General features: G+C 46.0%; 1 non-coding gene across 1 annotated transcript; it reads right to left on the reverse strand.

The window, feature by feature from the left end:
* Positions 1 to 20,611: 20,611 nt before the first annotated feature.
* Trnak-cuu (transfer RNA lysine (anticodon CUU)) lies at positions 20,612 to 20,684 on the reverse strand. The gene has a single exon. It is a non-coding gene; the product is annotated as a tRNA-Lys (tRNA).
* Between the last annotated feature and the right edge of the window lie 51,405 nt (positions 20,685 to 72,089).

Consider the following 72,089-nt stretch of genomic DNA (forward strand, 5'->3'; position numbering starts at 1 on the left):
TAAAAATCACAGCTCTGCTTCCTAAGCCATTGACGCACGGATGTTTTGACGGCCTCCTCATCTTCAAAATGAATCCCACGATGAGCTTCTTTTAGTGGCCCGAACAGATGGAAGTCTGATGGTGCCAGGTCAGGGCTGTATGGGGGATGAGGCAAAACTTCCCATCCAATTTTGACAATCTCGTCAGAGGTGTGACGACTGGTGTGTGGTCTTGCATTGTCATGCAAAAGAAGAACATCTGCCATTGATTTTGTTGGGCGAACTCGCTGAAGACGTGCTTTAAGTTTTTTGAGGGTTGTGACGTATTGAACAGAATTTATTGTGCATCCCTGCTCCAAAAAATCAACCAGAATCACACCCTTTGTATCCCAGAAAACTGTTGCCATAACTTTCCCTGCCGATCGCACAGTTTTGAATTTTTTCTTCCTCGGCGAGCTTGTGTGACGCCACTCCATTGACTGCCTCTTTGATTCGGGTTCAAAAAAATGCAGCCATGTTTCGTCCCCGGTCACAATTTTTTTCAGAAACTCATCTCCCTCCAAACGGAAGCGCTGCAAGTGTTGGGAGGCTATTGTTTTCCTTGCCTCTTTATTCTGATCGGTTAACATTCTTGTAACCCACCGTGCACAAACTTTTGAGTACCCCAATTGTTTAATAATCGTGATCACACTGCCTTTACTAAGAGAAATAATGCGACACACTTCATCTGCAGTCACCCGATGGTCACCACGAATGATGTCATCAACTTGCTGAATGTTGTGTGGAGTCACTGCACTCACCGGCCTGCCGCTCCGCTTTTCGTCAGTCAACGGTGTTTGCCCTTCAGCTTCCTTACAACGACGAACCCATCGTATAACAGTGCTGACATCCACTGTCACAACACCATACACCTTCTTCAGTCTTTCATGAATGCGTATGGGCGTTTCACCTTCTGCATTCAAGAATTCAATCACACAACGCTGTCTCAAACGAACATCGATGTCGGCCATCTTACAAACTTCTGCTGTGCTGCTACCTGTTGACACAGAAAGTTACTACTGCAGTGGATTGCAGAAGAAGGTTTGAGGAATGGCGCCAAATTCAAATTTTTCACTTAACTTAATTTTTTTAAATAGAAAAAAAATGGGAGGCATTACTTTTTGACCGACCCTCGTATTTAATGGTAAAGTATCGACGCACATTATCAAAGGAATAAGTACACTCCCGACCTTTACAAACTGTCTGTCGTCTAAGGAAAAGGAAAACACAATTCTCCCCGACGTGTTAAAAATAAATTAAAATTAAGTAAAAGTCCTCCTTTATTGAAACCCAAATAACTCCATGGCAGCGTCGTGCGCAACGCATTCGTGATGGGACGCCGATGACGCAGGAATCAGACGTTGGAAAAAAAAAGAGAAAGAGAAAACATAAAAAAAAAACACTAAACGACAGCGAACACAAAACACACACGAACACAGGATAATACATTGGGAACATTCGTCGTAATTTCCCCATGGCAGTTCTTGTACGATAGGCACTCTTCCTGTAGCATTCAATTTGCAAGGACCACGATTTCGTACTGAAAAACAGTTCAGAGCACTGAGGGAAATAAAGATTGCAGCAGTGAAGTCCGTATTATAGCAGTCTGTCGTGGGCAAATGCGAGTGCAATTTGCAGGAAATTGGCAAAGAGTTTAAGATAATCGTTCCTGGTTTTAGTAAGGTCATGTTGCGTAGCCAAATAAACCAAAAAGGCATAGTCACCCGTAAGTCTTAAACGCAGGATGGCGAACACAGTGTGAGCCACGATCCATGCGGTAGCGGCACGCTTCGTAGGCGGATACGGATTAAAGTCTGGGATCAAATCCGTGTCCGCAGAAAAACTGGCAGCGCTGGTCCGGTTAATAAGTGCGAGCATCCTGGCGGCAAGGTTCCAGATCGACAATGACCGCAGGCACACGAAACGATGTTCTAACGTGTCGTCTTGTCGACAGTCTTCACACAAGCTCGACGGAGATAAATGGATGCGGCGCAGCTTTTCGTTGGTGGGGATAATTCTGTTAACCACTTGGTACCAAAAGCTGCTGACTTCCGCTGACAGGTAAGGAGCGTGAACGTGAGCCCACGCCGTCCTCCACGCAGACCGCGGGTAGCGCGCCTCCATCTTATTGCCGACTGGCCGTCCTCTTAGTCCCTGGTAGACACCTTTCACAGTCCGCGTTCGATGGTCAAGTACGTAGGCGGCGAGATAACTTTTCTGAATGTATTCTCGAACATTCCGCAGCTGAAACGGTATTGTAGTCGGGTCGACAGGGACCACGTCCTACAGAGGACGTTGAATATCGAACAAGACAGCCGTTGTGCCGGACGGATCCTGTTCAATGGTGACGCTCGTCCGATGAACGAGCAACGCCGCGGCTTTCGTTGCGAAATGAATAAGGCCGAGTCCTCCCTGTTCGCGCGGCAAAGTACATGTGTCGTAAGCCACCTTGAAAATATGTCCCCGCCACAACAGCCACTAGACTGCCTGTGTTATGGCTCTGCCCAAATTCTTGGGTACCTGAAATAACTGTGCGAGGTACCAAGCTTTGCTGAGCAAGAAAATATTTATTAAAAGCACCCGCTGTGTTAATGCGAGGGTGCGAGTCACGCACAGGCTAGCCATAGCTCGTATGCCATTTAAGACAATGCGCCAGTTGTAAGACGCAGTCTGTAGCAGATTGGGTTGAAAACGAACACCCAAAATTTTGTGTTCCCGTTTCACAGTAAACCACGGGCGTTTGAAGCCCGCGTCGCCGCATAAACGGGCAGAAAAACCGTCTTTCGGGTATTGATGCGCGCACCGGATGCACGATCATACTGGGTGAGAACTGCGCGTATTGTGTCGAAGTGTGTGGCCGAGGATCCAAGAGGCCAAGGTCATCGGCGTAAGCGCGACAAACGTGCTTCTCATCCCCAATCCGTATTCCCCTGCAAGAACTGTGCAAATTACGCAACAAAGGATCTATGGAAATTGCGTAAAGTGCCATTGACAGAGGGCACCCTTGTTTAACAGAACAGCGGAGTGGCACAGGTTCCGACAAAAATCCATTGATGCTAATCCGTGAGGTGTAATTATTGAAAAGGTTAAAAATCATAGTGATAAACTTTACACCGAAACCAAATTTCTGTAGCACTCGCCGGAGATATAGGTGGCTAACTCTGTCAAATGCCATTGCGAAATCGATGGATAAAATGCCACAAGGAATTCTATTCGTCGAAGCATAGGCAATGGCATCTCGGTACGTCGAGACAGCACCATAGATAGTGCGTTTCGGCACTGCACAGTATTGAAAGGGACTAATCAGTTTTTTCATGACTAGTTTCAAGCGAAAGGAGACACATTTGGTAAAGAGTTTATAAGCGCCATTAAGAACGGTGATCGGTCGAAGATTGCACAGTTTCCTTGTGACTGTAACCTTTGGAGCCAATACCACAATACCCTCCACGAAGGACGCAGGGACGTCCACGCCATTTAAAATTTCATTAAAAACATCAGTCAGGGCCGAGCCAAACAAGTGCCAAAAGTGTAGATAAAATTCCGGTGGCAAGCCATCTGCACCCGGGGATTTATTAGGGGAACATAGTTTTAAGACATCACGCACTTCCTCTACGGTAAATTCTTCAGTGAGGTGACGGCGGTCCCTTACTGATAAGACGTATGGAACGTCATGGAGAAGCTCGGAAATGGCAGCGGCATCCGTGCGTTTCTCACTGAAAATTTCCACAAAGTGACGGCGGGTCTCGGCAAGAATTGCCGCCTGGCTGTAAAGACGCGCACCGTCAGCTGATTTCAGCTCCGTGACGTAACGTCGCGTAGCGCGCCGGCGTTCGCGCAGCTGGTGAAAGACGGAGGGTGCTTCATCGACAAGCTTCCCGGGGGCCCGACTCCGTACGACAGATCCGCGCAATGAGTCCCTTTTCAAGTTAAGAAGACGGTGTTTTATTTGCCGAATTGTCGCCATCCGAAGAGCGGGATTATCTGTGTGCAAGTGGATGGCATCATTTAAACAGCTCTCATAAAATTGCAATGTACATCGCTCCCAATGAGCAACATTCTGACTAAACTCCAGGATGGTCTTGCGTAAAGCCGGCTTAACAGATTCTACCCACCAAGACAAAGTGGAGGCATATAGGCCGCGATATTTCAGCACCCTCTGCCACACACGCACGATAACCGGCGCAAATTGTGGGTGTGAAATATGTCTCACATTAAACTTCCATAACCGATTTGCGCGGGGTTTAATCGCCAACAGAGAATGAAATCTGCAGACATACGCGCAATGATCGGAAAAAATCACGGGGTGAACACAGGACTCCGTGAGACAGTGCTGTTTCTCCCGAGAAACATAAATTCTGTCAAGCCGACTCCTACCCGTGGGGTAAAAGAAAGTAAATCCCACGTCTCGTGGGTGTAAACAACACCAAGAGTCAATTAAATTCATCTCCGTAACGAGCGTCTGCAATTCAAGGCACTTATACGGCCGCGGCTCCTGATCTCTATCGTCCAGCACACAACTAAAATCGCCGCTCATGACTACAGGCAGGTGGGGGCCATGTAAAAGGTGACAAACATCACTACTATAAAAAACGCTGCGAAGCGGCTGTCCGTCGGCTCCAGAAGGGGCGTACACGTTAATATATCGTACGTTGTTAATCGTGCAAGCTATACCACGACCATTCGGAAATGTAGCAACATTACTAAAATCATGACCAACCCGAATTAAAATGGCAGTACCACAATTACACTCGACATCAAAGTTCAAGAGGACTTGATATCCCGGAATCGAGTGAATTAGGTCTGTCACAACCTCCTGCAAAAACACTACGTCAGCAGCAATGTTATTTAAAAAACCCACAAAACTTGCAAACTTTACATATGACTCCAATTTATTAAGATTTATAGTAGCAACGACAGATGGTGAGCCTGCTACCATAGACTACAGGGGAAAAAAAAACTACACAAATTTAAACAAATTAGACTGGGGGAGTGGACCCACCCTCCTCCTCCATATCGTCTGCCCAGTCAGAACGTACAGACGGTGCAGCCGAAGTAGGCGGTTCTTGTGTGGGAGGTGCAGACGCCGAATCCTGCGAAGAGGGGCGCGTGCGCCGCTGGGGGGTGTCTTCCGCCTTACGCTTAACCGAAAGTTGTGCCGGGTTCGTTGCCTGAGACGTCGTAGTGTCCATCGCTAACGTTGCATCAGAGTGGTGCAACATTTCTTTTAACTGCCGGACAACCTCTTCCCGCCTGTCTTCCGACACACTTGTCGTAGGCGCTGGCTGACTGCTCGCCACAGGACGCTGTGGACGACGTCCTGCCGCGACCGACGGCCGAGATTTGACTACGGGGCGGGGCAAGGGCTTGTGCGCCGACCTTTGCACTGATTTTGGCTTTTGTTTCGACTTTGGACGCGGAACCTGCTTCCATTCCGGAGACGGGCTACGTTCTCCGCGAGAAAGGGATCGCTTTTCTAAAATCCGTGAACTACTGGCACTGCGGAAGCGTTCGGTATTACCACGCCTCTCTGAAACACTTTCTCGCCGTGGCTTTGGTTCCTGTGTGGCAGTAGCCCCGTCCGGAACACCTTGAAGTACGGCATTTGATGGGGACGAATCCACAACCACAACAGGGGGAGTAACCACCTGAACGGGTTCTGATCCGGTCCGTTCCGGAACTTCAGGCACAGCCAGAGGCTGAAGTACTACACTAGCTACGGGAACTGCCTGCGAAGGGACGGACATGGCTTGAACAGAATCAATACCGGTTGCAATGGGATCAGTATCCATCGCGACCGCAGCAATTAAAGGCGTTTCCATTTCCACGGAACGTGCCGGTGAACGGGGAACACCTAACAACACGGCCGCGTATGACGCGTCGTCATCTTGGCCACGGGGCGGCAGCTCCACAGGGCGCCGACGCCAAGGACAATTTTGCCTAAAATGGTTTGCGGCTGACCACTATACGAAATAAAAGCCCGGTGGCCGGCCATAACCAAAAACGAAGGGACGTGCTTCCTCACAATCATTTTAACACTACTGATACCCTTTTCCACTTGATATATATAAGCGGATGACCACTTTTCAGTCGTAACAGACAAAACTGTACCATAAGGCGTAAGGCTACGAGCTATTGTCTCATTTCTAGTTTCGAACGGAAGATTAAATACTCTCACATTTCTGATACCAAAACCCGCATTCGACAAAGTAATATTGCTAATTGACCCATCAGAGTGTTTAAATTTTCGTACACCACCGTTTTCACTGACGAGGGCATCACACAGTTCCGGACTTTTCAGTTTGACGAACAAAGAGTTCAGGAACGCGTCTAATTGCAAGCCTAGCGCATCACTTTCAGAAATTTTTAAGTCAGTTTTCAGCCACGAATGAATTTCGAAAGCAGACGGTCGGGTTACGTTTCTGTCAAATTCACATTGGATATTATTTTCGCGTTCTTCAGAATCCATCGTAACTTACAGTTCAGCTGACTACAGCAGCGAAGAAACAGGCACCGCGCCGAACCGCCGCCAACCGCGAAGCACACGTAAACACCGCACGATACGTCGGAGCGTGCGCGCGATGTGTTCGGGCCCACGGCTCCCAAAAAAGCCTGTCGCTAATTGTTCGTCATCACAGATACTGTTTGCTATACGGCCACGACGCGCAACTGATTCCCAAAATTCGTCTTCCTCCTGTGAGGAGGGAACTTAAGACCCCTGGTTTACTAGACCAGTGCTCTACCACTGAGCTAAAGAAGCGCGGCAAAAATGTAATTCAGACTGCCTCGTCCCACCTTATGCTGTACCCCTTTGGCAAATGCTTTATCTGCGCCATTCGCCTTAATCACATCTGAGAGTAATTCTTAATAAAACGCCTGTCGCTAATTGTTTGTCATCACAGATACAGTTTGCTATACGGCCACGACGCGAAACTGATTTCCAAAATTTGTCTTCCTCCTCTGAGGATGGAACTTATGACCCCTGGTTTAATAGGCCAGTGCTCTACCACTGAGCTAAAGAGGCGCGGCCTAGCGGTACTCTTGCGTACTTCGGCCTCACGGTCGTCTGCATCATCAGACATCAGCTGACAACACTTCATATTACCGGCTAATATTTGCAGCTATGGCGACCCATTACTGCTTGGCTACACATCTGACACGTAACCGATGTGCTCTCCGAACAACAACACTTGCATTTCAGAACATGTCTTTCACACATGTCTACAAAATCACCTTCACCTTCAAATACAATATCCTTGCGACTGACAGAGACGTAGGCAAAGTTTAATGTTGCTATTTCCATTACATCACGTTAACCAGAAAAACGGTAATTTACATCTGCAGCGAAACAAAATTCCGTTCCGCCCAGCGTGGGGCTCGAACCTACAACCCTGCGATTAAGAGTCTCATGCTATACCGACTGAGATAGCCGGCTGCCTCGGTGAATAGCTAACGGGTAGCATATCACACAGTACTCGTTTGGGTTGGATCTTCAGATCCGAAGTCCGACGCCTGATCCATTAGGCCACACGGTCACTGACGACCAACTATAACTTGTATACGACTCATCTCGAAACGCTCACACCCCTGAGGAATTGTGTTTTCGTTCAACACTGCCGCTGCCCCTTGCTCTTTCCCCCCCATTCGTTACATTCAACCTCTTACGAGACCGACCAAATATAGACTGGGAAACAAGACCACACTCTTTGTGCATTCGGAATCGAAGGCAGGGCGTCCCTCGCCGCATTTGCTACGATGGCCATTTGCTACTTCTGCAGAAGCGGCGGCGGCGACGGCGACGGCGACGGCGACGACGACGACGACTACGACGTTCGTGAGAGGCTTTGAGATATGTGAGAAATACATCTATAAAATTTAATTCAGAGTGCCTCGTCCCACCTTATGCTGTACTTTTTTTTTCTTTATTGTTATTTCATACCTATACATAGGTAGGCCAGCAGCGGCGTAACTAAGCCGCTATTCGGCCACAGACAAGAACATAGTACAAGCAGTAAGAGATACAAAGGGACATGGAGGTTAAAAAACAGTAGACAAACAGAGTAAAATAACAGAAGCCGTTCACTGTGGAGCAGTCAAGTTAAAAGCAAGTCACACAGCAGATAACGGAGAGATACAAAGTAGCACACGTGAACGATGGAGCACGGAACAAGAGACACGGATGCACTAACAGGACGACAAAACGCATAATCACTGCGGCGACAATCTCCGGCGGTTGGTGATGCACTTGTCACACGAGTAAGGCCGGGGAGCTGCCAGAGGGAAGGGGCGAGGGTAGGAAGGAATGGGGGAGGGTTTGATGCCAATGGGGAGAGGATGGGAGAGGGAGGGGTGGTGTGTGGAAGCCAAGGGAGAGGGGGAGGGGAGGGAAGGAGGGAGGGAGAGAAGGGAGAGAGGGTGCCCACAGGATAAGGAGAGGAGAGGGAAGGCAAGGCTCGAAGTTGGTAGGAGGGGTAGATGGAGGGGAGGAGGGCATCATCTGGGAGGGTGAGTTGGGGGAAGCCACCTTGGGAGAGGGTGTGGAGAGTGTAAAGATGGAGAGCAGGTGGGATACAGGAGTACAGGCGCGGCAGCGGGTTGGGGTGGGGAAGGATGGGAGAGACAAGCGGGTGGGGAGGATCAAGGTAGCGGGAGGTGTAGAGGATCCGTATCCGTTCGAGGAAAAGTAGGAGGTGTGGGAAGAGGATGAGGTCATAGAGGATCCGCATGGGGGAAGGGAGGCGGATGCGATAGGCGAAGTGGAGTGCATGGCGTTCAAGGATTTGAAGGGATTGGTAAAAGGTAGGAGGGGCGGAGATCCAGGCGGGATGGGCATAACAAAGGATAGGACGGATGAAGGATTTATAGGTGTGGAGGACGGTGGACGGGTCCAGACCCCATGTGCGGCCAGAGAGGAGCTTGAGGAGGTGGAGTCGGGAGCGTGCCTTGGCTTGGATTGTCAGGAGATGAGGGGTCCAGGAGAGGCGACGATCAAGGGTGACGCCAAGGTACTTGAGGGTGGGGATGAGGTTAATAGGATGGCCATAAATGGTAAGATAGAAATCAAGGAGACGGAAGGAAGGGGTAGTTTTGCCTACGATGATTGCCTGGGTCTTGGAAGGATTCACCTTGAGCAACCACTGGTTACACCAAGAGGTGAACCGGTCAAGATGGGATTGGAGAAGGTGCTGGGAGCGTTGCAGGGTGGGGGCGAGGGCTAGGAAGGCGGTGTCATCGGCGTACTGGAGAAGGTGTATGGGGGGTGCAGGCGGAGGCATGTCCGCCGTATAAAGAAGGTAAAGAAGAGGGGAAAGGACGGAGCCTTGGGGCACAACGGCGGAGGGTTAGAAGGTGTAGGAATCCATGTTATGGATGGTGACATAGGAAGGTCGGTGGGAGATGAAGGAGGCGACCAGACGGACGTAGTTTATGGGAAGGGCAAAGGTTTGGAGCTTGAAGAGGAGACCAGAATGCCATACACGGTCATATGCGCGTTCAAGGTCGAGGGAGAGGAAGATGGCAGAGCGACGGGAGTTGAGTCGTTCTGATAGGATGTGAGTGAGGTGAAAGAGAAGGTCATCGGCAGAGAAGGATGGCCGAAAGCCACATTGGGTTGAGAGAAGGAAGCGGTGCTGGTGGAGGTGCTGGTGGATGCGGCGGGTAAGAATGGATTCCAGGACCTTGCTGAAGACCGAGGTAAGGCTTATAGGACGGTAGGAGGAGACAGCGGAAGGTGGTTTATCAGGTTTGAGGAACATCAGGATCCGGGAGGTTTTCCACAGGTCGGGGTAGAAGCCGGTGGACAAGACCTCATTGTACAGTCTGGCCAGGGTGGAGAGGAAGGATGCGGGAGCTTCACGGAGGTGACGGTAAGTAACACGGTCGTGACCAGGAGCGGTGTTGCGTTTGGTGCGGAGTATAGCTAGGATGTCTTGAGTAGTGATAGGGGTATTGAGTTCGGTGTGTGTAATGTTGTCCAAGTATTGGAAGCCAGGAGCGAGTGGAGGGACAGAGGTGTCAGTTCGATCGTGGACATCGGGGAAGAGGGAATAATCGAACTGGGGATCGTCAGGGACGGTAAAGATATCCGTGAGGTAGGAGGCAAAATGGTTGGCCTTACTAAGGTTGTCAGGAAAGGGACGGTCATTATGGAGTAGAGGATAGTAAGGGGGGCGGTTTAGATCCGGTAAAGGCGGCGGAAGGCAGACCAGTACTTGGACGAGTTAAGAGGTAGGGTAGCATTAAGACAGGTGCATGTCTGTCGCCAGTCCCGGCGTTTCTTAGCTGCGAGCATGTTCCGGATGTGTCTCTGGAGTTGCCGGTGGCGTCGTAGTGTGTCCCGGTCACACGTGTGAAGGAAGGCACGGTAAAGACGATGGGATTCTCGAAGGAGGAGGATGGCCTGTGGGGGTAAAGTGGGACGGTGCGGGTGGATAGCGATGGTAGGGATGTGGGCCTCCACGGCCTCAGACAAGGTCTGTTGGAGAAGGGACGCGGCATGGGCGATGTCATCAGGTTGGTGGTAGGTGAGGGGGTGGCTATCGACTCGGGCAGTAAGGGTATCCCAGTAGGCATTCCACTCGGCATGGGAGTAATCATGGACATACTTGGGGGGTGGGTCAAGGCGAGGGTCGGGACGGGGACGACGACCGTCAGATATGGTAAGGGAGATGGTCACTGCCAATAGGATCAAGGACGTCCACCGCGATGTGGCCAAGGAGGTTAGGGGAGGCCAGGACAACATCGGGAGTGGTATTGGATTCAGGGCGGGTGTGTTGGGGAAGAGGAAGGACATCTCCTTGGAGGGTGGCGAGGACCGATGCCACCGCTGTAGCTGGGCAGCGGAGCGACTATGGATATTAAGGTCGGCGGCAATCGCGTAGGAGGAGAAGGTACGGTCGATGTGGGAAAGGAAGTCGAAAGGAATAGGGGCAGTGGAGAGGACATAAATGGTGGCACAGGTAATGGTGAGGCCGGGGAAGAAGAGGCTGAGGATCAGATGTTCTGTGGGGTCAGGAAGGAGGGGTTGGAGCCGAACAGGGATCTGGCGGTGGTGGCCAATGGCGACTCCACCACACGCTATTGGGAGGGGATTGTCGGAGCGATGAAGGAGGTAGGGGGAGGTGTGGACGGTGATGTGGGGCTGGAGAAAGGTTTCGTTCAGGAGGAAGGCATCCACACGGTGGGTCGTGAGTGTATGCAGAAGGAAGTTCTTGTTGACAGGAAGGGAGCGGATGTTATTGAACAAGATACGGTGCTGTCGCGCCATGATGGGAATTTAGACGAGGGTGTCAAGATGGGAGAAGGTGAAGTGAGCCTGGTTATGGGAGTAGGTGGCATAGGTATTGAGATGGAACACAGAGCGTGTGGCGAGGGATATCTGCTGGAGGGTGTGGGGGCGCTGAAAAGGATGGACGTTTTGGAGGACTATGGTGACAAAGCGGATGATGTCCTCGGCGGTGGGGGGGGGGGACGAAGAGAGTTACCAGGGGGGGTAGGGTCATCCAGAGGGCGGACAGGGATGGCGAGTTCAGGAGTGGAAGGGGCTGGCCGAGCCTTGCATTTCTGGGAGTCTGTGGGGTGAGGGAGGTTACAGGTGTTGCAGGATAGAGGGGACTGAAGGTTGCGGCACTGCCGGAGGAAGTGCGCTTGTTTGCAGTGCGGGCAGACAGGGGCCTTGCGGCACTCAGATGTTGGGTGTGCATTATAGTGCAGGCACCTCTGGCATCGGATGGACTGGGGAGGGGAGCGGGAAGGGTCGACCTTGTAGCGGCGGTTGAAGAGGAGGGCACCCTCCTTAAGGAGAAGGTCGATCGAAGGAGCGTGCTCAGAAAAAACCCGCATAAGGTGGGTGGGGCCGGCAGGGTTGTGGATCCGGCGAACGGAACGAACATCGAGGTAGGGATGCGCCTTAAGCTCTGCCAACACCTCCTCCTCCGTGATCGTCGGACTAAGCCGAGTGATCACGGCGGTGAGGGTTGGCGGGCGACGCGGGGGTTGGGGTTGACGGGAGGAGGAAGGGGAAGGAGCAGGGGTGAGAGAGGCATTGGGGCCGAAGCGGGTAATGGGGATGCGGGATAGGATGTCGGTGTGGAGGGTGGGGCTAGAGGAGGCGATAAGGACGGAGTCCCTACGGGGGGTGAGAAGGGAGATAGGGGCGCCAGGAAAGAGTTGGCGGAGGAGCTAGGTGAGGTTGCGGGCCTCCAGGAGAGAGGGATCTGGATGGGAAAGGAGGTATCTGTAGGAGGGGGTGGTAGAGGAAGCGGTAGAAGGGGCGGGCGGGGAGACATCCATGGCATCTTTGGGGGGAGGAGGGGGAAGGGGCTGTGATTTCTTGGGAGTGGAGTAGGCAGGGGTGCCACTTAGACGTTTTACAGGAAGGGATGAGGGGCGGGGTACAGGAGCAACCGGGAGATGGTGGGAGGAGGCAGGTCCCGGCAGTGGTGCTGGGGCCGGTGCTGCAGATGATGCAGGTGCAGGCGCAGGTGCTGGTGCCGGTGCTGGTGCTGGTGAAGGTGCGGCATGGGTGGTGGCTCTCCGAGCCACAACCCTGCTGGGGGCTGCATGAGCAGATGAAGTGGCGTGGGGGAGTGGAGGGAAGGGCTCAAGTGAGGTGGCTGGGGGAGAAGGAGCGACAAAGGGAGCTGGGGAGGGAAGGGTGAGGAGGGTTGGGATGTAGGGGGCGGGGGTTTTTTGAGCACACCAAGTAATGGTGGTGGCAGCTGCTGAGGGGGAGGTGTAAGTTATGGCTGTGATAGTGGCGGTGGTGGTAGGGGTGGTCATGGTGAAATGAAACAACTGAACGGGAGGAGGGAAAAAGAAACACTAAACGAAGACGAAGATGAAGACGAACACTACACTACACTGCACAAGTCCAGGAAGGCGAAGACGGCGGCGGCGGCTGCTGCTGCGACGGCGGGGAGCGGGGTCCGGGGCCCCGCCCTGCTGCTGCGGCGGCGGAGGAGGATGGGCTCGGCGGCGGGCTGGCGGAGGCGGCGGCGATAACGACGAACGGGGCAGACTGCGTGAGGCGGCGACGAGAACGGCGAGCAGGAAGGGCTGCACCGGCGACAGGAGTCGCGCTGCGGGGGCGGCGGCTGCTGCTGCTGCTGACACTGGTGCCTGCGCTGCCGGAACTGCTGGAACTGCGACGGGAACCGCTACTGCTACTGCTACTGCTGCTACTGCTGCTGCTGCTGCTGCTGCTGCTGCTGCTGCTTCTAAACCTATCGCTTCGACGATTGCGGAAATCAATCCTCGAAGGGCGCAACTCTCTCGAGTTCCGTCGAAGAAAGTATGCTGTACCGCTTTGCAAATGCTTTATCTGCGCCATTCGCCTTAACCACATCTGAGAGTAATTCTTAATAAAACGCCTGTCGCTAATTGTTCGTCATCACAGATACTGTTTGCTATACGGCCATGACGCGCAACTGATTTCCTAAATTCATCTTCCTCCTGTGAGGAGGGAACTTCCGACCCCTAGCTTGCTAGACCAGTGCTCTACCACTGAGCTAAAGAGGCGCGGCCAAGCGGTAGTCTTGCGTACTTCGTACTTACGGTCGTCTGCATCATCAGACTTCAGCTGACAACACACTTCATATTACCGGCTAATATTTGCAGCTATGGCGACCCATTACTGCTTGGCTACACATCTGACACGTAACCGATGTGTTCTCCAAACAACAACACTTGCATTTCAGAACATGTCTTTCACACATGTCTACAAAATCACCTTCACCTTCAACAAAGTTTCCTTGCGACTGACAGAGACGTAGGCAAAGTTTAATGTTGCTATTTCCATTACATCACGTTAACCAGAAAAACAGTAATTTACATCTGCAGCGGAACAAAATTCCGTTCCGCCCAGCGTGAGGCACGAACCCACGACACTGAGGTTAAGAGCCTCATCCTCTACCGACTTTTTTTGTTTTTGTTTTGTTTTTTAATTTGTATAGTCGTTTGTTTCCTATCCATCTTCTTTGCTCGTTTCTGCTGTCTGTTTTTCGCTTTTGTTTCATTCAAAATACACCAAATTTAATATGTCGCAGAAATAACTGCTCCTGGGAAGGACATAGTCTTGATCTCATACGTGGCTTTATTCATAATCTCAATGAGACAAATGGAAGTCTTTGCAGTGAGTATATCCTTGATTGTAGTACAGGAAAAACTAATTGTTATACAGATATGCATCTTATCCACGTCCTACGGCATCTCAAGGACGATGTGAAGAAAATTTTGAAATGTTGACTGATACCGGTGTCCATATTGGTTGGTTGTGCACCAGTGTTGGTGTGAGAGATATACTTGAAAATCTAAGACATTAGGGGCACTGCCGGACAGAATATAGTGGATAAAATGTGCCATGAGCCATAGGTAGCTGTTATGTTTGGCTGCAGGGAAGAGTCGGTAATCCGGGCGCAGAATGTCGTGGATCTGAATCGCATGAGGCGCAGTCCGGTTGAGCACAGCGAGTTTTTTGCCCGTCCAATTCCAGATGTGCCCTTGATGCTTGCAGACAAACAGATGTGCAATAGTCTCAACCATGTGGCACAAGTCGCAGTAGGGACTGGGTGCAAGATTAAACCTGTGCCGCTTTTCTTTCGTCGGAATAGTTTCAGCGACCACGTCATACCATTTGGAGCGAACATCTGTCGGAAGCGTTGGATTATGGATGTTAGCCCAAACGAGGGACCAATTGCAAGCCGGATACTTCTTTTCCAAGGGGCCAGGCAGTGACGGCCGAAGTAAGTGGCGGTACAGTTTTACCGTCGGCTTCTTGAAAAGCTCGTCGTCGAGATAGCTACTTTCAAGGTAATACAGTGCTATATGCTGAAAGTGCGGGCCGACGTGGCCAATGTCCACAGGCGGAAATATATTGCGGGGGCGGGACAGTTGATAGAGCCGCTTCGTGACGGTGTCCTCGCTGGCGGTGAGTATCTGCCATGAGCGTTTCAGATACAGGGCTAGGGCATGAATGCCGGGGTTTTTCAAGCCAAGGCCTCCCATATCGCATGGCAGTGCTGTCGTGGTGAAGGAAACCTTAAAAATATTGAGCTTACAGACGTACCAGGCGGCCGCCGCTAGGAGTGATCTTGCTACTGTGGGTGGCATAGGTAGGACGGCGGCAACAAATTGTAATTTGGAGAGGGCATAAGAGTTGACGAAAAAGGCTCGCTGCAGACGATCGAGGTGTCGCATGTTCTGGTCGCGCAGGAGTGCTTTTATCGCCTGAATTTGGGGTATCCAATTTTTGTGAGACATGTAGAGAGGCCGGGCAGTGACGTAGAGACCAAGGTGTTTTCTAGTCTGTACAAAGGGCAGCCAAGCGTCGCCTGTGATAGGTCGTTCTTGACCAAGCGTTAAGGCGGCGGATTTATTGACGTTTAACATGGCACCACTATCTCTTTGGAATTCCTCAAGAATGCGTTTCACTGCGGTGACATCGCGGACGTCGTTAAGAAGCACGCTGACATCGTCTGCGTAAGCTTGGACCACAGACTTGATACCATAAAAATGGAATCCAGGGAGGCTATGATGTAGATGGCGCAACAAGGGTTCCATGAGGATTGCATAGAGCGTCGTTGAAAGAGGACAGCCTTGCTTGATACCCCATGAGAGCTGCACGTACTCCGTCAATGTTTTATTGATCAGGAAGCGTGTACGGGTACCACTGATACAGTTGTTGTTGAGGTGGATAAAATTAAGACTTAAGCCCATTGATTCCATCACGCCGCTGAGATAGTGATAGTCAGCTTGATCGTAAGCCTTATCGAAGTCAAGAAATGCTATGGCCACAGGAGTGCGGGTGGCCCAGGTGAGGGAGACGAGATCCCGATAGAGCGGCAAAATGGTGGACAGCGACCGAACACGGATCGCACTCATTTGTTATGGTCCCAGAAGACAGGGTAACAGCTGTCGTAATCGGGCATTGAGGGCGCGCGTCAGACGCTTAAAGTCGGCATTGAGCAGAGTAATGGGCCGCAGATCTTTGGTAGTGGTCGGCGTCGGCGTCTTAGGTATTAAAACAGTTAACCCCTCTGTGAAGGCTGGGGGTAGAGCAATCCCATGTAGTACTTCATTGTACATCTCCGTGAGTTTGTCCCCTAATATAGGCCAATATTTGACGTAAAACTCGACAGAGAGCCCGTCCGTGCCCGGAGATTTATTTCGTGGCGCAGCAAGCAGGGCATCCTTCAGTTCTTCTTTGGTAAAGGGAGCAAGCAAGTCCCGATTGAGGTCGTCGGTAATGCGGTACGGCGGGGGTCCAGAATGATACCATTCTCGCACTTTCTCATGAGGCACACCAGCACGGGTGTAAAGTGCAGCAAAGTGGTTGGTAACATGGTTTTTGATGTCTCGCTGTAGGGTATAACAAGCACCGTCTGCATCCTGCAACTTATGAATAAGTTTCCTGCGCGCTGCATGTAACAGTTGGACGATATGATGGACAGACGTGTGCTGTTGCGGCAAGTTTGTGAAGTCACGTGCTCGAATCTGGTGGCCGATGGCGGTGCAACCCGTCAAGGATGTAATCTTGGCTTGGAGTCTGCGTACGTGCGTGATGTTATTAGGCACCTGATGATAATCCCGGTACAATTCCCGCAGGGCACATAAATAGATTTCAGTGATTTCCTTCTCACCGCGCGCACGAAGCCGGGCGTGGTGCTTGATGCAAGTAATGAGTTTCCCCTTTGCATGAAGCGTCCACCAATCAATCCACGTGGGGTACGTGGGCCTGCTTGATGTTACGGAGTGCCAAGCTGACAGGATCTCAAGCTCTAAAGTGGCGTCTTGTAAGAGGCGACAGTTGAGTTGACATCGTCCGAAGCCTCTATAAACTTTCTGCGGTGAGTGATTAAAGACGATGTGGTAAGCGATATGGTCACTGAAATTAACGGGCCAATATTCGCAAGTTCCCACGTCGGCTAAAAGACCGCGTTGCACATATATGCGATCTAACCTGCTGGAAGACCTGCGTAAAGTGAGTAAAGGCAACTTCATCTGAGTGTAAGGTCGCCCACGTGTCGACTAACTGCAATTCTGTAACCAGTGTTAGCAGTTCTTGGCTGAAGTTAAAGTTCGGCGTTTGATCGGTGCGGCGCAAAATGCAGTTAAAGTCACCACCCATAATAATACGCAGACGCAAGTCGGTGATTAGATTCGCTATCTCTCCCGTGTAAAACTCCCTCCTCACCGCTCGCGCGTTGGAACCGGAAGGGGCGTACACATTAAGAAAGAGTACATCATGGAACTGTGCGGCAATGCCTCGTCCGGTAGGTAACATGGACAAACAAGAACATTCAATGCCTTCCCGATACAGAATGATCGTACCTGCCTCCGTTCCTACATTGACAATGGCGTCATAACCGGGGACGTCGGCTAGGAGCGGAGTCAGTGCTTCCTGTACGAACGGCCCGTAAATATTGTCGAAGGCTGTGGATTTTTGCTTGAGAAACAATGCGGTTAACATTCATGGTAGAAATCTTATAGGATTGTCGTGAACGGAGCGATGTGGGACGACTGGTCATCTGCAGATGAAAACAGGTACGATTTTTATCCCTTCAACAGTCGTCCGCTTCGGAGGTCGAATAAGTCTAGACGTCGCCGTCCGTGGACGCTGCATTGCGCCGAGACGTAAGCAGCGTATCTCCAGTTGCCATCGGTTCTTCACGCTCGGTATTGCCAGTCATATCTTCAATATCATCCGCCCAATTATCAACAGACACAGCAGTTCCGGAACCGCATTGGGGGCCGTCACCCTGCACATCTGCAACTTAGGCCGTCCGCGATGGAGCACAAATACGTGCCCTCCCCGTGTCAAGGTTGGAGACATCATCGTCAATATTCATGGGTGAGGCCAACGACGGAAGACAGTCTTCGGTCCCCGAAGTGTCATCGCAGATCATGCGGCCCGCGTGTTTGGCCTTTTCACGCAAGGGAGGTGCCGATTGGGCTGCCGCAGGACGAGCGACCCGACGTTTCTTGTGCTTTTTCGGGGAGGACCTACTGACAGAGGCTTCCGCATTCTCTAAAGGAAGAGGAAGAGTCTCTGTCTCTTGCTGGCTGTCAGTGGCGGTAGTGGCCGCCTCCACAACGTCAACCCTGGCTTCCTCACGTGAGGCATCACGGGGCACCGCGGCTAGCAAGCCAGCGACCGGCAAGGCTTCCTGAGTGGTACAGATTTCCTTAGGTACATCTCCGCCATTCGTAACATCGGCCACACTAAGTCCGACTTCCGCAGCCGACGCAGTGGGTGTATTTGCACGGACCGCCGCTACATAAGTAGTCGGTAATATTGTCAGTTGCGGGGGAGGGCCCAGTTCACCCGCAGGCAGCTGCGTTACATGTCGTTGGATGCACTGTGCCCGGACGTGTCCCGTGGAATTACAGACTGATCATGTACGAGGCTGTCCCTCATACATGATTATCGCCCTATATCCACAAATCGTTAGGTAGGATGGAATATGCCGTTGCAATTCGATCTTAATTTGCCGCACACCGTTCAAAACAGGGTACTTATGGAACGGAGCCCACTTTTCGGCAATTTTACTGATAATTTTGCCGTAGGACTTAATAGAAGCATTAATTTGTTCAGCCGTGATTTCAAAAGGCAACTCGAAAATCATGACGGTGGGAATACCAAGACCACCGTGGACAACAGTCACCTCACCAACATTCCCGTCACTGTGTCGAAATTTATAGGTACCGCCACATGAATCGATGCTTTTGTCGCACAATTTTGGGTCACGCAATTTGATATAAACTGTGCTACTGACAATAGACAAATGGATACCAATGCTATCGGTGGGAGGCAATTTTATGTCTTCATCGAGAAATCGTTCGACTTCGTAATATTTCGGTCGAGAAAAACTTCCATCAAACATAAACCTCAAAGTATCTTTCCGCTCTGGGTGATCCATGTTAGGTTCTATTCGTTAACAACAAGATGTTATGCGCGCCGCAACGGCCTTCGACTCACCACGTGCCGCACCGCAGGCCGCAGCTGAGCACGTATACAACGCTCCAGGCACGTCCGACCTGCACGACGGCCGCGCCTCGACACTAAATTTAAACTTTTCATTCGAGGTAAGACTTGAACCAAGGACCTCTCGTTCCGCAGCTTCTCACGCTAATCACGGGACCACAGCGATCTTCGCCGACTGAGCTAGCAGGATGCCTCGGTGAATACCTGCCGGGTAGCACGTCACACAGTACTCGTTTGGGTTGGGTGGTCCAATACAGAATCTCTCCATGCTGCATAATGTTGTCCTAACGTCACACTCGTCACGTACTTCACTTTTATTTCATAATCATTTCTGAGAGGTAAAGGAATTGCATGACAACATGCAGAGCTAGTGGCGTCAAAATTAACACACATACTTGAAGTGACTCGAAGGCCGAACGAGTTACTCTCCGACGTTGTTTTAAATGTGCAAGTGCCAGTCAAAACTCGCGGTGACGGCACTCTGCCGACCATTTTGCTAGTTAACACAGGTCTTGTTGTGTGTGTTTCAAGCTCAAGATCATCTCCAAGCAGAAAATGGTCAACAGCAACATTCAGACGGTTTCGTACTGCTCAATTGCTACATTAAACGGTATGTATCTTTTTCAGAACTGGAAAAACACGAGCGTGACAGCATTCGAACCTGTAATCTTCAGATCCGAAGTCCGACGCCTCATCCATTAGGCCACACGGTCACTGACGACCAACTATAACTTGTATACGACTCATCTCGAAACGCTCACACCCCTGAGGAATTGTGTTTTCGTTCAACACTGCCGCTGCCCCTAGCTCTTTCCCACCCATTCGTTACATTCAATCTCTTACGAGACCGACCAAATATAGACTGGGAAACAAGACCACACACTTTGTGCATTCGGAATCGAAGGCAGGGCGTCCCTCGCCGCATTTGCTACGATGGCCATTTGCTACTTCTGCAGAAGCGGCGACGACGACGACGACGACCGCGAAAGGCTCTGAGATATGTGAGAAATACATCTATAAAATGTAAATCAGACTGCCTCGTCCCACCTTATGCTGTACCTCTTTGGCAAATGCTTTATCTGCGCCATTCGCCTTAATCACATCTGAGAGTAATTCTAAATAAAACGCAAGTCGCTAATTGTTCGTCATCACAGATACTGTTTGCTACACGGCCACGAAGCGAAACTGATTTCCAAAATTCGTCTTCCTCCTGAGAGGAGGGAAGTTACGACCCCTGGTTTACTAGACCAGTGCTCTGCCACTGAGCTAAAAAGGCGCGGTAAAGCGGTAAGTTTCGTACTTCGTCCTTATGGTCGTCTGCATCATCAGACTTCAGCTGACAACACTTCATATTACCAACTAATATTTGCAGCTATGGCGTCCCATTACTGCTTGGCTACACATCTGACACGTAACCGATGTGCTCTCCAAACAACAACACTTGCATTTCAGAACATGTCTTTCACACATGTCTACAAAATCACCTTCACCTTCAATTACAGTTTCCTTGCGACTGACAGAGACGTAGGCAAAGTTTAAAGTTTCTATTTCCATTACATCATGTTAATCAGAAAAACGGTAATTTACTTCTGCAGCGGAACAAAAATCCCGTTCTGCCCAACGTGGAGCTCGAACCAACGAACGTGAGATTAAGAGTCTCATGCTCTACCGACTGAGCTAGCCGTGCTGCTTCGGTGAATACCTGCCGGGTAGCATGTCACACAGTACTCGTTTATGTTGCGTGGTCCCATACAGAATCTCTCCATGCTGCCTTATGTTTTCCTAACGTCACACTCGTCACGTACTTCACTCTTATTTCATAATCATTGCTGAGAGGTAAAGGAATTGCATGACATCATGCAGAGCTAGTGGCGTCAAAATTAACACACATACTTGATGTGACTCAAAAGCCGAACGAGTTACTTTCCGACGTTGTTTTAGATGTGCAAGTGCCAGTCAAAACTCGCGGTGACGGCACTCTGCCGACCATTTCGCTAGTTAACACCGGTTTTGTTGTGTGTGTTTCAAGTTCAAGAGCATCTCCAAGCAGAAAATGGTCAACAGCAACATTCAGACGGTTTCGTACTGCTCAATTGCTACATTAAAACGATATGTTTTTTTTTTCAGAACTGGAAAAACACGACCGTGACACGATTCGAATCTGCAATATTCGGATATATATATATATATATATATATATATATATATATATATATATATATATATATATATATATATATATATTTTATAAAGCTAGTGTACGGAAGTCTGAAAATTCCAGCGCCGGCCAGGTTTGAACACTGGCCTGGCTGGGGCGAATAGCCCCAGCCGAGGCGCTGGAACGTTCCAGACCCCTTACCACTTTTTTTTTCATTAGTTAACCCTTTTATGAAATGGAACTAAAAAAAAAGAACCAAGTGCCACCGCCACTTTTCATCCTAAAAAAAAAGAAGAAAAATCTGTTCCACTTCAGGTGTTGGCTCCTGACTAAACCTACCCCAGAGAGCTGCCTATCTATCAGGGTAAATATAGGTAATCAAGGTTAGGGCTATCCTTACAAACAAAACAAAATCTTATTTTTTCTGAATTTTCTTTTTTTTATTGTTGCTATGTTATTTTTTTTGTTTTTGTTTAGTTTTGTTATGTCATTGATCAGAGGCCTTCTGCGCCCCGCTGGTAATATGTTGAGTCACGTCTTCTCGAAATTTATGTGTTCTGTTCAATTGCTCAGAAATGTTCATTGGTTCAAACAGGAAACGTTCCTCTCTATCGGCTTAATACATTCCAGCTGCGAGGCGGGTCGTGGAAAGCACTCCCAAGGAAGTTCGAGAAAAATTGTTTGTATTTTGGGTGACGGACAACGACATAATGACAGTCATTGAGTTATGTCCAAAAATCGAGTACAGAGTCTACAGTTTGTCCAAATAGGTAGTGAATGGCATGTCCGCGAATCCAATTCACAGCATTGGTCTTTGTCCGAGGAAAATATTCACGATCCGGAAATAATAATGAAAGGGGAGTAATCCGATCCGGAATGTCCCGCGTTAGAAAAACGACAATAAGACGAATGAAGTGCCAAACCTCCGCCGCCGGTCCGCAAACAAACCGATGTTCATCATTGTCTGGGACTCCGCACGTGGAACAGAGAGGTGATTGGGCGAGGTAGATACGATGAAGGCGTGATTGATTGATTTTCTTACTGTTGACAGTTAGGTACCAGACAGATTGAACATTCATGTCAAGGTAATGGGCGAAAACCGCGCGCCATACATGACGCCAGTCTATCTGGGGGAACTTTTGTTCAATCGGGTTAGGTGGACGACCTAATTGGAGGACATTGTATACTGCCTTTGTCTTGAGTAAAAGCTGTCTTGGTAAGGTGACGCGTAGATAACTGAGTTCAAGAAACAAGTATCGTATACAATAGAAATGGACCGGAATGTCCTAGATATTCACTGGGGCTGACAGTGAGACCGGCGTATATGCCGTCAGGAGGAGACCAGTGAGGCTCATTGGGCATCGTGTCCATACCGTCATCTGGGAGCTCACAAATAGGGCGCAAGCTCTATCCAGCACGTGAAACACACCAATCCCACCTCGTTCATGGGGAAGAGTAAGGGTTCCATAGTTCACTTTGAACAACAGCCCAGAGCTGACGAAAGATGCCATCGCTGCCAACATGCGACGTGCCATAGTAAGCGGGAAAGGTAGGACTTGTGCTACATGGGGCACTCGGGATGCGATATATATATTGACATATCGAGCTCGTTGGAGAATATCTAGGGATCGAAGGCGATGATCCATAAGACCTGCTTTGATCATTAAAAGGAGGCGTCTGCAGTTGATGGTGGCTGAACGCGGGAGATCAGATGAAAAGTCTATTCCCAAACAGCGAATGGTATCAACGGTGGTGAGAGGTGTAACACACTCCACAGGGAGTCCCGTGCCAATGAACATAACTTGTGACTTACATACGTTTAAGGAGCTACCTGACGCCTCACCATAAGTCGCTACCCACGTCAAAACAGCTCTAACCTCGTCGGCATTACGCAAACAGATGACTACATCGTCAGCATAGGCCGTGCAACAGAATCGGTATCGATCTATGGACAATCCTACCAAACGTTGTCTGAGCCCAGATAGCAAGGATTCCAAGGAAAAGCCGTACAAAATCGCTGATAGAGGGCAACCTTGACGTACGGATCGACCTATTTTTATCGGAGGAGTGAGTCTGCCATTGTACATAATCCTGGAAGAAGCATCCCGCAGAAGGCGCATCACTACCGTGATAACGGCGACTGGGAAACCCATATGGTGGAGAGCGGCCATAAGGAACGAATGGTCAACCCTATCAAAAGCTTGACTAAAGTCCAAAGACGCAAGTGCCCGAGAGAGGCGTTGTGCCTGGGTAACGGCGATCATATCCCTGTAGCGGCATAAAGCCGTGCGGATATTATTATCCCCTCCCAGAGGTGCTTGGTCTGGCGACACAACATATCGGGCAACGGTTTTAAGTCGTGCCGCCAAAAGGCGAGTGAAGATTTTCATATCACTGTTAAGGAGGGTGAGGGGCTGATAATCACTGATATTGTTGCCACCATGCGGTTTATGTACAGGAATAATAATTCCTTCCATGAAAGAGTCTGGCACAGGTACTTCCAGAGACATCAGTTCCCGACATATGGAGGTGAAGGTGGACTCTAACAACTCACGAAAGGTGCGATAAAATTCGAGGGGAAGACCGTAGGGTCCTGGGGAGCGATTGATGGTTCCTGCTCGGATCGCATCGCGGACTTCATCATAAGTCACCTCTGACACCAAGTCAATCGCCGCATCTCCTGGGAGACCACCGAAGTTGAGCTGTGAGACTTCCTCGATCAACTCTGGGGAATGTTGAATTGCGGCGTAGAGCTGCTGGTAGTGGACGTGAAGCACATTCCCTATTGCAGATTGGGTTACGTAGCGACGCCCATCTTGGTCTGTTAGGATGGGTATAAATTTTCGGCCACGATGTTGGCGCTCTTGGATGATATGGTACATAGATGGATGTTCGTGAGGCATGCGATCAGCAGTACGAGATCGTACTATCGCTCCTTCCAAGTGCCTTTGCATGAGATTGGAGATTTGGGACTTAGCATGGTTTACCCTTGTATGGCGCTCAGGGGAAGCTGGCATCGTGGAGCATTCTCGTAGGATCCTGTAGTAAAAGTCCGTAGTGCTCTTCCTCCAGGCGACAACATCTTTGCCATATCGGATCAAAGTTTTTCTAAGAGCAGGTTTTGCACACTGGATCCACCAGGATATGGTAGACGGATACGTGGGACGGCGTCTATTACATGTGATCGAAGTGTCTTCTATTAGAAGTCGACAGTCAGGTGAATTAAGAAGTGCCGTGTTCAGTTTCCATAAACCACGTCCGTGCCATACTGCCTGTCTTGTGAGAACAACGTCACTGAAGTAAGCCTCATGATCTGAGAAAGCAACAGGCCAGATTTCAGCCTGTCGTGTGTGTTGAATTAGGGATCGCGAGATGTAGATGCGATCCAGTCGGCTAGAGGAGTGAGCAGTGTAGTACGTAAAGCCCAAACGATCACTGTGAACATGTCTCCACGTGTCGACAAATTGTAGCCGCGTCACGACTGTTTCCAGAGCTGCGCATGGTGAGTGACGCGGCAATTGATCCTGAGGTCGCTGGGTGCAGTTGAAGTCCCATAAAAAGGGGTGTAACTTCATCTGCGAAGAAGGCATTGCGTTCAAGACGGTAGCTGGAGCCCGACGGCGCATAAATGTTGAGGATGCGTACACCAAGGAGAGTAAGGGCCATACCTCTGCCGTTGGGGAGGTATAGGACATCTTCGGCAGCAAGACCTTCTCATAAGATGATGGCAACACCACTACCGGTGTCCGAAGCGGGAGAAAGATGCGCCGTGAAGCCATGTGGTGGTGAAAAATCGGCGACATGCACTTCCTGAAAAAGCGCAATATCAATGTCCGCATCATAAATCATATCGCGGACCAGCGCTAGTTTGTGGGGCGCACGAATGGTCGCGAGGTTAATCGTTGCGACACTATAATGCTGGTGTTGGAGTCCCACAGGCACAGGTGGGGCTGCTTCTTCAGGGGCGAGAGGTCGTCGACCTTGCTGGTCCGCTGAAGAGGTTGCTATTGTGGAGAGTTTGCAGGCGCGGGCGCAACCGATGGGGGCGCCCCATCATCAGCACTGTCCACCCCATTCCCTTCGATCTCCACGTCGTCTGCCCAGGAGACTGTTTTCATCATCCATATGGAGAGGAAACTTAGTTTTCGGCTCAGCATATAGACTTTCTTCAACGTCGACCTGTGGGGGCGACGGCGCCAGTAAGGAGAGGTGATCGTTGCCAGTGGTCGCCTGTGGCGGGTCGTTCGCATCGACTTTTGGACATCATAGAGCGGTTTGTCGTCCATCTTCGGTTCTGCATCTCTGGCACCCATCCGTAGAATGGATTCATCAGGGGGTGTACGGCTACGTTTCTTTCTCTTTCGTGTCGACCCTTGTTTTCGAACAGGTCGTTCCAAGTCTGATTGCGGGTGGCCTTCGTCTGACTCTGGATCAGTCTGAAGGAAAGCAGAAGTAGGTACCACTCCCGGAGCAACGTCCATCTCAGCAGCATTTTCAGTCACAGTGCTGCGATGATGTGGAAGGTCAGGATCTGGTGTCTGTGGCACCTCAGAAGGAATCTCAGTAGCGGTTGCATCTGCCTGATCAGACGACGTCAACAGAGCAGGAAGACCCTGTGCAGAGGTGCTACCTTCCTGGGCAACCTTGTCATATGTGGGGACGCTTCCTCGCCGACCGGCGTTCGGATCAGGTGGCGTCGCATCCAGGCGGATCTGACGTGCCTTCTTGTCCACAACCCGCACATGTTCGGGGTTGGCCGTCGTACATGACAATGGCTCGCACACCGCCAATTGTCAGGTATGATGGTATATGTTTTTTCAGTTCAATTTTTACCTGACGCACACCATTAAGGACATGGTAGGTCGTGAAAGTTTGCCATTTTTCCTCTACGTAACCGATGACGTTATCGTATGGTTGTAACTCAGAGACAACTACGTCCTTTGGCACTTCAAAAGGTAGTTCAAACACACTAATCGTGCGTTGACCGTACTCTGCGAGTTCAAGTGTTACTGGTCCGACGTGACCATCAGAGTGGCGGCGAATAACACCTTCACAACCCTCGGTGTTTGTCATTTTAATATGAACGACACTACTCGTGATCGAAAAATGGATTCCGATAACGTGGTTAGGATCTAAACGAACACGAGAGTGACAGAATTAGAACCTGTAATCTTCAGATCCTAAGTCCGACGCCTTATCCATTAGGTCACACAGTCACTGACGACCAAGTATAACTTGTACACGACTCATCTCGAAACGCTCACACCCCTGATGATTTGTGTTTTCGTTCTACACAGGCGCTGCCCCATGCTCTTTCCCACCTATTAGTTACATTCAACCTCTTACGAGACCGACCTAATATAGACTGGGAAACAAGACCACACACTTTGTGCATTCGGAATCGAAGGCAGGGCGTCCCTCGCCGCATTTGCTACGATGGCCATTTGCTACTTCTGCAGAAGAAGAGACGGCGGCGACGACGACGACGACGACGACGACGACGACGACGACGACGACCTGAGATATGTGAGAAATACATCTATAAAATCTAATTCAGACTGCCTCGTCCCACCTTATGGTGTACCGCTTTGGCAAATTGTTTATCTGCGCCATTCGCCCTAATCACAGCTGAGAGTAATTCTTAATAAAACGCCTGTCGCTAATTGTCCGTCATCACAGAAACTGTTTGCTATACAGCACGACGGGCAACAGATTTCCAAAATTCGTCTTCCCCCTGTGAGGATGGAACTTACGACCCCTGGTTTACTAGACCAGCGCTCTACCACTGAGCTAAACAGGTGCGGCCTAGCGGCACTTTTGCGTACTTCGTCCTTACGTTCGTCTGCATTATCAGACTTCAGCTGACAACACTTCGTATTACCGACTAATATTAGCAGCTATGGCGACCCATTACTGCTTGGCTACACATCTGACACGTAACCGATGTTCTCTCCAAACAACACCACTTGCATTTCGGAACATGTCATTCACACATGTCTACAAAAGCACCTTCATCTTCAATTACAGTTTCTTTGAGACTGACGGAGACGTAGGCAAAGTTAAAAGTTGCTATTTCCATTACATCAACTTTAATCAGAAAAACAGTTATTTACATCTGCAGCGGAACAAAATTCCGCTCCGCCCAGCGTGGGGCAGGAACCGACGACCCTGAGATTAAGAGTCTCATGCTCTACCGACTAAGTCAGGGGCGCTACGTCGGTTAATACTTGCCGGGTACCACGTCACACAGTACTCGTTTGGGTTGGGTGGTCCCATACAGAATCTCTCTATGCTGCCTAGTGTTTTCCTAACGTCACACTCGTCACGTACTTCACTTGTATTTCATAATCATTTCTGAGAGGTAAAGGATTTGCATGACAACCTGCAGAGCTAAAGACCGACCAAATATAGACTGGGAAACGACAACACACACTTTTTGCATTCGGAATCGAAGGCTGGGCGTCCCTCGGCGCATTTGCTACGATGGCCATTTCCTTCTTCTGCAGAAGCGGCGGCGACGACAACGACGACGACCGCGAAATGCTCTGAGATATAAGAATAATACATCTATAAAATGTAATTGAGACTGCCTCGGCCCACCTTATGCTGTACCGCTTTGGCAAATAATTTGTCTGCGCCATTCGCCTTAATCACATCTGAGAGTAATTCTTAATAAAACGCCTGTCGCTAATTGTTCGTCATCACAGAAACTTTTTGCTATACGGCACGACGCGCAACTGATTTCCAAAATTCGTCTTGCACCTGTGAGTATGGATCTCACGACCCCTGCTTAACTAGACCAGTGTTCTACCACTGAGCTAAAGAGTCGCGGCCTAGCGGTACTTTTACGTACTTCGTCCTTACGGACGTCTGGATCATCAGACTTCATCTGACAACACTTCATATTACCGACTAATATTTGCAGCTATGGCGACCCATTACTGCTTGGCTACACATCTGACACGTAACCGATGTTCTCTCCAAACAACACCACTTGCATTTCAGAACATTTCTTTCACACATGTCTACAAAATCACCTTCACCTTCAAATACAGTTTCCTTGAGATTGACGGAGACGTAAGCAAAGTTTAAAGTTGATATTTCCATTACATCACGTTAATCAGAAGAACGGTAATCTACATCTGCAGCGGAACAAAATTCCGTTCCGCCCAGCGTTGTGTTCGAACCCACGACCCTGAGATTAAGAGTCTCATGATCTACCGACTTTTTTTTTCCTTTTTAAATCGGGCCTCCTTCCTCCCCTACAGCCCGTCCTTCCGCTCGCCATTTGTGCCTTCTTCGGCTAGCTTCTGTGCTACGTTTGGTCCATATGATATAGGTGAGTGACGAAGTAAATGTATACAAGTAAATAAAATCCCTTTTTTGGGGTTATGGAAAAAAAATAGTTCCGCTACTATCTTCCATCATTGTGTGGGAGTGATTTTTATAGGAGAGCCAGGCTTACATCAGCCTGATGGCTTCTCATGGGTGTGTCAGCAACCTATTATTGCTGCGACACGAGGGTGAAGGGCAAACGAAATAGCCACCTTGTTGTCGTAAAATGAATGAGAAGCTTAATAGATAATTAGATAATTTCATAAAGGAAAAAAAAGGAATCTTGAGGTTGAACTACATGTCGTTTGATCGTTCTTCAGCTCTGTCGGTGAGACAATGTTCGGTTCAAGAAATTTGCGTAGTTGTCTTTGTATTTCATTTGTCGTTCGAGCTTTTGATGTTCTGTCATCAGGTACATCCAATAATCTGCTTCACTTTTCGTCATAGCCGTTGAGATGTAACGGACTGTCAGTCCTTTGAGCCAGTTGGCTGACCTTCTTTTAGTGTTAGGATATGGCACGTCATCAGGCAGAAGGACGTGTGTCGGTGAAATTGTGTTAGGTGACGTACGTAGCACATGTGCTAGTTTTTGCCTGAAGAGATTCCACACGTCTTTCACATCTTCACAGACGAAGCGATGTTCTGCAGTGTCGACGACATTGCAGCTGGAACAGTTTGGTGTGTGTGCCAGACGTATCACGTGCAGTTTGGAGTTGGTTGGGATTTATCTATTGACTGCGAGGTACCACGTCGATCGCACATTGGATGGTAGATGGGGGTCAGATATGTTGTCCAATATGTTTTTCCAATTATAATGTCGAAACTTGTTTTCTATTCGATTGCGCAATTTTCCTTCCAGCAAGGTGTTGTAAACCTCCTTAACCCGATATATGTCCTTCTCCGGTATTCTATGGCGTACATAGCTGTATTCCACCAGAAAATGTTTATAGTGGTACAGCTCGTGGGAGATGTGATGCACATCGATTGGTGGATCTCTGCTGACTGGGGTGATTTCACGTAAGAGATGAGCCACTATGGTCCGCGGTGATCGTTGCCACTGTTTATAAGTTTTGCTAACGTATAGCGCTTGCGCTTTGAGGTAGATGTCTGTCAGTTGTAGCCCTCCATTGCGTGTCGGTAGCGTCAAGGTATCATATGAAACCTTAAATATCTGACCTCTGCTGAAAAAATAACCAAGCGCTGCATGCATTTGGTGTGCAATGGTTTTTGGCAGAGGCAGCACTTGAGCAACATAGTTGACTTTGGAAGTGATGTATGTATTGGCCAGTTGCACTTTTTGTATTACGTTTAAATTACGCAAGCTGTGTTGTTTTATGCTTGCCCGTAATGTGGCAAGTAATTTTCGATAATTGAGAGCGGCTGTGCGGCGAATATTACTCGTATATTCTATTCCAAGGCATTTGATTTTTTCCACAGTGTTGATACTTCCAGCGGCTCTGATCTCTATACCCCGACCAAGATTCATAATACCAGATATATTGCGGTTGAGTTTAGCTCCTGACGCCATTTCGTAGGTCGCCACAACTTCAAGTACTGTTTCCACCTCGCTGTCGTCAGTCACAAGTACCCCTACATCGTCGGCGTAGGCTTGACATATGATCTTCTGTCCGTGTATATGTAATCCACGGAGTTGCCGAGTCAGAGAGATACTAAGAGAGGTTCAAGCGCAATTGCGAAATGCGTCATGGACATTGGGCAACCTTGTGTTCCCGAACTCTGAATATTGATCGGGTGACTGAGTTGTCCGTTGACACTGATTCTTGACGTGCTATCCGTCAGTATGTTTTTCACGGAGGCTATAATTTTCTGGGGTAAGTGCATGGATGTCATACACCGGAGCAGGTACGAATGATTAACTTTATCAAAAGCTTTTTCAAAGTCAAGCGACATCAGAGCACAGCGAATGTTGCAGGCTTCCGATATCGCTATAATGTCTCTGTAGTCGCATAAGGTCTGAAATATCGTTCTGTCCTTTCCCACACTTGTCTGGTAGGCTCCTGTCACTGTACGAATAACAGAATTCAACCTTTGCATCATGATACGGGCGAAGATTTTATAATCACTACTGAGAAGTGTTATGGGTCGAAGATTCTCCACGGTTTTGCCTCCTGGTGTTTTGGGGACTAAGACCACTGTACCTTCACAGAATTCCTTCGGAAGGTCAGTGTCGGCATTTAGTATTTCATTGCATACGAGTGTCAAATTAGCAATTATTTGTTCGCGAAAAGTTTGATAAAATTCAGCGGGTAGCCCATCTGGTCCTGGTGATTTGTTCTTTGGGCTCTTCGAGATGGCATCTTCGACGTTTTCGTCCGTTATTCTCGCTGCGAGCACATCAGCTTCTTCAGGAGTGAGTCGCTCTTTCGTCCTAGCAGTGAGAGCTTGCTGCGCTGTTTCATCTGTCTGTGTATTGGCCAGCAATTCACTTAAGTGTCGATGGATCTCGTCTCGTATTGCAGCTTGGTCTTTCAAGAGTCTCCCGTCTGAAGTTTTGAGTTCCGTCGGAATTTTCCGTTTTTGTCTTTTGTTCTCTTGGAGAATGTGGTACATCGATGTTGTTTCTTCTCGTGTACCGTTCTGCAAACGCGTTCGTATTTTACAGCCTTCGAGATTGTGTCTCTGCAGGTTGAGCAATTTTGCTTTTATTCTGTTGATTTGCCCATAATTTGTTATGACTAGCATCACGAACGCACACGTCTCTCAGACAGCTGAAGTAAAAGTCTACTGTCCGCTTCCGCCAGGCGACTTTTTCACGGGAGTAAGTTTTCATTGTCTTTAATATTGTGGGCTTCGCGCAGTTTAGCCACCAATTCAGCGCCGTGCCGTACAAGTGGAACTTCGTTTCACATTCTGCCCAAGTGGTGTGGAAGGCGGCGTGACATCAAGGATCCGAAAGATGAGTAACGTTTAGCTTCCACTGACCTCTCGCCCTGTAAGTGCCTTGTTTCTCTAAATTTACCGTACATATGCACGCGATATGATCAGAGAAAATCGTGGGCCATAGCTCGGACTGTAAAACGTGTCTCCTTAAATTGGATGTTGCGTAAATCCTGTCGATACGACTGGCAGAATGGCTGGTGATATAGGTGAAACCTAGCCTATCACCGTGTTTTAGTTCCCACGTATCAAACAGTTGCAAGTCTCTGACGATGTCCTCCAGCTCCAGAGATTTGTTAAAATTTGGCGTCTGATCTTTGGGACTCAGCACGCAATTAAAGTCACCCGCAAATATTATTTGTTCAAATCGCACCGCGAAAAGGGGGGCGATGTCCTCCTTGAAAAATTCGGCCCTGCGGCGCTTGTTTCCTGTTCCTGACGGGGCATATATGTTGATAAACCTGGTGTTGTTTATCGTGACACCAAGACCTCTACTGTTAGGCAGTTGCGCCACGTCTGTAAGTAGGATCCCCTCTTTAGTCATAATCGCTGTGCCGAGGCTATTGTCATTGCCAGGATTGATGACGGCGTTGTAGCCAGTGATGTCGTCCAAACGGATAGCCGTTACTTCTTGCAGCATTAAGATGTCAATATCAGCGGCGTACAGAAAATCTTGGAGATTTCTCAGGTTGATGGTGCTGCTAATTTTATTTATATTCTAGGTTGCAATTCTGTACGCCTGTAAAGATATCATGTCGACGATACCATGTCAGGTGGGGTACTGTTTGCCAAGGGAAGTGGATGATTGCTCCACTTAGAAGAAGTCGGCATCATCATCTGCCGCACGAGCATCTTTGATGGTGGTTTGTTGCCGGGTGGACACATCCTGTCGACGGTCGGGTGCCGTCCGTCCTGAACGTTGTGCTATGTCAGCCATCTCTGCATCATGGCTTTGCTCCTCCATGTCATCCGCCCAGACTCGCGTGTACGTAACTTCCCGCGTGTACGTGTTGGGTACAGGTGGAAGGTCCTTCAGACTAGCTGTACCGTCTTCAATGTGGATTCCACGGTCGGGGTCAGTGTCCTCATTTCGAGTCTTCTTTTTTGTTGTTCGATCTTCCAGAGGAGTTGCCTGTGCCGTCTCCGCCAGTACTTGGCCTATTTGTTTCGCCTTGTCACGCAGAATTGGCGCGACTTCTGCTGCTCCCTGACGGGCTATTCGACGTTTCTTCCGTTTCTTTGGTGTAACAGTTGTAGGCTGCTGGTCATTATCCTCCGACGTGGCAACCGTATCTTCTTTGTGTTGCCCGAAGTCTTCGAGTGATTTGCACATGCCTTCTTCTGCCGTCTTAGCCTGGTCTTGTTCTCCACGCCTGTCAGTTTCCTCGTCTTGTGAGTGTGCTGGACCTGTAGCTTCCCTGCTGCTAGTATCCATGGCTACGCTACCATCGGGAACGTCGGCATAAGCAACTACCACCTTGTCGAAACACATGTCACTGCGTAGTGCGGCGGCGTACGTTACGGGTAGAGAGGCCATTTGACTAGGCGGGTCTCGCTCCCCAGTCGGCAGTTGCGTCACACGGCGTTGAACACACTGCGCGCGGACGTGCTGGGTAGAACCACAGCCCGAGCAGGTTCTTGGCTGGCCAACGTAAATGATGATCGCTCTATATCCACCAATCCAGAGATACGACGGGATATATTTCAGCATGTCAATCTTAACTTGCCTGACTCCATTTAATACTGGATACTTGTGCAAGCTAGACCATTTTTCGGCGACATTGCTGATAATGGCGCCATAGTCTTTCAGTTTGTTGTTAATCTCCTCGGGCGTTATTTAAAAGGGGAGCTCAAAGATTCGAACCGTTCGTATTCCCATTCCGGCACGCGATACCGTGACCTGTCCTATGTGTCCGTCTGAATGTTTGAATTTTGCCACCCTACCACATGCTTCTACTATTTGGCCAGAAATGGATAACTTAAGGAACACAGTCGGACTGACAATCGACAGGTGTATTCCAATCAATTCATTCTCTAGGATCTGAAAAGTTTCTTCGATAAATGCATCAACTGCGTAAGATTTCGGTCGGACGTAGTTCGGATCGAAATCAACTTCAAAGTATCGCGTCGCGTTGTCTGATCCATTATGTCAATCTAAAAATGTGATCGTGAACTATGACTAACGCAGAAAGCGCGCACTCATCACACAGCGCCGGCCGCTCGCAGCGACGATGTAATCACCGCAACAGCCGCACCGCACGTCCGCACAGCACGGCCGCTGGCGGCGGAATCATTTTTAGACGTGCAAGTGCCAGTCAAAACTCGCGGTGACGGCACTCTGCCGACCATTTCGCTAGTTAACACCGGTCTTGTTGTGTGTGTATCAACCTCAAGAGCATCTCCAAGCGGAAAATGGTCAACAGCAACTTTCAGACGGTTTCGTACTGCTCAATTGCTACATTAAAACGGTATGTTACTTTTCAGAACTGAAAAAACACGAGCGTGACAGGATTCGAACCTGCAATCTTAGGATATGAAGTCCGACGCCTTATCCATTAGGCCACACGGTCACTGACGACCAAGTATAATTTACATGCGACGTATGTCGAAACGCTCACACCCCTGAGGAATTGTGTTTTCGTTCTACACAGCCGCTGTACCTTGCTCTTTCCCACCCATTCGTTACATTCAACCTACTAGAGACCGACCAAATATAGACTGGGGAACAAGACCACACACTTTGTGCATTCGGAATCGAAGGCAGGGCGTCCCTCGCCGCATTTGCTACGATGGCCATTTGCTACTTCTGCAGAAGCGGCGGCGGCGACGACGACAACGACGACGACCGCGAGAGGCTCTGAGATATGTGAGAAATATATCTATAAAATGTAATTGACACTGCCTTGTCCCACCTTATGCTGCAAAGCTTTGGCAAATGCTTCATCTGCGCCATTCGCCTTAATCACATCTGGGAGTAATTCTTAGTAAAACTCCTGTCGCTAATTGTCCGTCATCACAGAAACTGTTTGCTATACGGCCACGACGCGCAACTGATTTGGAAATTCCTCATCCTCCTCTGAGGATAGAACTCACGACCCCTGCTTTACTATACCAGTGCTCTACCACTGAGCTAAAGATGCGCGGCCTAGCGGTACTTTTGCGTACTTCGTCCTTACGGTCGTCTGGATCATCAGACTTCAGCTGACAACATTTCATTTTACCGACTAATATTTGCAGCAATGGCGACCCATTACTGCTTGGCTACACATCTGACTCGTAACCGATGTTCTCTCCAAACAACACCATTTGCATTTCAGCACATGTCTTTCACACATGTCTACAAAATCACCTTGTCCTTCAAATACAGTTTCCTTGAGAGTGACGGAGACGTAGGCAAAGTTTAATGTTGCTATTTCCATTACATCACGTTAATCAGAAAAACGGTAATTTAAATCTGCTGCAGAACAAAATTCCATTCCGCCCAGTGTGGTGCTCGAACCCTCGTCCCTCAGAGGAAGAAACTCATGCTCCACCGACTGAGCTAGCCGGGCTGCCTCGGTGAATAGCTGCCAGGTAGCACGTCACACAGTACTCGTTTGGGTTGGGTCGTCCCATACAGAATCTCTCCAAGCTGCCTAATGTTTTCCTAACGTCACACTCGTCACGTACTTCACTTTTATTTCATAATCATTTCTGAGACGTAAGGAATTGCATGAAAACCTGCAGAGCTAGTGGCGTCAAAATTAACACACATACTTTATGTGACTCAAAACCCGAAAGAGTTACTTTCCGACGTTGTTTTAGATGTGCAAGTGCCAGTCAAAACTCGCGGTGACGGCACTCTGCCGAACATTTCGCCAGTTAACACCGGTCTTGTTGTGTGTGTTTCAAGCTCAAGAGCATCTCAAGCAGAAAATGGTCAACAGCAACATTCAGACGGTTTCGTACTGCTCAATTGCTACGTTAAAACGGTATGTTTCTTTTTCAGAACTGGAAAAACACGAGCGTGACAGGATTCGAACCTGCAATCTTTGGAACCGAAATTCGACGCCTTATCCATTAGGCCACACGCTCACTGACGACCAAGTATAACATATATGCGACTTATCTCGAAACGCTCACACCCCTGAGGAATTGTGTTTTCGTTCTACATAGCCACTGCCCCTTGCCCTTTCGCACCCATTCGTTACATTCAGCCTCTTACGAGCCCTACCAAATACAGACTGGGAAACAAGACCACACACTTTGTGCATTCGGAATCGAAGACAGTTTGAGACATTACTCCCATGGAGGAAATCCCGCATGGTGCCTGTTGTATTAAAACCAGATGCAATTTCTGTGTTTCATCAACACTCTGAATGTCCAAAGATTACAGGACGCCTCAAGATGTGCTTGAGAAACTACTATTGGTTTTCCAGGGAACGATCAGATCGTAGACAGTTTGAGACATTACTCCCATGGAGAAAAGTAGGCATGGTGCCTGTTGTATTCAGTCCCAAAGCAATTTCTGTGTTTCATCAACACTCAGAAGCTCCACAGTTTACCGAACGCCTCCAGATGTGCTTGGGAAACTACTACTGGTCTTCCAGGGTACGATCAAAACGTAGACAGTTTGAGACATTACTACCATGGAGAAAAGTAGGCATGGTGCCTGTTGTATTCAATCCCGAAGCAATTTCTTTGTTTCATAAACACTCTGAATGTCCACATACACTCCTGGAATTTGAAATAAGAATACCGTGAATTCATTGTCCCAGGAAGGGGAAACTTTTTTGACACATTCCTGGGGTCAGATACATCTCATGATCACACTGGCAGAACCACAGGCACATAGACACAGGCAACAGAGCATGCACAATGTCGGCACTAGTACAGTGTATATCCACCTTTCACAGCAATGTAGGCTGCTATTCTCCCATGGAGACGATCGTAGAGATGCTGGATGTAGTCCTGTGGAACGGCTTGCCATGCCATTTCCACCTGGCGCCTCAGTTGGACCAGCGTTCGTGCTGGACGTGCAGACCGCGTGAGACGACGCTTCATCCAGTCCCAAACATGCTCAATGGGGGACAGATCCGGAGATCTTGCTGGCCAGGGTAGTTGACTTACACCTTCTAGAGCACGTTGGGTGGCACGGGATACATGCGGACGTGCATTGTCCTGTTGGAACAGCAAGTTCCCTTAGCGGTCTAGGAATGGTAGAACGATGGGTTCGATGACGGTTTGGATGTACCGTGCACTATTCAGTGTCCCCTCGACGATCACCAGAGGTGTACGGCCAGTGTTGTAGATCGCTCCCACACCATAATGCCGGGTGTGGGCCCTGTGTGCCTCGGTCGTATGCAGTCCTGATTGTGGCGCTCACCTGCACAGCGGCAAACAAGCATACCACCATCATTGGCACCAAGGCAGAAGCGACTCTCATCGCTGAAGACGACACGTCTTCATTCGTCCCTCCATTCACGCCTGTCGCGACACCACTGGAGGCGGGCTGCACGATGTTGGGGCGTGAGCGGAAGACGGCCTAACGGTGTGCGGGACCGTAGCCCAGCTTCATGGAGACGGTTGCGAATGGTCCTCACCGATACCCCAGGAGCAGCAGTGTTCCTAATTTGCTGGGAAGTGGCGGTGAGGTCCCCTACGGCACTGCGTAGGATCCAACAGTCTTGGCGTGCATCCGTGCGTCGCTGCGGTCCGGTCCCAGGTCGACGGACACGTGCACCTTCCCCCGACCACTGGCGACAACATCGATGTACTGTGGAGACCTCACGCCCCACGTGTTGAGCAATTCGGCGGTATGTCCACCCGGCCTCGCGCATGCCCACTATACGCCCTCGCTCAAAGTCCGTCAACTGCACATACGATTCACGTCCAAGCTGTCGCGGCATGCTACCAGTGTTAAAGACTGCGATGGAGCTCCGTATGTCACGGCAAACTGGCTGACACTGACGGAGGCGGTGGACAAATGCTGTGCAGCTAGCGAAATTCGACGGCCAACACCGCGGTTCCTGGTGTGTCCGCTGTCCCGTTCGTGTGATCATTGCTTGTACAGCCCTCTCGCAGTGTCCGGAGCAAGTATAGTGGGTCTGACACACCGGTGTTAATGTGTTCTTTTTTCCATTTCCAGGAGTGTATTACAGAATGCATCCAGATGTGCTTCGAAAACTACTACTGGTCTTCCAGGTATCGATCAAAGCGTAGACAGTTTGAGACGTTACTCCCATGGACAAAAGTCCGCATGGTGCCTGTTGTATTCAATACCGATGCAATTTCTGTGTTTCGTCAACAGTCTGAATGTCCACAGATTACAGAATGTCTCCAGATGGGTTTCGAAAACTACACTGGTCGTCCAGGAATCGATCAAAGCGGAGACAGTTTGAAAAAATTACTGCCATGGAGAAAATTCCGAATGGTGCCTGTTGTATTCAATCCCGATGGAATTTCTGTGTTTCATCAACACTCTGAATCTCCACAGATTACAGAATGCCTCCAGATGTGCTTGAGAAACTACTTCTGGTCTTCCAGGGAGCGATCAAAGCGTAGACAGTTTGAGACATAACTCCCTTGGAGAAAATTCCGCATGGTGCCTGTTGTATTCAAACCCGATGCATTTTCTGTGTTTCATCAACACTCTGAATGTCCACAGATTACAGAATGCCTCCAGATGTGCTTGGGAACCTACTGTTGATCTTCCAGGGAACGAACAATGCGTAGACAGTTTGAGACATTACTCCCATGGGGAAAATGTAAGTAGGCTGTTTAGGGTTTTTTATTGTTAACGCCACCGCCACGTAGCGCTCTGTATAAAAATCACTGGCTGTGCCATGTGCAGTCTGTGGCTGGTTTGCATTGTTGTCTGCCATTGTAGTGTTTGGAAGCGGCAGCTGGATGCTAACAGCGTGTAGCGTTTCGCAGTTGGAGGTGAGCCGCCAGCAGAGGTGGACGTGGGGAGAGAGATGGCAGAGTTTTGAAATTTGAAAGAGTTGGTGTCATGAACTGATATATATATATTATGACTATAAAGGTAAATACATTGTATGTTCTCTATTAAAATCTTTCATTTGCTAACTGTGCCTATCAGTAGTTAGTGACTTCCGTAGTTTGAATCTTTTAGTTAGCAGGCAGTAGTGGCGCTCGCTGTATTGCAGTAGTTCGAGTAACGAAGATTTTTGTGAGGTAAGTGATTTGTGAAACATATAGGTTAATGTTAGTCAGGGCCATTCTCTTGTAGGGGTTATTGAATGTCAGATTGCGTTGCGCCAAAAACTATTGTGTGTCAGTTTAAGCACAGTCGTGTATAAATTTTTAAAAGGGGACATTTCATATGGCGACCCTGCCAGGAAAACATCACTGGAACCTTCTGATTTTTTTCTTGTAGTTTGTGTAATTAGTGTAGCTTTTGTTTATTTGCTAGCGCGTAATCATAGAGAGAATATCCTTTGTAGTTGTAGTCTTTCATTTTTGTACAGTAAAACAGTTGTGGCATGCATTTAGATTTGCACCAAGTATTTCGCAGCTGCGCTTTCAATTAACTAGATATTATTTGCTATGTCAATGTGTTCTCTTATTTTTGCTCATCACATTGTGTTTTTCTGTGTTGTAGTGTGAAATATTGTGACAATAATGGCGTGTGAAAAAAGTAATACTAGGCTACAAAGTAAACTGAGAAATGACAGTGAAGACGAAAGCAGTGTGTTAGCGCCACTGTGTAATGAATTAACTAATGTTCAAAGTAGTAATTTGGTAATTGTGCATAGGGAAATGGAGCGGGCTGCAAATAATGGTGTAGGCAGTGAAACAGTTAGTGAACAGGGAAGCATTATCGATCGATCGGTCGGCAACAGCTCGCGTCAGGAATCCGAAATGACAGGACAGAATCTTGCAAATACTGTACATTCAGGTTTTGCGTCCTCATCGTTTTCTTAAATAAGTCAAGACACATTTTCTGCTTGTCAAAATGTGAATGTTGCCGGTGCAAATGCACTGCCGAAAAGCATAGAGGGACAGATTCCAGACATTAATACATTATTATTGGAATTAATGCAACAAATGAAACAAAACCAGAGACAAACACAGCAACAGTTACACACAATGGAACAAAATCTTCAAAAGTTAGACACAATGGAACAAAAGCTTCAAAAGTTAGACTCAGTGGAACATACGCTTGACTAAGATTTAACTACTGAGTAGCATAAAATCGAATAGAAATGTCAAAAAGTCTGTAATGACGTAAAAACACAAATTTGTGAGCATTTCCAACCTATTTTTTCGCGGCATGAAAATATTTCACAGAATCACGAATCAGCCATAAAAGAACTGCAAACTATTGTTCATGAAAATCATGAGACGTTGCAAGCTAAAATTGACTCAGTTGCATCTACCAATTCGGTTACGCAACTTGCAATAACTCAGAAAAACTTAAAGGACACAGTAGATACGATTTCAAAACAAATGGACGCTATGAAATGTGCTTCAGAAAAACACAATGAGGAAATAATTACACTATCGGAGAAAGTAGCCGAACTTTCGGATCAGTTCATTAACATATCTGCAAAGGTAGATGATGATCTGAATAATACAGAAGAGTGCGAACAAATTAGGAAATTAAAACAAAATCAGAATGAAATTAATATGCAACACCAAAGAGAAATCCGGGAAGTACACGATCAGCTGACACAGGTAATACAAGAATTACGTATTTCAAAGGACACTCGCGCTCCAATACGGGAAGAGGGACTTAGAAATACGCAAAAACCACAAAATAATAACACAGGCCATTTCGGAATTTATGAAAGAAATTGGCAAGGTGCACCGAATTTTGAGATGGAACCGTCGACACCGTAACAATGACCGATATACTACCCGCTGACACGATGATTTTGACTATAAGCTGTTCATTACTGCACGTGAATTCAAAACCTTTAAGAATTCTGTCAACGACATTCATCCACAAGCGTGGCTCCATCAATTCTCCCATTGTTTTTCTCCTAACTGGTCATTAGAGCACAGATTAGAATTTATGTGTGGCTACTTAGAGAATGAACGAGCTGTAAGAATGCGATCGGTCATTCACGTTTGTCACAGTGAAGGAGAATTTTATCATGCCTCCCTTTCAGCATATTGGTCTCAAGCTACACAAGACCGAGTAAAACATAGCATCATTATGATGAAACATTTCGAACAATCTGAATTTTCCAGTCTTGTGAAATATTTTGAAGACTTGTTACATAAGAACCAGTATCTTTCAAACCCATACAGCCCCTCAGAACTCATCCGCATTTGCTTTATCAAATTGATAATTGCCTGAACATTTACTACATATTATTTTGGCAGGACGTTGCAAAGAGGACATTGAAGCTTTTCAGGGACTGTTACAAGAATTGGGAATTGACACTGACAATCGCGGAACGCGAAAATAGGAACACAACAATTACAAGTCACATCCGTCACAAATCCGAGATAAAAGAAATAATAACTGGACACGACAAGGCTATTCTCATAATACAAATCGTGACCAAAATAGACACCACCCATATGGCAACCGTTGGCAAAGTAGTAATAATTACAGGGAAAGATCACCTCACCGCGGTAGTGACTAACACAGAGACAATCAGAGAAACAGACAATATGGGAACCAAAATAATTATTATCAAGGGAGACAGAATAACTTAAGACGCAACGGTCCAGCGCGATTCAGGGAGAAATTCTCCACCACGTGACCGACAAGAAAGAAACTATGGACATGACAACAGACGATATAATCATAACGACAGACCGGAATTTCATCAGAACTGGCGGGATTCAAACAGAGCTGGGCCCTCTCGCCAAGGTGAATTTGTAGAAGTTAGGTCTCCTAATCCCAATAACGACGCAAGCCAACAAAGAGATAGCAGACAATGACTCGCACCGCAGGCAGCGTCGTGCGCCGGCTCGCGCAGAGAAAAATAACATAGACGCTAACCTTGAGAAAAATTCCAGTTTGCTGTATGGTGTGTCAGGTGGCAGTTGACGCTAAATAACGAAAAGTGTGAGATGATCCACATGAGTTCCAAAAGAAATCCGTTGGAATTCAATTACTCTATAAATAGTACAATTCTCAAGGCTGTCAATTCAACTAAGTACCTGGATGTTAAAATTACGAACAACTTCAGTTGGAAGGACCACATAGATAATATTGTCGGGAAGGCGAGCCAAAGGTTGCGTTTCATTGGCAGGACACTTAGAAGATGCAACAAGTCCACTAAAGAGACAGCTTACACTACACTCGTTCGTCCTCTGTTAGAATATTGCTGCGCGGTGTGGGATGCTTACCAGGTGGGATTGACGGAGGACATCGAAAGGGTGCAAAAAAAGGCAGCTCGTTTTGTATTATCACGTTATAGGGGAGAGAGTGTGGCAGATATGATACACGAGTTGGGATGAAAGTCATTAAAGCATAGACGTTTTTCGTCGCGGCGAGACCTTTTTACGAAATTTCAGTCACCAACTTTCTCTTACGAATGCGAAAATATTTTGTTGAGACCAACCTACATAGGTAGGAATGATCATCAAAATAAAATAAGAGAAATCAGAGCTCGAACAGAAAGGTTTAGGTGTTCGTTTTTCCCGCTCGCTGTTCGGGAGTGGAATAGTAGAGAGATAGTATGATTGTGGTTCGATGAACCCTCTGCCAAGCACTTAAAATGTGAATTGCAGAGTAGTCATGTAGATGTAGAACATTGGTACCATATTTCTGTAACACAGAATTACACAGCTATCTGATTATTTGACAGAGAAACAAACATGTTTTTACTACATCAGTGACACATGTTTACGCAATTACGCAGGTGGATAACTTCACACTTATGAAATTGTAATTTGCCTGTACTTTGTAAACTGTTCATATTTTTTAGGAACCATTGTGATACTATGAGAGATTTGAGTGATGTATTTGGTATGGGATCATGATTTTTAAAGTACATTTGCGGTAGATGACACTTTTGACATGAGCAGAGAATTTTTTTTTTTAGGTTTTGAAATTATTGGAGGAAGCTACGACGATTTTGAGAATTTGACTGAGGTTTATGATATTATTACAATGACTGTGTATTATGCTGTTGCGGTATGATTCTGATCAATAAGATGATGCTACCATATATGAGGAATTTGATTATGCTATGTATTCCTTATGATGAAATATTGAAGAAGTGTCGACGAATATGTATATGTGTAATAAGGTAAGAATAATGAGTAGTGGTTAAAGACTCTGATTTGTTTACGTTAGATTAGGTTAGGTTAGGTTAGGTAAGGTTAAAGAGGATGTTGGAAACCGAGAATCGTACTTTTAGATTATGAAATGTATGTAAATGTGTGAATGTATTACAATGCCAACGAAAATTTTTTGGACACTGTTATATCAATAGGATTTTGTTTCTACAGATGTGTAACGCAAATTCTTGACCTGTGAAATTTTTTTATATGAGACTGTCATTGTAGCAGAAACTGCTGTCGTAAATATTTCAGTAAGAAAGGTAAGTGACCTTGACGTAATGCATTCTGGGCGCCCAGCTGAGAGGTAGTCGTCTGACAAAAGAAAGCTATTAGGTGAAAAAGAAAGAGGCCATTATCCTCGCTATTGACATTCATTCCTTTGTAGAAAGCATCGCAAATACGACAGGCTCAAACTTGAAAACATATGATTTTACCATGGAGCTCTGAACTGGTGATAATTATTAAAATGCTTAATGAAACGACGAGAAACGTTTCACGAGTATTGTCTTGCTAGTTGAAAGATAGTTTACTGCATTATGAAATGCCATATGGCTAGTGAAAGACGTTTCACGCCTTGCTTTGCCTATTTTGTTTAATACCTAGTTTCTAGCTGCACTGCAGCTTTGGTTACTACAAAATTTAATGGATGTACTAATATAAATATTTTGAGCCTACAGATCCAGTAAATAATAACTTTATGATGTACTTAAAAAAAGAAGGAGCTCAAAAAGACATTTCCCTTCACAGGAATTGCATACAGAATTTTCTTTTCAAGTACATGGTAATATTCTTTTTACAATAAGTTTTTGTGGTGCGCCTTTTTAATTATATAGACATTAAGATGTGAATATAATTTTCCCTTATTTGTGTTGTTGTCTTTAGTGTACTATTTTTTCTGCTTGTGGGTTTGTCATGTTTAGGTATAAGTTATTACATTTATTGCTGCTTGCTCTGCTTACTTGCATTTTTTTGTCATTGCTGTTTGTATTAACTGTTTTGTGCTGCTCCATTGCCTCGTCCCTTAGTTACGCATCTGAGCTCAGTAGATTTAAGTTAGCTTAAGAGGGGGTAGAATATATAAGAAACTAACTATGGTGAATTGGAAGAAAAGCATTGAGAAGGTATAAGAAAATGGTTTGGCTAAAAAAAAGTAGTGTACTGTGGAGAAAAACTATTTTTGAAAGAGGATGTGAACAAAATACAGAAACCATGCTTGGATAGGATATTTTTGGAGGAAGCAGATGTTGAGACACGACGAAAGATCTACAGAATGAAGTTTTGGGTTTGACTGCAGTACCAAATTTTACCTTGAAAACAAACCGTGTCCTTTCCTTTTGTGTTATCCCACTATGTGTTTGTGTATCCTTGTGTATTTGTTTTCTTCCTGCCTCTGTGTACTGTTTCATAGAATTTTTTCTGTTCTAATACTAAGCTACAATCACTATGATGAGGAATACAGTTATCCTCAAATATAATTTGCATTAATAACATGTTATTTACTTTGTAAAGATGTTTACACATTATTTATTCTGTTTTGTTCCAATACTCATGTGTGAAGTTGATGTTTCAAACGTTAATCTGATCTTTTATGTATGTACTTATGTCGTAATTTTTGTAACACTGATGTATTTGCTATTTAGATTCTTTTGTAAAGCCTGTACTATTGCAAATGTTATCTATATTGTTATGTTCTTTAAAGATGTATTTTTTACCTTTGTTATTGTATTTTCATGTTATAAAATTGTAATTGACATCAGTTCATCAAATTAAGTAACTTGTAAATTACATTTCACTGCACACTTTTCTGTTGGTCATAGTATATGGACAATATGTGAGAAGTAGGGACTGATAGTGTTTGCACGTGTGTTAATAATTCAACAAGGGACTGGATAACAGCATTGCTGGTTCTAAGGACATTTCAAACAAATTCTTTGTTAGTGGACAAGTGGTGGTTTATGGACCTGCTATATTGTACACAACACTCTTCGACGGTGATTGTATGACTCACTGATACAATTATTTCTACAAGGACTGCAGTGGGCCTTCACATCTGGTGGCCCACCAATACCATAATCTCTACCAGGACTACAAGGGGTCTACTCTATGATGACCTACCTACCAATATTCTTCAAAACTTCGACTGACTCTGCTGTGGGTTTGCTGTGTTGTGGCCCATTACCTGTCTGCATGTCAAGAGTCAGCACTGTCTTTCTGTTGGAAGGACAACACTACTTTTCAAGACTGCAAGGAAATCCACTACTTCCGTGTGCATTTTCATTTACTACTCAGACTTTGAGAAAAACACTGCAATTTTACATTGATGAATGATCAGGACTGTCTTTATGGACTGTGAGAAAATTGTAGCTTTTGCCCAACAACGTATCGATAAGTGTGTGCTTTTCATTTCTTTGTCATTGTGATTATGAAAAAAATTTTCAAATCTGTATTGGCCACTGCCCAAAACAATTTGTAAATTTTTTTTGTGGGGAGCATGGGGGCTATGTAAGTAGGCTGTTTAGGTTTTTTTTTTTATTGGTAACGCTGCCACCACGTAGCGCTCTGTATAAAAGTCACTGGCTGTGCCATGTGCAGTCTGTGGCTGGTTTGCATTGTTGTCTGCCATTGTAGTGTTTGGAAGCGGCAGCTGGATGCTAACAGCGTGTAGCGTTTCGCAGTTGGAGGTGAGCCGCCAGCAGAGGTGGACGTGGGGAGAGAGATGGCAGAGTTTTGAAATTTGAAAGAGTTGGTGTCATGAACTGATATATATATATTATGACTATAAAGGTAAATACATTGTATGTTCTCTATTAAAATCTTTCATTTGCTAACTGTGCCTATCAGTAGTTAGTGACTTCCGTAGTTTGAATCTTTTAGTTAGCAGGCAGTAGTGGCGCTCGCTGTATTGCAGTAGTTCGAGTAACGAAGATTTTTGCGAGGTAAGTGATTTGTGAAACATATAGGTTAATGTTAGTCAGGGCTATTCTCTTGTAGAGATTATTGAAAGTCAGATTGCGTTGCGCTAAAAACTATTGTGTGTCAGTTTAAGCACAGTCGTGTATAAATTTTTCAAAGGGGACGTTTCAAAAAGTCCGCATAGTGCCTGTTGTATTCAGTCCCGATGCAATTTCTGTGTTTCATCAACACTCTGAAGGTCCACAGAATACATAATGCCTGCAGATGTGCTTCGGAAACTAACACTGGTCTTCCAGGAATCGATCAAAGCGTAGACAGTTGTAGACATTAGTCCGATGGAGTAGAGTCCACATAGAGCCAGCTGTATTCAATCCCGGTCCAATTTCTGTGTTTCAAAATGGTTCAAATGGCTCTGAGCACTATGGGACTCAACTGCTGTGGTCATTAGTCCCCTAGAACTTAGAACTACTTAAACCTAACTAACCTAAGGACATCACACACATCCATGCCCGAGGCAGGATTCGAACCTGCGACCGTAGCAGTCACACGGTTCCGGACTGCGCGCCTAGAACCGCGAGACCACCGCGGCCGGCTTCTGTGTTTCATCAATACTCTGAAGGTCCAGAGATTACAGAATGCCTCCAAGAGTGCTCCAGAAAATACTACTCGTCTTCCAGGGAACGATCAAAGTGTAGACAGTTTGAGACATTACTCCCATGGAGAAAATTTCGCATGGTGCCTGTTGTATCTAATTCCGATGCAATTTCTGTGTTTCATGAACCTTCTGAAGGTACACAGATTACAGAATGGCTCCAGATGTGCTTCGGAAACTACTACTGGTCTTCCAGGGTACGATCAAAGCGTAGACAGTTTGAGACAATTCTCCCATTGAGAAACGTCGGCATAGTGCCTGTTGTATTCAATCCCGATGCAATTTCTATTTTCATCAACAATCTGAAGGTCAACAGATTACAGAATGCCTCCAGATGTGCTTGGCAACTATTACTGGTCTTCCAAGGAACGAACATAGCGTAGACAGGTTGAGACATTACTCCCATGGAGAAAAGTCCGCATAGTGCCTATTGTATTCAGTTCCGTGCAATTTCTATTTTCATCAACAATCTGAAGGTCAACAGATTACAGAATGCCTCCAGATGTGCTTCGGCAACTACTACTGGTCTTCCAAGGAACGAACATAGCGTAGACAGTTTGAGACATTACTCCCATGGAGAAAAGTCCGCATGGTGCCTGTTGTATTCAATCACGATGCAATTTCTGTGTATCATCAACACTCAGAAGGTCCAGAGATAACAGAATGCCTCCAGATGTGTTTTGGAAATTAGTACTGTTCTCCCAGGAATCGATCAAAGCGTAGGCAGTTTGAGAGACTTCTCCCATGGAGAAAAGTCCGCATAGTGCCTATTGTATTCAGTTCCATGCAATTTCTGTGTTTCATCAATACTCTGAAGTTACAGAGATTACAGAATGGCTATAGGTGTGCTCCGGAAATTACTACTGGTCTTGCAGGGAACGATCATATTGTAGACAGTTTGAGACATCACTCCCATGGAGAAAATTTCGCATGGTGCCTGTTGTATCCAATTCCGATGCAATTTCTGTGTTTCATGAACCTTCTGATGGTCCACAGATTACAGAATGGCTCCAGATGTGCTTCGGAAACTACTACTGGTCTTCCAGCGTACGATCAAAAGGTAGACAGTTTGAGACATTTTTCCCATGGAGAAAAGTCGGCAAGGTGCCTGTTGTATTCAATCCCGATGCAACTTCTATTTTCATCAACAATCTGAAGGTCAACAGATTACAGAATGCCTCCAAATGTGCTTCGGCAACTACTACTGGTCTACCAAGGAACGCACATAGCGTAGACGGTTTGAGACATTACTCCAATGGAGAAAAGTCCACATGGTGAATGTTGTATTCAATCCCGATGCAATTTCTTTCTTTCATCTACGTTCTGAAGGTCCACAGGCTACAGTATGACTCCAGATGTTCTTCGACAACTACTACTGGTCGTCCAGGAATCGATCAAAGCGTAGACAGTTTTAGACATTACTCCCATGGAGAAAAGTCCGCATGGTGCCTGTTGTTTTCAAACCCGATGCAATTTCGATTATTCAAAAACACTCTGAAGGTCCACAGATTACGGAATGAATCCAGATGTGCTTTTGAAACTACTAATGGTCTTCCAGGGACAGATCACATCGTAGACAGTTTGAGACATTACTCCAATGGAAAAAAGTCCGCATGGTGCCTGTCATACTCAATCCCGATGCTATTTCTTGTTTCATCAATACTCTGAAGGTCCACAGATTACAGAATGCCTCCAGTTGTGCTTCGGAAACTACTACTGTTCTTCCAGGCTACGATCAAAGTATAGACTGTTTGAGACAATACTCTCATAGAGAAAAGCCCGCATGGTTCCTGTTGTATTCAATCAAGATGCAATTTCTGTGTTTCATCAACACTCTGAAGGTCCAGAGATTACAGAATGCCTGCAGGTGTCCTCCGGAAACTTCTACTGGTCTTCCATGGTACGATCAAAGCGTAGACAGTTTGAGACATTACTCCCATGGAGAAAAGTCCGCATGGTGCCTGTTGTTTTCAAACCCGATGCAATTTCTATTATTCAAAAACACTCCGAAGGTCCACAGATTACAGAATGAATCCAGAAGTGCTTTTGAAACTACTAATGTTCTTCCAGGGACCGATCAAATCGTAGACAGTTTGAGACATTACTCCAATGGAAAAAAGTCCGCATGGTGCCTGTCATATTCAATCAAGATGCTATATCTTTGTTTCATCAACACTCTGAAGGTCCACAGATTACAGAATGCCTCCAGATGTGCTTCGGAAACTACTACTGTTCTTCCAGGCTACGATCAAAGCTTAGACTGTTTGAGACAATACTCTCATTGAGAAAAGCCCGCATGGTTCCTGTTGTATTCAATCAAGATGCAATTTCTGTGTTTCATCAACACTCTGAAGGTCCAGAGATTACAGAATGCCTGCAGGTGTGCTCCGGAAACTTCTACTGGTCTTCCATGGTACGATCAAAGCGTAGACAGTTTGAGACATTACTCCAATGGAAAAAAGTCCGCATGGTGCCTGTCGTATTCAATCCCGATGCTATTTCTTTGTTACATCAACAATCTGAAGGTCAAGAGATTACAGAATGCCTCCAGATGTGCTTCGGCAACTACTACTGGTCTTCCAAGGAACGAACATAGCGTAGACAGTTTGAGACATTACTCCCATGGAGAAAAGTCCGCATGGTGCCTGTTGTATTCAATCACGATGCAATTTCTGTGTATCAGCAACACTCAGAAGGTCCAGAGATAACAGAATGCCTCCAGATGTGTTTTGGAAATTATTACTGTTCTCCCAGGAATCGATCAAAGCGTAGGCAGTTTGAGAGACTTCTCCCATGGAGAAAAGCCTGCATAGTGCCTAATGTATTCAGTTCCGTGCAATTTCTGTGTTTCATCAATACTCTGAAGTTACAGGGGATTACAGAATGGCTATAGGTGTGCTCCGGAAATTACTACTGGTCTTGCAGGGAACGATCATATTGTAGACAGTTTGAGACATTACTACCATGGAGAAAATTTCGCATGGTGCCTGTTGTATTCAATCCCGATGCCATTTCTGTGTTTCATGAACCTTCTGAAGGTCCACAGATTACAGAATGGCTCCAGATGTGCTTCGGAAACTACTACTGGTCTTCCAGCGTACGATCAAAACGTAGACAGTTTGAGACATTTTTCCCATGGAGAAAAGTCGGCATAGTGCCTGTTGTATTCAATCCCGATGCAATTTCTATTTTCATCAACAATCTGAAGGTCAACAGATTACAGAATGCCTCCAGATGTGCTTCGGCAACTACTACTGGTCTACCAAGGAACGAACATAGCGTAGACAGTTTGAGACATTACTCCAATGGAGAAAAGTCCACATGGTGAATGTTGTATTCAATCCCGATGCAATTTCTATTATTCAAAAACACTCTGAAGGTCCACAGATTACGGAATGAATCCAGATGTGCTTTTGAAACTACTAATGGTCTTCCAGGGACCGATCAAATCGTAGACAGTTTGAGACATTACTCCAATGAAAAAAAGTCCGCATGGTGCCTGTTGTATTCAATCCCGATGCAATTTCTTTCTTTCATCTACATTCTGAAGGTCCACAGACTACAGTATGCCTCCAGATGTTCTTCGACAACTACTACTGGACGTCCACTAATCGAGCAAATCGTAGACAGTTTTAGACATTACTCGCATGGAGATAAGTCCGCTTGGTGCCTTTTGTATTCAATTCCGGTGCATTTCCTGTGTTTATCAACACTGTGAAGGTCGACAGATTACAGAATGCCTACACATGTGCTTCGGAAACTACTACTGGTCGTCCAGGATTCGATCAAAGCGTAGACAGTTTGAGACATTACTCCCATGGAGAAAAGTCTGCATAGTGCCTGTGTATTCAGTCCCGATACAATTTCAGTATCTCATCAACACTCTGATGGTCCCCAGATTACAGAATGCCTACATATGTGCTTCGGAAACTACAACTGGTCTTCCATTTATCGATAAAAACGTAGACTGTTGTAGACATTAGTCCCATGGACAAGAGTCCGCATGGTGCCTGTTGTTTTCAATCCCGATGCAATTTCTATGGTTCAAAAACACTCTGAAGGTCCACAGATTACGGAATGAATTTAGATGTGCTTTTGAAACTACTAATGGTCTTCCAGGATCGATCAAATCGTAGACAGTTTGAGACATTACTCCAATGGAAAAAAGTCCGCATGGTGCCTGTCGTATATAATCCCGATGCTATTTCTTTGTTTCATCAACACTCTGAAGGTCCACAGATTACAGAATGCCTCCAGATGTGCTTTGGAAACTACTACTGTTCTTCCAGGGTACGATCAAAGCATAGACTGTTTGAGACAATACTCTCATAGAGAAAAGCATGCATGGTGCCTGTTGTATTCAATTAAGATGCAATTTCTGTGTTTCATCAACACTCTGAAGGTCCAGAGATTACAGAATGCCTGCAGGTGTGCTCCGGAAACTTCTACTGGTCTTACATGGTACGATCAAAGCGTAGACAGTTTGAGACATTACTCCAATGGAAAAAAGTCCGCATGGTGATTGTCGTATTCAATCCCGATGCAATTTCTGTGTATCATCAACACTCAGAAGGTCCAGAGATTACAGAATGCCCCCAGATGTGCTTTGAAAATTAATACTGTTCTCCCACGAATCGATCAAAGCGTAGGCAGTTTGAGACCCTTCTCCTATGGAGAAAAGTCCGCATAGTGCCTATTGTATTCAGTTCCGTGCAATTTCTGTGTTTCATTAATACTCTGAAGTTACAGAGATTACAGAATGGCTATTGGTGTGCTCCGGAAATTACTACTGGTCTTGCTCGGAACGATCAAATTGTACAGAGTTTGAGACATTACTCCCATGAATAAATGACAGCATGGTGCCTTTTTTATTCAATCCCGAAGCAATTTCTGTGTTTCATCAATACTCTAAAGGTCAACAGATTACAGAATGCTTCCAGATGTGCTTCGGCCACTACTACTGGTCTCCGAGGCAACGAACAAAGCGTAGACAGTTTGAGACACTACTCCCATGGTGAAAAGTCCTTATGGTGCCTGTTGTAACGAATCCCGACGCAATTTATATGTTTCATAAACACTCTGAAGGTCTACAGATTACAGAATGAATCCAGATGTGGTTTTCAAATTACTACTTGTCTTCTAGGGAACGATCAAATCGTAGACAGTTTGAGACATTACTCCAATGGAGAAAAATCCGCATGGTGCCTTTTGTATTCAATCCCGATGCATTTTCTGTGTTTCATCAACACTCTGAAGGTCCACAGATTACAGAATGACTACAGATGTGCTTCGGAAACTACTACTGGTCGTCCAGGAATCGATCAAAGCGTAGACACTTTTGGACATTACTCCCATGGAGAAAAGTACGCATGGTGCCTTTTGTATTCAAACCCGATGCATTTTCTGTGTTTCATCAACACTCTGAAGGTTCACAGATTACAGAATGCCTGCAGATGTGCTTCGGAAACTACTACTGGTCGTCCAGGAATCGATCAGAGCGTAGACAGTTTTAGACATTAATCCCATGGAGAAAAGTCCGCATGGTGCCTTTTGTATTCAAACCCGATGCATTTTCTGTGTTTCATCAACACTCCGAAGGTCCACAGATTACAGAATGCCTCCAGATATGCTTCGGAAACTACTATTGGTCGTCCAGGAATATATCAAAGCGTAGACAGTTTTGGACATTACTCCCATGGAGAAGAGTCCGCATGGTGCCTTTTGTATTCAATCCCGATGCATTTTCTGTGTGTCATCAACTCTCTGAAGGTTCACAGATTACAGAATGCCTACAGATGTGCTTCGGAAACTACTACTGGTCGTCCAGGAATCGATCAAAACGTAGACAGTTGTAGACATTAGTCCCATGGAGAAGAGTCGGCATGGTGTCTGTTGTTTTCAATCCCGATGCAATTTCTATTATACAAAAACACTCTGAAGGTCCACAGATTGCGGAATGAATCCAGATGTGCTTTTGAAACTAGTAATGGTCTTCCAGGGACCGATCAAATCGTAGACAGTTTGAGACGTTACTCCAATGGAAAAAAGTCCGCATGGTGCCTGTCGTATTCAATCCCGATGCTATTTCTTTGTTGCATCAACACTCTGAAGGTCCGCAGATTGCAGAATGCCTCCAGATGTGCTTCGGAAACTACTACTGTTCTTCCAGGGTACGATCAAAGCATAGGCTGTTTGAGACAAAACTCTCATAGAGAAAAGCCCGCATGGTGCCTGTTGTATACAATCCCGATGCAATTTCTGTGTTTCATCAACTTTCTGAAGGTCCAGAGATTACAGAATGCCTACAGATGTGCTTCGGAAACTACCACTGGCCATCCAGGAATCGATCAAAGCGTAGACAGTTGTAGACATTAGTCCCATGGGGAAGAGTCCGCATGGTGCCTGCTGTATTCAATCCCGATGCAATTTCTGTGTATTTTCAACACTCAGAAATTCCAGAGATTACAGAATGCCTCCAGATGTGCACCGGAAATTAATACAGTTCTCCCAGGAATCGTTCATATCGTAGGCATTTTGAGACACTTCTCAAATGGAGAAAAGTCCGCATAGTGAATATTGTATTCAGTTCCGATGCAATTTCTGTGCTTCATCAGCACTCTAAAGGTACAGAGATTACAGAATGCCTATTGGTGTGCTCCGGAAATTACTACTGGTCTTCCAGGGAACGATCAAAGTGTAGACAGTTTGAGACATTACTCCCATGGAGAAAAGTCCGCATAGTGCCTGTACTATTATGTCCCGATGCATTTTCTGTGTTTCGTCAACACTCTTAAGGTCCAGAGATTACAGAATGCCTCCAGATGTGCTTCGGAAACTACCACTGGTCTTCCAGGGAGCGATCAAAGTGTAGACAGTTTAAGACACTACTCACATGGAGAAAAATCCGCATGGAGCCTGTTGTATTCAATCACGATGCAATCACTGTGTCTCATCATCACTCTGAATGACCACGGATTAATTATGCTTCCAGATGTGCTTCGGAAACTACTACTGGTCTTCCAGGGAACGATCAATTCTTAGACAGTTTGAGGCATGACTCCCATGGAGAAAAGTCCGCATGCTGCCTGTTGTATTCAATCCCGATGCAATTTCTTTGTTTCATCAACACTCTGAAGGTCCACAGATTACAGAATGCCTCGAGGTGTGCTTCGGAAACTACAACTGGTCTCCCAGGATACGATCAAAGCGTAGTCAGTTTGATACATTACTCGCATGGAGATAAGTCCGCTTGGTGCCTTTTGTATTCAATCCCGGTGCATTTTCTGTGTTTATCAACACTGTGAAGGTCGACAGATTACAGAATGCCTACACATGTGCTTCGGAAACTACTACTGTTCTTCCAGGGTACGATCAAAGCATAGACTGTTTGAGACAATACTCTCATAGAGAAAAGCATGCATGGTGCCTGTTGTATTCAATTAAGATGCAATTTCTGTGTTTCATCAACACTCTGAAGTTCCAGAGATTACAGAATGCCTGCAGGTGTGCTCCGGAAACTTCTACTGGTCTTACATGGTACGATCAAAGCGTAGACAGTTTGAGACATTACTCCAATGGAAAAAAGTCCGCATGGTGATTGTCGTATTCAATCCCGATGCAATTTCTGTGTATCATCAACACTCAGAAGGTCCAGAGATTACAGAATGCCCCCAGATGTGCTTTGAAAATTAATACTGTTCTCCCACGAATCGATCAAAGCGTAGGCAGTTTGAGACCCTTCTCCTATGGAGAAAAGTCCGCATAGTGCCTATTGTATTCAGTTCCGTGCAATTTCTGTGTTTCATCAATACTCTGAAGTTACAGAGATTACAGAATGGCTATTGGTGTGCTCCGGAAATTACTACTGGTCTTGCTCGGAACGATCAAATTGTACAGAGTTTGAGACATTACTCCCATGAATAAATGACAGCATGGTGCCTTTTTTATTCAATCCCGAAGCAATTTCTGTGTTTCATCAATACTCTAAAGGTCAACAGATTACAGAATGCTTCCAGATGTGCTTCGGCCACTACTACTGGTCTCCGAGGCAACGAACAAAGCGTAGACAGTTTGAGACACTACTCCCATGGTGAAAAGTCCTTATGGTGCCTGTTGTAATGAATCCCGACGCAATTTATATGTTTCATAAACACTCTGAAGGTCTACAGATTACAGAATGAATCCAGATGTGGTTTTCAAATTACTACTTGTCTTCTAGGGAACGATCAAATCGTAGACAGTTTGAGACATTACTCCAATGGAGAAAAATCCGCATGGTGCCTTTTGTATTCAATCCCGATGCATTTTCTGTGTTTCATCAACACTCTGAAGGTCCACAGATTACAGAATGACTACAGATGTGCTTCGGAAACTACTACTGGTCGTCCAGGAATCGATCAAAGCGTAGACAGTTTTGGACATTACTCCCATGGAGAAAAGTACGCATGGTGCCTTTTGTATTCAAACCCGATGCATTTTCTGTGTTTCATCAACACTCTGAAGGTTCACAGATTACAGAATGCCTGCAGATGTGCTTCGGAAACTACTACTGGTCGTCCAGGAATCGATCAGAGCGTAGACAGTTTTAGACATTAATCCCATGGAGAAAAGTCCGCATGGTGCCTTTTGTATTCAAACCCGATGCATTTTCTGTGTTTCATCAACACTCCGAAGGTCCACAGATTACAGAATGCCTCCAGATATGCCTCGGAAACTACTATTGGTCGTCCAGGAATATATCAAAGCGTAGACAGTTTTGGACATTACTCCCATGGAGAAGAGTCCGCATGGTGCCTTTTGTATTCAATCCCGATGCATTTTCTGTGTGTCATCAACTCTCTGAAGGTTCACAGATTACAGAATGCCTACAGATGTGCTTCGGAAACTACTACTGGTCGTCCAGGAATCGATCAAAACGTAGACAGTTGTAGACATTAGTCCCATGGAGAAGAGTCGGCATGGTGTCTGTTGTTTTCAATCCCGATGCAATTTCTATTATACAAAAACACTCTGAAGGTCCACAGATTGCGGAATGAATCCAGATGTGCTTTTGAAACTACTAATGGTCTTCCAGGGACCGATCAAATCGTAGACAGTTTGAGACGTTACTCCAATGGAAAAAAGTCCGCATGGTGCCTGTCGTATTCAATCCCGATGCTATTTCTTTGTTGCATCAACACTCTGAAGGTCCGCAGATTGCAGAATGCCTCCAGATGTGCTTCGGAAACTACTACTGTTCTTCCAGGGTACGATCAAAGCATAGGCTGTTTGAGACAAAACTCTCATAGAGAAAAGCCCGCATGGTGCCTGTTGTATACAATCCCGATGCAATTTCTGTGTTTCATCAACTTTCTGAAGGTCCAGAGATTACAGAATGCCTACAGATGTGCTTCGGAAACTACCACTGGCCATCCAGGAATCGATCAAAGCGTAGACAGTTGTAGACATTAGTCCCATGGGGAAGAGTCCGCATGGTGCCTGCTGTATTCAATCCCGATGCAATTTCTGTGTATTTTCAACACTCAGAAATTCCAGAGATTACAGAATGCCTCCAGATGTGCACCGGAAATTAATACAGTTCTCCCAGGAATCGTTCATATCGTAGGCATTTTGAGACACTTCTCAAATGGAGAAAAGTCCGCATAGTGAATATTGTATTCAGTTCCGATGCAATTTCTGTGCTTCATCAGCACTCTAAAGGTACAGAGATTACAGAATGCCTATTGGTGTGCTCCGGAAATTACTACTGGTCTTCCAGGGAACGATCAAAGTGTAGACAGTTTGAGACATTACTCCCATGGAGAAAAGTCCGCATAGTGCCTGTACTATTATGTCCCGATGCATTTTCTGTGTTTCGTCAACACTCTTAAGGTCCAGAGATTACAGAATGCCTCCAGATGTGCTTCGGAAACTACCACTGGTCTTCCAGGGAGCGATCAAAGTGTAGACAGTTTAAGACACTACTCACATGGAGAAAAATCCGCATGGAGCCTGTTGTATTCAATCACGATGCAATCACTGTGTCTCATCATCACTCTGAATGACCACGGATTAATTATGCTTCCAGATGTGCTTCGGAAACTACTACTGGTCTTCCAGGGAACGATCAATTCTTAGACAGTTTGAGGCATGACTCCCATGGAGAAAAGTCCGCATGCTGCCTGTTGTATTCAATCCCGATGCAATTTCTTTGTTTCATCAACACTCTGAAGGTCCACAGATTACAGAATGCCTCGAGGTGTGCTTCGGAAACTACAACTGGTCTCCCAGGATACGATCAAAGCGTAGTCAGTTTGATACATTACTCACATGGAGAAAAGTCCGCATGGTGCCTGTTGTATTCAATCACGTTGCAATCACTGTGTGTCATCATCACTCTGATTGACCACGGATTACAGAATGCCTCCAGATGTTCTTCGGCAACTACTCCTGCTCTTCCTGGGAACGATCAATTCGTAGACAGTTTGAGTCATTACACCCATGGAGAAAAGTCCGCATGGTGCCTGTTGTATTCAGTTCCGATGCAATTTCTGTGTTTCATCAACACTCTGAAGGTTCACAGATTACAGAATGCCTCTAGATGTGCTTCAACAACTACTACTGGTCTTCCAGGGAACGAACAAAGCGTAGACAGTGTGAGATATTACTCCCATGGGGAAAAGTCCGAGTAGAGCCTGTTGTATTCAGTCCCAATGCAATATCTGTGTTTCATCAACAGTCTGAAAGTCCACAGATTACAGAATGCCTACAGATGTGCTTCGGAAACTACCACTGATCTTCAAGGAATCGATCAAAGCGTAGACAGTTCTAGACATTAGTCCCATGTAGAAGAGTCCGCATGGTGCCTGTTGTATTCAATCCAAATGCAACTTCTGTGTTTCATCAATACTCTGAAGGTCCAGAGTTTACAGAATTCCTCCAGGTGTGCTCCGGAACCTATTAATCGTCTTCCAGGGAACGATCAAAGTGTAGACAGTATGAGACATTACTCCCATGGAGAAAAGTCGGCACGGTGCCTTTTTTAATTAATCCCGATGCAATATCTGTGTTTCATCAACACTCTAAAGGTCAACAGATTACAGAATGCTTCAAGATGTGCTTTGGCATCTACTACTGGTATTCCAGGGAACGAACAATGCGTAGACAGTTTGAGACATTACTCCAATGGTGAAAAGTCCTTATGGAGCCTGTTGTAATCAATTCCGATGCAATTTATATGTTTCATCAACACTCTGAAGGTCCACAATTTACAGAATGCCTCCAGTTATGCTTTTGAAACTACTACTTGTCTTCCAGGGAACCTTCAAATCGTATACAGATTGAGACATTACTCCAATGGAGAAAAGTCCGCATGGTGCCTGTCGTATTCAATCCCGATGCAACTTCTTTGTTTCATCAACACTCTGAAGGTCCACAGCTAACAGAATGCCCCCATAATATGCTTTGGAAACAACAACTGGTCTTCCAGGGAACGATCAAAGCGGAGACAGTTTAAGACACTACACCCATTGAGATAAGTCAGCATGGTGCCTTTTGTATTCAATCCGGATGCATTTTCTGTGTTTCATCAACACTCAGAAGGTCCACATATTACAGAATGCCTACAGATGTGCTTCGGAAACTACTGCTGGTCGTCCAGGAATCGATCAAAGCATAGACAGTTTTAGACATTACTCCCATGGAGAAAAGTCCGCATAGTGCCCGTAGTATTCAGTGCCGATGCATTTTCTGTGTTTCATCAACACTCTTAAAGTCCAGAGATTACAGAATGCCTCCAGATGTGCTTCGGAAACCACCACTGGTCTTCCAGGAATCGATGACGACGTAGAAATTTTGAGACATTGCTCCCATGAAGAAAAGTCCGCCTGGAGCCTATTGTATTCAATCCGATGCAATTTCTCTGTTTCATCAACACTCAGAAGGTCCACAGATTTCAGAATGCCTCGAGGTGTGCTTCGGAAACTGCAACTGGTCTTCCAGGGGACGATCAAAGCGTAGACATCTTGAGACATTACTCCCATGGAGAAAAGACCGAATTGTGCCTGTTGTATTCAATCCCGATGCAATCTCTGTGTTTCATCATCACTCTGAATGACCACGGATTACAGAATGACTCCAGATGTGCTTCAGGAACTACTATTGTCGACCAGGGAAGGATCAAATCGTAGACAGTTTGAGACAATACTCCCATAGAGAAAATCCCGCATGGGCCTGTTGTATTCAATCCCGATGCAATTTCTGTGTTTCATCATCACTCTGAAGGTCCACAGATTACAGAATGCGCTTGATGTGCATCGGAAACTACTACTGGTCTTCCAGGGAACGATCAAATCGTAGATAGTTTGAAACATTACACCCATGGAGAAAAGTCCGCATGTTGCCTGTAGTAATCAATCCCGATGCAATTTCTGTGTTTCATCAACACTCAGATGGTCCACAGATTTCAGAATGCCTCCTGATGTGCTTCCTAAACTGCTACTAGACTCCAAGGTATCGATCAAATCGTAGACAGTTTGAGACATTACTCCCATGGAGAAAAGCCCGCATGGTGCCTGTTGTATTCAATCCCGATGCTATCTCTGTGTGTCAACAACACTCTGAACATCCACATATTACAGAACGCCTCCAGATGTGCTTCAGAATCTACTATTGTCGGCCAGGTAAGGGTCAAAGCGTAGACAGTTTGAGACAATACTCCCATGGAGAAAAGTCCGCATGGTACCTTTTGTATTCAATCCCAATTGAATTTCTTTGTGTCATCAGCACTCTGAAGGTCCACAGATTACAGAATGCCTCGAGGTGTGCTTCGGAAACTACAACTGGTCGTCCAATGAACGATCAAAGCGTAGACAGTTTGAGACATTACCCCCATGGAGAAAAGACCGCATGGTGCCTGTTGTATTCAATCCCGATGCAATCTCTGTGTTCCATCATCACTTTGAATGACCACGGATTACAGAATGCCTTTAGATGTGCTTCAGAAACTACTATTGTCGACCAGGTAAGGATCAAAGCGTAGACAGTTTGAGACAATACTCCCATAGAGAAAAGCCCGCATGGGGCCTGTTGTATTCAATCCCGATGCAATTTCTGTGTTTCATCAACGCTCTGACTGTCCACAGATTTGAGAATGCCTCCAGATGTGTTCGGCAACTACTACTCGTCTTCCAGGGATCGATCAAAATGTAGACAGTGTGAGACATTACTTCCATGGAGAAAAGTCCCCATGGCGCCTGTTGTATACAATCACGATGCTATTTCTGTGTTTCATTATTACTCAGAAGTTCTACAGATTACACAATGCCTCCAGATGTGCTTCGGAAGCTTCTACTGGTCTTCCATTAATCGATCAAAGCGTAGACAGTTTGAGACATTACTCCCATAGAGAAAAGTCCGCATGGTGCATTTTGTATTCAATCCCGATGCAATCTCTGTGCTTCATCATCACTCTGAATGACCACGGATTACAGAATGCCTACGGATGTGCTTCGAAAACTACCACTGCTCTTCCAGGAAACGATCAAAGCGTAGACAGATGTAGATATTAGTCCCATGGAGAAGAGTCCGCATGGTGCCTGTTGTATTCAATCCCGATGCAATTTTTGTGTTTCATTAATACTCTGCAGGTCCAGAGATTACAGAATGCCTCCAGGTGTGCTCCGGAAACTACTAATCATCTTCCAGGAAATGATCAAAGTGTAGACAGTTTGAGACAATACTCCCATGGAGGAAATTTCGCATGGAGCCTGTTTTATCCAATTCCGATGCAATTTCTGAGTTTCATGAACCTCCTGAAGGTCCACAGATTACAGAATGCCTACAGATGTGCTTCGGAAAGTACCACTGGTCTTCAAGGGTACGATCAAAGAGTTGGCAGTTTGAGACATTACTCCAATGGAGAAACGTCCGCGTGGTGGCTGTCGTATTCAATCCCGATGCAATTTCCTTGTTTCATCAACACTCTGAAGGTCCACAGACTACAGAATGCCTCCAGATGTGCTTCGGAAACTGCCACTGGTCATCCAGGAATCGATGAAAGCGTAGACAATTGTAGACATTAGTCCCATGGAGATAAGTCTGCATAGTGCCTGTGTATTCAGTCCCGATACAATTTCTGTATCTCATCAACACTCTGAAGGTCCCCAGATTATAGAATCCCTACATATGTGCATCGGAAACTACAACTGGTCTTCCAGGAATCGACCAAAACGTAGACAGTTGTAGACATTAGTCCCATGGAGAAGAGTCCGCATGGTGCCTGTTGTTTTCAATCCCGATGCAATTTCTATTAAACAAAAACACTCTGAAGGTCCACAGATTACGGAATGAATCCAGATGTGCTTTTGAAACAACTAATGGTCTTCCAGGGACCGATCAAGTCGTAGACAGTTTGAGACAATACTCCAATGGATAAAAGTTCGCATGGTGCCTGTTGTATTCAATCCCGATGCAATTTCTTTCTTTCATCTACATTCTGAAGGTCCACAGACTACAGTATGCCGCCAGATGTTCTTCGACAACTACTTCTGGTCGTCCACTAATCGAGCAAATCGTAGACAGTTTTAGACATTACTCCCATGGAGATAAGTCCGCTTGGTGCCTTTTGTATTCAATCCCGGTGCATTTTCTGTGTTTCATCAACACTGTGAAGGTCCACAGATTACAGAATGCCTACAGATGTGCTTCGGAAACTACTACTGGTCGTCCAGGATTCGATCAAAGCGTAGACAGTTTGAGACATTACTCCCATGGAGAAAAGTCTGCATAGTGCCTGTGTATTCAGTCCCGATACAATTTCAGTATCTCATCAACACTCTGAAGGTATCCAGATTACAGAATGCCTACATATGTGCTTCGGAAACTACAACTAGTCTTCCATTAATCGATCAAAACGTAGACTGTTGTAGACATTAGTCCCATGGACAAGAGTCCGCATGGTGCCTGTTGTTTTCAATCCCGATGCAATTTCTATTATTCAAAAACACTCTGAAGGTCCACAGATTACAGAATGAATTTAGATGTGCTTTTGAAACTACTAATGATCTCCAGGATCGATCAAATCGTAGACAGTTTGAGACATTACTCCAATGGATAAAGTCCGCATGGTGCCTGTTGTATTCAATCCCGATGCAATTTCTTTGTTTCATCAACACTCTGAAGGTCCACAGATTACAGAATGCCTCCAGATGTGCTTTGGAAACTACTACTGTTCTTCCAGGGTACGATCAAAGCATAGACTGTTTGAGACAATACTCTCATAGAGAAAAGCATGCATGGTGCCTGTTGTATTCAATTAAGATGCAATTTCTGTGTTTCATCAACACTCTGAATGTCCAGAGATTACAGAATGCCTGCAGGTGAGCTCCGGAAACTTCTACTGGTCTTACATGGTACGATCAAAGCGTAGACAGTTTGAGACATTACTCCAATGGAGAAAAGTCCGCATGGTGCCTGTCGTTTTCAATCCCGATGCAATTTCTGTGTATCATCAACACTCAGAAGGTCCAGAGATTACAGAATGCCCCCAGATGTGCTTTGAAAATTAATACAGTTCTCCCACGAATCGATCAAAGCGTAGGCAGTTTGAGACCCTTCTCCCATGGAGAAAAGTCCGCATAGTGCCTATTGTATTCAGTTCCGTGTAATTTCTGTGTTTCATCAATACTCTGAAGTTACAGAGATTACAGAATGGCTATTGGTGTGCTCCGGAAATTACTACTGGTCTTACACGGAACGATCAAATTGTAGACAGTTTGAGACATTACTCCCATGAACAAATGACAGCATGGTGCCTTTTTTACTCAATCCCGATGCAATTTCTGTGTTTCATCAATACTCTAAAGGTCAACAGATTACAGAATGCTTCCGGATGTGCTTCGGCCACTACTACTGGTCTCCGAGGCAACGAACAAAGCGTAGACAGTTTGAGACACTACTCCCATGGTGAAAAGTCCTTATGGTGCCTGTTGTAATGAATCCCGATGCAATTTATATGTTTCATCAACACTCTGAATTTCTACAGATTACAGAATGAATCCAGATGTGCTTTTGAAATTACTACTTGTCTTCCAGGGACCGATCAAATCGTAGACAGTTTGAGACGTTACTCCAACGGAAAAAAGTCCGCATGGTGCCTGTCGTATTCATTCCCGATGCTATTTCTTTGTTGCATCAACACTCTGAAGGTCCGCAGATTGCAGAATGCCTCCAGATGTGCTTCGGAAACTACTACTGTTCTTCCAGGGTACGATCAAAGCATAGACTGTTTGAGACAAAACTCTCATAGAGAAAAGCCCGCATGGTGCCTGTTGTATAAAATCCCGATGCAATTTCTGTGTTTCATCAACACTCTGAAGGTCCAGAGATTTCAGATTGCCTACAGATGTGCTTCGGAAACTACCACTGGCCATCCAGGAATCGATCAAAGCGTTGACAGTTGTAGACATTAGTCCCATGGGGAAGAGTCCGCATGGTGGCTGCTGTATTCAATACCGATGCAATTTCTGTGTTTCATTAATACTCTGAAGGTCCAGAGATTACAGAACGCCTCCAAGCGTGCTCCGGAAACTACTACTCGTCTTCCAGGGAACGATCAAAGTGTAGACAGTTTGAGACATTACTCCCATGGAGAAAATTTCGCATGGTGCCTGTTGTATTCAATCCCGATGCAATTTCTGTGTTTCATCAACACTCTGAAGGTCAACAGATTACAGAATGCCTCCAGATGTGCTTCGGCAACTACTACTGGTCTTCCAAGGAATGAACATAGCGTAGACAGTTTGAGACATTACTCCCATGGAGAAAAGTCCGCATGGTGCCTGTTGTATTCAATCCCGATGCAATTTCTGTGTATTTTCCACACCCAGAAATTCCCGAGATTACAGAATGCCTCCAGATGTGCACCGGAAATTAATACAGTTCTCCCAGGAATCGATCAAATCGTAGGCTTTTTAAGACACTTCTCACATGGAGAAAAGTCCGCATAGTGAATATTGTATTCAGTTCCGATGCAATTTCTGTGCTTCATCAGCACTGTAAAGGTACAGAGATTACAGAATGCCTATTGGTGTGCTCCGGAAATTACTACTGGTCTTCCAGTGAACGATCGAAGTGTAGACAGTTTGAGACATTACTCCCATGGAGAAAAGTCCGCATAGTGCCTGTACTATTATGTCCCGATGCATTTTCTGTGTTTCATCAACACTCTTAAGGTCCAGAGATTACAGAATGCCTACAGATGTGCTTCGGAAACTACCACTGGTCTTCCAGGGAGCGATCAAAGTGTAGACAATTTAGGACACTACTCCCATGGAGAAAAATTCGCATGGAGCCTGTTGTATTCAATCACGATGCAATCACTGAGTCTCATCATCACTCTGAATGACCACGGATTAATTATGCTTCCAGATGTGCTTCGGAAACTACTACTGGTCTTCCAGGGAACGATCAAATCTTAGACAGTTTGAGGCATACTCCCATGGAGAAAAGTCCGCATGCTGCCTGTTGTATTCAATCCCGATGCCATTTCTGTGTGTCAACAACACCCTGAAGTTCCACATACTACAGAACGCCTCCAGATGTGCTTCAGAAACTAATATTGTCGGCCAAGTTAGGATCAAAGCTTAGATAGTTTGAGACAATACTCCCATAGAGGAAAGCCCGCATGGGGCCTTTTGTATTCAATCCCGATGCAATTTCTGTGTTTCATCAACATTGTGATGGTCCACAGAATTCAGAACGCTTCCAGATGTTCTTCGGCAACTACTACTGGTCTTCCAGGGAGCGATCAAAGTGTAGAAAGTTTAAGACACTACTCCCATGGAGAAAAGTCCGCACGGAGCCTGTTGTATCCAATACCGATGCGAGTTCCGTGTTTCATCAACACTCTGAAGGTGCACAGATTAAAGAATGCCTCCAGATGTGCATCGGAAACTTCTACTGGTCTACCAGGGAACGATCAAAACGTAGAGAGTTTGAGACATTACTAGTATGGAGAAAAATCCGCATTGTGCCTGTTGTATTCAATCCCGATGCAATTTCTTTGTTTCATCAACACTCTGAAGGTCCACAGATTACAGAATGCCTCGAGGTGTGCTTCGGAAACTACAACTGGTCTCCCAGGGTACGATCAAAGCGTAGACAGTTTGATACATTACTCACATGGAGAAAAGTCCGCATGGTGCCTGTTGTATTCAATCACGTTGCAATCACTGTGTCTCATCATCACTCTGAATGACCACGGATTACAGAATGCCTCCAGATGTTCTTCGGCAACTACTCCTGCTCTTCCAGGGAACGATCAATTCGTAGACAGTTTGAGTCATTACACCCATGGAGAAAAGTCCGCATGGTGCCTGTTGTATTCGGTTCCGATGCAATTTCTGTGTTTCATCAACACTCTGAAGGTTCACAGATTACAGAATGCCTCTAGATGTGCTTCAACAACTACTACTGGTCTTCCAGGGAACGAACAAAGCGTAGACCTTTGTAGACATTAGTCCCAATGAGAAGAATCCGCATGGTGCCTGTTGTATTCAATCCCGATGCAGTTTCTGTTTTTCATCAATACTCTGAAGGTCCAGAGATTACAGAAGGCCTCCAGGAGTGCTCCGGAAACTACTACTCGTCTTCCAGGGAACGAGCAAAGTGTAGACAGTTTGAGACATTACTCCCATGGAGCAAATGTCGCATGGTGCCTGTTGTATCCAATTCCGATGCAATTTCTGTGTTTCACAAACCTCCTGAAGGTACACAGATTACAGAATGCCTACAGACGTGCTTCGTAAACTACCACTGATCTTCAAGGAATCGATCAAAGCGTAGACAGTTCTACACATTGGTCCCATGTAGAAGAGTCCGCATGGTGGCTGTTGTACTCAATCCAGATGCAATTTCTGTGTTTCATCAATACTCTGAAGGTCCAGAGTTTACAGAATGCCTCCAGGTGTGCTCCGGAACCTACTAATCGTCTTCCAGGGAACGATCAAAGTGTAGACAGTATGAGACATTACTCCCATGGAGAAAAGTCGGCACGGTGCCTTTTTTAATTAATCCCGATGCAATATCTGTGTTTCATCAACACTCTAAAGGTCAACAGATTACAGAATGCTTCAAGATGTGCTTTGGCAACTACTGCTGGTATTCCAGGGAACGAACAATGCGTAGACAGTTTGAGACATTACTCCAATGGTGAAAAGTACTTATGGAGCCTGTTGTAATCAATTCCGATGCAATTTATATGTTTCATCAACACTCTGAAGGTCCACATTTTACAGAATGCCTCCAGTTATGCTTTTGAAACTACTACTTGTCTTCCAGGGAACGATCAAATCGTATACAGATTGAGACATTACTCCAATGGAGAAAAGTCCGCATGGTGCCTGTCGTATTCAATCCCGATGCAACTTCTTTGTTTCATCAACACTCTGAAGGTCCACAGCTAACAGAATGCCCCCATAATATGCTTCGGAAACAACAACTGGTCTTCCAGGGAACGATCAAAGCGGAGACAGTTTAAGACACTACACCCATTGAGATAAGTCAGCATGGTGCCTTTTGTATTCAATCCGGATGCATTTTCTGTGTTTCATCAACACTCAGAAGGTCCACATATTACAGAATGCCTACAGATGTGCTTCGGAAACTACTGCTGGTCGTCCAGGAATCGATCAAAGCATAGACAGTTTTAGACATTACTCCCATGGAGAAAAGTCTGCATAGTGCCTGTGTATTCAGTCCCGATACAATTTCTGTATCTCATCAACACTCTGAAGGTCCCCAGATTACAGAATGCCTACATATGTGCATCGGAAACTACAACTGGTCTTCCAGGAATCGACCAAAACGTAGACAGCTGTAGACATTAGTCCCATGGAGAAGAGTCGGCATGGTGCCTGTTGTTTTCAATCCCGATGCAATTTCTATTATACAAAAACACTCTGAAGGTCCACAGATTACGGAATGAATCCAGATGTGCTTTTGAAACTACAAATGGTCTTCCAGGGACCGATCAAATCGTAGACTGTTTGAGACGTTACTCCAATGAAAAAAGTTCGCATGGTGCCTGTCGTATTCAATCCCGATGCTATTTCCTTGTTGCATCAACACTCTGAAGGTCCGCAGATTGCAGAATGCCTCCAGATGTGCTTCGGAAACTGCTACAGTTCTTCCAGGGTACGATCAAAGCATAGACTGTTTGAGACAAAACTCTCATAGAGAAAAGCCCGCATGGTGCCTGTTGTATACAATCCCGATGCAATTTCTGTGTTTCATCAACACTCTGAAGGTCCAGAGATTTCAGATTGCCTACAGATGTGCTTCGGAAACTACCACTGGCCATCCAGGAATCGATCAAAGCGTTGACAGTTGTAGACATTAGTCCCATGGGGAAGAGTCCGCATGGTTTCTGCTGTATTCAATACCGATGCAATTTCTGTGTTTCATCAATACTCTGAAGGTCCAGAGATTACAGAACGCCTCCAAGCGTGCTCCGGAAACTACTACTCGTCTTCCAGGGAACGATCAAAGTGTAGACAGTTTGAGACATTACTCCCATGGAGAAAATTTCGCATGGTGCCTGTTGTATTCAATCCCCATGCAATTTCTGTGTTTCATCAACACTCTGAAGGTCAACAGATTACAGAATGCCTCCAGATGTGCTTCGGCAACTACTACTGGTCTTCCAAGGAATGAACATAGCGTAGACAGTTTGAGACATTACTCCCATGGAGAAAATTCCGCATGGTGCCTGTTGTATTCAATCCCGATGCAATTTCTGTGTATTTTCCACACTCAGAAATTCCCGAGATTACAGAATGCCTCCAGATGTGCACCGGAAATTTATACAGTTCTCCCAGGAATCGATCAAATCGTAGGCATTTTGAGACACTTCTCACATGGAGAAAAGTCCGCATAGTGAATATTGTATTCAGTTCCGATGCAATTTCTGTGCTTCATCAGCACTCTAAAGGTACAGAGATTACAGAATGCCTATTGGTGTGCTCCGGAAATTACTACTGGTCTTCCAGGGAACGATCAAATTGTAGACAGTTTGAGACATTACTCCCATGGAGAAAAGTCCGCATAGTGCCTGTACTATTATGTCCCGATGCATTTTCTGTGTTTCATCAACACTCTTAAGGTCCAGAGATTACAGAATGCCTCCAGATGTGCTTCGGAAACTACCACTGGTCTTCCAGGGAGCGATCAAAGTGTAGACAGTTTAAGACACTACTCCCATGGAGAAAAATCCGCATGGAGCCTGTTGTATTCAATCACGATGCAATCACTGTCTCTCATCATCACTATGAATGACCACGGATTAATTATGCTTCCAGATGCGCTTCGGAAACTACTACTGGTCTTCCAGGGAACGATCAAATCTTAGACAGTTTGAGGCATTACTCCCATAGAGGAAAGCCCGCATGGGGCCTGTTGTATTCAATCCCGATGCAATTTAGTGTTTCATCAACATTGTGATGGTCCACAGAATACAGAACGCTTCCAGATGTTCTTCGGCAACTACTACTGGTCTTCCAGGGAGCGATCAAAGTGTAGAAAGTTTAAGACACTACTCCCATGGAGAAAAGTCCGCACGGAGCCTGTTGTATCCAATCCCGATGCTAGTTCCGTGTTTCATCAACACTCTGAAGGTGCACAGATTAAAGAATGCCTCCAGATGTGCATCGGAAACTTCTACTGGTCTACCAGGGAACGATCAAAACGTAGAGAGTTTGAGACATTACTAGTATGGAGAAAAATCCGCATTGTGCCTGTTGTATACAATCCCGATGCAATTTCTTTGTTTCATCAACACTCTGAAGGTCCACAGATTTCAGAATGCCTCCTGATGTACTTCTGAAACTGCAACTAGTCTCCAGGTATCGATCAAATCGTAGACAGTTAGAGACATTACTCCTATGGAGAAAAGTCGCATGGTGCCTTTTGTATTTAATCCCAATGCAATTTCTTTGTTTCATCAGCACTCTGAAGGTTCACAGATTACAGAATGCCTCGAGGTGTGCTTCGGAAACTACAACTGGTCTTCCAGGGAACGATCAAAGCGTAGACATCTTGAGACATTACTCCCATGGAGAAAAGACCGCATTGTGCCTGTTGTATTCAATCCCGATGCAATCTCTGTGTTTCATCATCACTCTGAATGACCACGGATTACAGAATGCCACCAGATGTGCTTCAGGAACTACTATTGTCGACCAGGTAAGGATCAAATCCCATTCAGTTTGAAACAATACTCCCACAGAGAAAATCCCGCATGGGCCTGTTGTATTCAATCCCGATGCAATTTCTGTGTTTCATCATCACTCTGAAGGTCCACAGATTACTGAATGCGCTTGATGTGCTTATGCAACTACTACTGGTCTTCCAGGGAACGATCAAATCGTAGACAGTTTGGGACATTACTCGCATGGGGAAAAGCCCGCATGGTGCCTGATGTATTCAATCCCGATGCTATCTCTGTGTGTCAACAACACTCTGAAGTTCCACATATTACAGAACGCCTAGAGATGTGCTTCAGAAACTACTATTGTCGGCCAGGTAAGGGTCAAAGCGTAGACAGTTTGAGACAATACTCCCATGGAGAAAAGTCCGCATGGTACCTTTTGTATTCAATCCCAATTGAATTTCTTTGTGTCATCAGCACTCTGAAGGTCCACAGATTACAGAATGCCTCGAGGTGTGCTTCGGAAACTACAACTGGTCGTCCAATGAACGATCAAAGCGTAGACAGTTTGAGTCATTACTCCCATGGAGAAAAGACCGCATGGTGCCTGTTGTATTCAATCCCGATGCAATCTCTGTGTTCCATCATCACTTTGAATGACCACGGATTACAGAATGCCTTTAGATGTGCTTCAGAAACTACTATTGTCGACCAGGTAAGGATCAAAGCGTAGACAGTTTGAGACAATACTCACATAGAGAAAAGCCCGCATGGGGCCTGTTGTATTCAATCCCGATGCAATTTCTGTGTTTCATCAACGCTCTGACTGTCCACAGATTTGAGAATGCCTCCAGATGTGTTCGGCAACTACTACTCGTCTTCCAGGGATCGATCAAAGTGTAGACAGTTTGAGACATTACTCCCATGGAGAAAAGTCCCCATGGCGCCTGTTGTATACAATCCCGATGCTATTTCTGTGTTTCATCATTACTCAGAAGTTCCACAGATTACACAATGCCTCCAGATGTGCTTCGGAAGCTTCTACTGGTCTTCCATTAATCGATCAAAGCGTAGACAGTTTGAGACATTACTCCCATAGAGAAAAGTCCGCATGGTGCCTGTGGTATTTAATCACGATGCAATTTCTGTGTTTCATCAACACCCTGAAGGTCCACAGATTACAGAATGCCTCGAGGTGTGTTTCGGAAATTACAACTGGTCTTCCAGGGAACGATCAAAGTGTAGACAGTTTGAGACATTACTCCCATGGAGAAAAGACCGCATGGTGCCTTTTGTATTCAATCCCGATGCAATCTCTGTGCTTCATCATCACTCTGAATGACCACGGATTACAGAATGCCTACATATGTGCATCGGAAACTACAACTGGTCTTCCAGGAATCGACCAAAACGTAGACAGTTGTAGACATTAGTCCCATGGAGAAGAGTCCGCATGGTGCCTGTTGTTTTCAATCCCGATGCAATTTCTATTAAACAAAAACACTCTGAAGGTGCACAGATTACGGAATGAATCCAGATGTGCTTTTGAAACTACTAATGGTCTTCCAGGGACCGATCAAATCGTAGACAGTTTCAGACTTACTCCAATGGAAAAAAGTCCGCATGGTGCCTGTCGTATTCAATCCCGATGCTATTTCTTTGTTTCATCAACAATTAGAAGGTCCACAGATTGCAGAATGCCTCCAGATGTGCTTCGGAAACTACTACTCTTCTTCCAGGGTACGATCAAAGCATAGACTCTTTGAGACAATACTCTCATAGACAAAAGCCCGCATGGGGTCTGTTGTATTCAATCCCGATGCAAGTTCCGTGTTTCATCAACACTCTGAAGGTGCACAGATTAAAGAATGCCTCCAGATGTGCTACGGAACCTTCTACTGGTCTACCAGGGAACGATCAAAGCGTAGACAGTTTGAGACATTACTAGTATGGAGAAAAGTCCGCATTGCGCCTGTTGTATTCAATCCCGATGCAATTTCTTTGTTTCATCAACACTCTGAAGGTCCACAGATTACAGAATGCCTCGAGGTGTGCTTCTGAAACTACAACTGGTCTGCCAGGGAACGATCAAAGCGTAGACAGTTTGAGACATTACTCCCATGGAGAAAAGACCGCATGGTGCCTGTCGTATTCAATCCCGATGCTATTTCTTTGTTTCATCAACACTTTGAAGGTCCACAGATTGCAGAATACCTCCAGATGTGCTTCGGAAACTACTACTGTTCTTCCAGGGTACGATCAAAGCATAGACTCTTTGAGACAAAACCTTCATAGACAAAAGCCCGCATGGGGCCTGTTGTATTCAATCCCGATGCAAGTTCCGTGTTTCATCAACACTCTGAAGGTGCACAGATTAATGAATGCCTCCAGATGTGCTACGGAACCTTCTACTGGTCTACCAGGGAACGATCAAAACGTAGACAGTTTGAGACATTACTAGTATGGAGAAAAGTCCGCATTGCGCCTGTTGTATTCAATCCCGATGCAATTTCTTTGTTTCATCAACACTCTGAAGGTCCACAGATTACAGAATGCCTCGAGGTGTGCTTCGGAAACTACAACTGGTCTTCCAGGGAACGATCAAAGCGTAGACAGTTTGAGACATTACTCCCATGGAGAAAAGACCGCATGGTGCCTGTTGTATTCAATCCCGATGCAATTACTGTGTATTTTCAACACTCAGAAATTCCAGAGATTACAGAATGCCTCCAGATGTGCTCCGGAAATTAATACTATTCTCCCAGGAATCGATAAAAGCGTAGGCATTTTGAGACACTTCTCACATGGAGAAAAGTCCGCATAGTGAATATTGTATTCAGTCCCGATGCAATTTCTGTGCTTCATCAACACTCTAAAGGTACAGAGATTACAGAATGCCTATTGGTGTGCTCCGGAAATTACTACTGGTCTTCCAGGGAACGATCAAAGTCTAGACAGTTTGAGACATTACTCCCATGGCGAAAAGTCCGCATAGTGCACGTACTATTATGTCCCGATGCATTTTCTGTGTTTCATGCCTCCAGATGTGCTTCGGAAACTACCACTGGTCTTCCAGGGAGCGATCAAAGTGTAAACAGTTTTAGACACTACTCCCGTGGAGAAAAATCCGCATGGTGCCTGTTGTATTCAACCACGATGCAATCACTGTGTCTCATCATAACTCTGAATGACCACGGATTAATTATGCCACCAGATGTGCTTCGGAAACTACTACTGGTCTTCCAGGGAACGATCAAAGTGTAGACAGTTTGAGGCATTACTCCCATGGAGAAAAGTCCACATGCTGCCTGTTGTATTCAATCCCGATGCCATTTCTGTGTGTCAACAACACCCTGAAGTTCCACATACTACAGAACGACTCCAGATGTGCTTAAGAAACTACTATTGTCGCCCCAGTAAGGATCAAAGCGTAGATAGTTTGAGACAATACTCCCATAGAGGAAAGCCCGCATGGGGCCTGTTGTATTCAATCCCGATGCAATTTCTGTGTTTCATCAACATTCTGATGGTCCACAGAATACAGAATTCTTCCAGATGTTCTTCGGCAACTACTACTGGTCTTCCAGGGAGCGATCAAAGTGTAGACAGTTTAAGACACTACTCCCATGGAGAAAAGTACACACGGGGCCTGTTGTATCCAATCCCGATGCAAGTTCCGTGTATCATCAACACTCTGAAGGTC

The sequence above is a fragment of the Schistocerca gregaria genome, unplaced genomic scaffold (genome assembly GCF_023897955.1).
Source record: "Schistocerca gregaria isolate iqSchGreg1 unplaced genomic scaffold, iqSchGreg1.2 ptg000077l, whole genome shotgun sequence".
In the NCBI taxonomy this organism is placed as follows: Eukaryota; Metazoa; Arthropoda; class Insecta; order Orthoptera; family Acrididae; genus Schistocerca; species Schistocerca gregaria.